At 39.9% G+C, this 72,089-nt stretch overlaps 3 protein-coding genes across 3 annotated transcripts; 1 reads left to right on the forward strand and 2 right to left on the reverse strand.

Annotated features, from left to right (window-relative positions):
* Window positions 1–1,028: 1,028 nt before the first annotated feature.
* On the reverse strand, window positions 1,029–31,130 carry PLRG1 (pleiotropic regulator 1). Its single transcript, XM_077815407.1, has 15 exons — window positions 31,046–31,130; window positions 28,520–28,626; window positions 27,277–27,419; window positions 26,105–26,158; window positions 24,196–24,289; window positions 20,578–20,668; window positions 20,226–20,327; window positions 14,813–14,905; window positions 13,813–13,962; window positions 13,622–13,723; window positions 12,707–12,809; window positions 11,588–11,696; window positions 9,639–9,778; window positions 5,159–5,352; window positions 1,029–3,969 (listed from the first exon to the last, which is right to left on the reverse strand). The coding sequence occupies exons 1-15, from the start codon at window positions 31,052–31,054 to the stop codon at window positions 3,910–3,912; spliced, it is 1,551 nt and encodes a 516-aa protein (XP_077671533.1). The 5' UTR covers window positions 31,055–31,130; the 3' UTR covers window positions 1,029–3,909.
* Window positions 31,131–41,167: 10,037 nt separating this feature from the next.
* FGB (fibrinogen beta chain) lies at window positions 41,168–54,646 on the forward strand. Its single transcript, XM_077816156.1, has 9 exons — window positions 41,168–41,290; window positions 43,157–43,177; window positions 44,424–44,627; window positions 46,588–46,771; window positions 47,542–47,769; window positions 48,327–48,440; window positions 50,986–51,108; window positions 51,296–51,581; window positions 54,411–54,646. The coding sequence occupies exons 1-9, from the start codon at window positions 41,168–41,170 to the stop codon at window positions 54,637–54,639; spliced, it is 1,512 nt and encodes a 503-aa protein (XP_077672282.1). The 3' UTR covers window positions 54,640–54,646.
* Window positions 54,647–60,391: 5,745 nt separating this feature from the next.
* On the reverse strand, window positions 60,392–69,015 carry FGA (fibrinogen alpha chain). The gene is made up of 6 exons (XM_077814466.1): window positions 68,965–69,015; window positions 67,520–67,648; window positions 65,830–66,013; window positions 64,550–64,695; window positions 61,483–62,602; window positions 60,392–61,101 (listed from the first exon to the last, which is right to left on the reverse strand). Exons 1-6 carry the CDS (start codon window positions 69,013–69,015, stop codon window positions 60,392–60,394), a joined length of 2,340 nt encoding a protein of 779 aa, XP_077670592.1.
* Window positions 69,016–72,089: the final 3,074 nt, after the last annotated feature.

The raw sequence follows: 72,089 nt of genomic DNA on the forward strand, positions 1-72,089 counted from the left end.
ATCAGCAAAAAATATCCATGTTGTACTAAAGGAAACCAGCACATACTAAGTGATGCTACCCATTGTTTTATCTTGCCTTACCTTCACTCACTGACTACATTTGTTTTGTTGTGTTATCATACCAGAAGAACAAACTGAATATGAGAAAATGACTGGAATCATTATTCTGTATTTAAAATTTTATTGGTGATTAAATTCCTGTCACTTAAAAGTTAGGCATAGCAATTTTATTTCTAGAGGAACTGAACCAAAAGAGATTATTAAAGACTCATTTATGTATGCTGTAAACAGGCAAAATACATAATCTTCTGCCCCAGCCTTCATACTGCCATCTAATGACAACTTTCTAGTGCTCTTTAATTGACACTGTATGCTTTACCGTACAGCATAACATTATAAAATCACATCACCCTTACCAATTACAGATTTTTGAAATTATGTTACAATCAGAAACAGTTTCTCTCACTTTTCTGTAATTATGTACAGTAAAAAGCAAAACAAATTTTTGTGGGTAGAAATGGGTATGATTTTACTATATATACACACACAGAGGCAATAATGGATTTTATAAGATACTTGGCAATAATTATCCATGTATCAGATAGAGTCCAGTCCAAAATTACTATAAAAAATTGTAGCATGATACTTTCCAGCAACATGGAAGTTAAGCTATGAGCCTTATCCTCTTGTATTGCCCCATTATCTTATGATTTATTTAGATGTACAAGAAAAGTCTAAGATGCTCACTGTACATCTATAGGGAAGATCACCACAATTGTCTATAGCTACTTATTAAACTAACCTTTCAATAGCGGAACATTTAAAAATGAATTAATCTGCATTCTTGGTGTATTATAGATAATTAATTAGAACTAAATCAGGTTTAATGATATTTACATTATTGAAAAAATTAATAGAAAAAATGAAACTGCTGGTAAGAAATTTAACACTCAGGTCAAATGTTAAGAAAGCAAGGAGAGCTGCGTTATACAGTTTCCAGAAAGGAAAACTATGAGGCCAAACAGAAGTGATTACACACCTTTTAATTTGCAAACCAATTCACGTGTGTTAATAGGAATTATGTACATGCACTTCTGAAAAGAGAGTATGACCCTAAATCTTTGGTGCTGCCTCATCATGCTACCGGTGTCCTGCCAACCTGCACATGAGAAGCACAGGTCCTGCAGTGCACTATTCATCCATCTTCACAAAGCAGTATAGCAGTGCAATGACAGAAGCTGCTAAGGGAAGCAAGAAGGAGCTAACCCAGAAGGACAGGCAAGAATCATGAGCTCAAATCTCTAATTTTTTCACCTTTTTACTTCAAATGTATGTATCCTGATAAAGGAGACTAAGGTGTTTCAACAGTAATCTAAGATTTTCTTGGGAAAAATTATTTCTCCCTACTCCTTTTCCCTAAAGAGGGCTTTGTTCCCAATCTGAACATTTTGCAACACATGATGCCAAACTTGCAAAAGAGTTTGAGGTCATAATAAATTTACAGAAATAAAATACACAAGAATACAACACATTTTCCATATAACTGAGGTTACAATGGCTGACAGCTGTTCTTGAGAGCACCACAACTTCAGTACTCATGAAATAATATCGACTTAAATCGTATGGCACCTACTACCCTGATTGTCAGTAATTTTGACCAGCAGCAACATGCATCTGAATCTTTACTGATTACTTAACTTTTTAAGTCAGGATGCCACTTGAAGTATATTTAAATAATGAAAATAATTTATGTAAAAGTTACCAGTATGTAATGTTTTTACATATTAATACACTGACATTAATATATTTTACAAGGACCCAAATTATCTGTATAATCAAATGTATGATTTGTTGATGGTATAATGCATTTACCCACCTTACATACCAGCATGAAACGACTGCTCAGGGATTGCTCTTAGGGGAGTTCACATGCACGCTCTTCCCCAAGCTCTGCAAGGAATGTTTACCAGTACCAGCAACAAAACTGACTGCAGTCAAGGTGTGTGCAGAAAGGGGAATGAGGGAAAAAGAGGGCGGGACCTTTTTTTTTTTTTTAAGATTCAGGATGTTGTTAAAAATTGCATTTAAAAAAGAAAGACAAATTTCAAAAGATTAGAGTTAGAAGCATCCCTTTAAAAGTGGGATGTTCATTTATTTTCAAAGCAGCTTTAACCCAAAATTTAATATTGACAGTGGTTCAGATTTTTTTGCTTTTAAACATGTCTTCTTTTGAAGAAGAAATGTGAAAATGGTACTTATCTTTCCCAATTTTTTTCTTTCATACCTTGAAGTACCTTGACATGACACACAATAAAACTTGATGTATAGCAACTGAACAAAATTACTGCAATTATATGTATAAAACTTCCTACATTGTGGACATAACACTTTAGGTAATAGTCTTAAACCAAAGTGCAACTGTTTTAAGCTGCATGGAGTGTTTTAAAAGGACACTATCCAGTCTATTATTTTTAGATATAGTATTCAGCAAAGGATGTATACAAGACTGTGTTCCTTCTAAAATCTTTTAGAAAGCATTAAATAATGTTCAACTACTCTTACAACGTTAACATACTTACTTGCGTTACAAATGACCCAAATTTAAAAATTCTCTGAAACAGAGGGCTCCGGGAACGGGCAGTTCTCCCACCACTAGTTCACAGCTCTGAATATCAAAGCCAAGTTTGCAGTAACTAGAAGTTGCTAATATACAACTAGTGGCCATAGCAAAGTTCTTAATGGACAGGTACATATTCACAATATGTACCATCACCATCACAACTGTCTTTGTTAACAGTATCACCTGGAAAACCAAGGATTGAGGCCAAGGTCAGGGTCAATTGCAAATACTTTTTCCCCTTTGTGAAATTACTTCAGAACAGGACTGAGCTCACTGACAAAATGATATAAATTTACTTGCACTTCCGCTGCCCATCACTTGAATGTTCTGTAAACAGATTAAAGATTTGCCTTTCTAGGGTCATCACCTTTCATGAATATTAAGTTATTTTTCAAATATTACAAATGTCTCAATACTGCAGTGGTAAGTATTAAGATTAAGATATGATTCACAGCCTCCAAATCTAATTCAGAAGAGTTTTAGCACCAAAATAACGGTTTAAAAAAGTTTTATAAGAGGAATCATGTATGATTCTGATAATTGCTAAAGACAAACTATAATTAAACAAGACAAGTCATTTGGTCCTGAACATCTTGACAATGACACTTTAAAATATAACTATAAAATATTCACTGTAAGGGTCCAAACAGATTTTACTTTCATACCTTACTACCCAAATTTTAGGTACAAGGTAAAAGTTTTTCTAATGGAAAAAAAACTGACTTTAAACTCAGTTTCACCAAATAGTAGAATCTCTGGCAATGCTCAGTGGCTCACATTCATGAAGTAAAGCACATAACTGTCATACAGCTCTGCCTCCTTGATGGTTTTATTACTCAGTGACAGAGTAATTTAACAGTAATAAGGGGTAAACAATACTGCTCTAAAAATCTCATTCTCTAAGAAAAATCCTGCAGAATGACCTCTATGTATAAGCTTGTCATTAGTTCTTGGAGCCAAATAAGGGTATTCCAGAAAAACTGGCTCAACGAACTATCTTCAGAGCTCTTGCACACAGTGAATATATAATAAAATAACCACCTGTACGACTATCCTATTCATGAACTATACATGCTCGACAAAGTCAAATACTTAACAGCTGCAGCTGGTTTCCAGGATTTAAAAAAAAAAAAAAAAAAAAAGACAAAACCCTAATAGAAACAAAATTTATTGTAAAACAAGGTGAAACAGCAATGACTTTAGCTGAGTTCCTGCTCTGTAGTTCTATACAGAGCATAATGCTCTCAGGAAAAACAAAATGATAGCATAACTATGCAGATGTTGCCTCATTAAAATCGCTTTCTCTTGATAATTTCTGGTTTCCAGCTGACAGGATGAGTTTCTTCAGTCTGGAAAAAAAAAGTAACAAAAATAAAGACTGAAATTGTAGTAAAATTATTTTAACTGTAAACTAAGCTATAATTAGTTTATGGTTTAAAGATTGGTTACACATTACATACTATAAATTTCATAGATACACTATATTCATATATTTATAATATTGACCAGTTTATGTATTTGCTTTAGCTAGAATTTTACTAAAGAATGCTCAGTGGCTTCATATACTCATTAACTCTGTTCCTCCTCCCTTTCCCACCACTGGAAGTCCTGGACGAAGCTCGTTTTTGTGAATATTTTGGGTGGGAGAAACAAGATCATGAGAGGTCAATAACAGGTTAAGAAGAATGTTCTGGTGATCAGGGCCCAGGACTGGGAGTCACCAGAGTTGGGCTCTACTCAGTTCTGCCACTGATATGCTATGTGACCGTGGGCAAGTTCTTTAACCCCTGTGCCTCATTTCCTCCCAAGTGGCGAAAACAGCTACCTCCAAGAGATATTGAGCTGCAAATTCATTATTTGTGATGCACTCTTAAATCCTCAGATGGAGGGCACCATGTAAGTGCAAAGTAACATTATCTAACCCTATTCATATCTATTATTTGTACTATAGTAGTGCCTAGCAGACCAGAAAGTCCAAAAACTATGATTAGATTCCATGTATTACACACACTTATTATATAGAGCGACTATACAGTCACTGATCCCATTCCTTGATGTACACTTTTAAAAAAGTGTAGTACTTTGAAAATAAGTTGTCTACACTAGATTCCAGTCTGCTTGCCTTATAAACTATTCTATAGGGTATCATATAAAGAAGAGTAATATACTCCTTTTAAACTGCATCTTTGTCTTGAAGATTACTATCAGGCACACCACTACACTGGCCTCAATTTGCAATGTACACTCTTTTTGGAATAAGATAGCCCCACACTGCATCACAAGGGGAGTTCTGTATTTGAATAGATGGACCTCCTTTAGACAGGCTTGCTATACTACAGTTAACAGTAGTATAACAGTAGTTAACTAGTGCAGAAGCTAGCCACAGTCCACATATTATTAGACACGCTACTATTTTCCTCTTGGATAGAAATATTGCAACCTTAACCTGAATAAAATAGCTCTGCAGAAAACCTGACTGTTAATTTTGTCTTGAAACTGTGGACTTCAGGAAAATGCAATTAAGACACTTCAGCATACCGCAGTATCATCTTCTCTGTACACTTTTATGGTTTTATCTGCTTCAGCAGTGAGCAATCTGCTTTCTGACTGGTCAAATGCACAAGCAAATATTCCTGATTCACTGTCCAAAGAACCAGGCTGTACAGCTGCATGTACTCTCTGGAAATTATACCCAGTTCTCCAGTCCCAAAGATGCATAGTGCCATTATCAGCTGAAAGAGAGAAAAATCAGTATGTCATTAAATCCATTTCTGTCACCCTTTCTATAAGAGTAGTACTCTGAACTTCTGACTAAGGCATGAGGAAATCCACAGGTTTGAACTGGTTAGCCAAAACACTCAATTAGAATAGTTTATTGCATCTCAGTAGATTCCCCATTTCCTTTTGGTTTCCTTGTTCCCTTCCCAACAAAGAGGGAGGGCTGCAGCTCCCTCTGGAGTTCATCTAAGTTTTCCTTAGTCTGTCTGGGAACAGATAAATGATGCCGGAATCTTGAACTCCAATTCCCCACTTGGTAGCATATGGCATTACAAATGGGATGGTATTTCTATACTCAATTATGAATTAATTACAAACATTACAGGATTTATGACCTTGCATAAGTTTAAATTAGGTCTAAATTAGCTGTTACCACTCAAGAAAGATCTTGGAGTCACTGTGGATAGTTCTCTGAAATCATCCACTCAATGTGCAGTGGCAGTCAAAAAAGCAAACAGAATGCGGGGAATAATTAAGAAAGGGATGGATAATAGGACAGAAAATATCACATTGCCTCTATATAAATCCATGATACGCCCGCAACTTGAATACTGTGTACAGATTTGGTCGCCCCATCTCAAAAAAGACATATTGGAATTGGAAAAGGTTCAGAAAAGGGCAACAAAAATTATTAGGGGCATGGAATGGCTTCAGTATGAGGAGAGATTAATAAGACTGGGACTTTTCAGCTTGGAAAAGAGACGGCTAAGGGGAGATATGATTGAGGTCTATAAAATCATGACTGGTGTAGAGAAAGTAGATAAGGAAGTGCTGTTTACTACGTCTCATAACACAACAACTAGGGGTCACCAAATGAAATTAATAGGCCGCAGATTTAAAACAAATAAAAGGAAGTATTTTTTCACACAACGCAGTCAGCCTGTGGAACTCCTTGCCAGAGGATGTTGTGAAGGCCACGACCATAACAGGGTTCAAAAAAGAACTAGATAAATTCATGGAGGATAGGTCCATCAATGGCTATTAGACGGGATGAGCAGGAATGGTGTCCTTAGCCTCTGTTTGACAGAAGCTGGGAATGAGCGACAGGGGATGGATCACTTGATGATTACCTGTTCTGCTCGTTCCCTCTGGGACACCTGGCACTGATCACTGTCGAAAGACAGGATACTGGGCTAGATGGACCTTTGGTCTGACCCAGTAAAGCCATTCTTATGTTCTTATGTAAAGTTTATAGAAGCGCCTTCAGATTAAACTAGAGCCAATATCACTGCCAGTAGCGTCAGTTTAAGGGTAGTTCCATGGATCTGAGATCCATGTTTGGAAAGACCCATTATCAAAGCAATGTTTCAGTTATGATACATGTGCCACCTAGTCAAACCAGAGTTTAATTTGTGCACTAATACCAGCCAGATATGGAATCCAGATATTTCAGGAAGTGTCTTTTCTAAGGTAAGACTTTAAACATTAATGTATCTTATTTCAGCGTTAGTTTCTTTGAAGTTGTGGCAGACTGTGCACTGATTTTCAAGAACACCGGTTTTTGTAGGGTCCCAGTTTTTTAAAGAAGTCTTTAAAATATAGTTCTGACTAGAACAGCAGTTTTGATCTGTGGAAAGAAACTAGTTTCTCCATAAGCTTCAGCTATTTCAAAGGAGCTGCCTACAGAATAAGAGCAGGCCAGTTTCATACTAAAACCAGTACAAATGCTCCTACAAGGCCCTTGCAGAATTTATCCTTCAAAATCATCTAGAATTAAATAAAAAAGAACCCATTTTTAAAAGCTTTTACCGACACAATTTGCATAAATCCTTAAGGCTATGAACTATTATTTATGATGACAAATACAGATTTAATTTATACTTTAAAAAAAAAGCCCACTTACCTGTATTTAAAATCAGAATAAACTGACCCCCTATGCTTAACACTACACTAAATGTGTCAATAACTAACATTTAGGTGTTTAAATAAAGTATGATTCTCCTCTGAAAAGTGATTTCTCTCAATGACTTCCAGAGCAAACATGCTCCGTTTACAAATAAAAAAATGTTTATCACTAACAGTCTTTCTGCAAACTCATCATTAAAGGAAGGAAAAGCTGCATTTTCTGGCTCAGGTATGATTCTGTGAACCAAATTCTACCCTTGGTTACACGTGTACAATAGATTTGCCCAAGTGAAACCAAAGGCAGAATTTGCCCCGGCAATTGTAACTTAGATAATAATTCTGTGAGTAGTGCATAAACTAGAATAGAATCTCAGTTCACTCTCCCATAGCTGTACTAGTTCTTCAATGCTACCAGAAGTAAAAAGAAGAAAGTAAAAATAGTTGGTCTTGTAGTTAAGGCACTGGACTGGGACTCTGCAAATCTGAATTTAATTCCTACTTTGCCTCTGGCTCCCTATGTGATCCTGGGCAAAATGACAATCAGTTCTCGGTCTGCAAACAGAAGATAATATTTCCCTTCGCCCACCCTTCTTCTGTCTCATCTATAGACTGCTAGCTGTCTAAAGTCATACACTACCCTCTCAATATGTTTGTACTGTACCCTAGCAGAATGGGGCCCTGATTTCAGTTGGGACCTCTAGGAGCTTCCCTGATTACTTTACTTATTTTACTCATTACTTAGACATGACTGAGTACATATATATATACTGTGACAGGGTCAGGCCAAATGGCTACAGGAGAGTGATAGAAGGCGGATATATTAGCCCCAGGTTAAGGTAACAGGGAAGATTCCAGAACAATCAGGAACTTTCTGGAAACAATTAAGGCAGACAGGCTGATTAGAACACCTGCAGCCGATCAAGAAGCTGCTAGAATCAATTAAGACAGGCAGGCTAATCAGGGCACCTGGGTTTAAAAAGGAGCTCATTTCAGTTTGTGGTGTGTATGCAAGGAGCTGGGAGCAAGAGGCGCACTACTGGAAGACTGAGAAGTACAAGCATCATCAGACAACAGGAGGAAGGTCCTGTGGTGAGAATAAAGAAGGTGTTGGGAGGAGGCCATGGGGAAGTAGCCCAGGGAGTTGTAGCTGTCAAGCAGCTGTTACAGGAGCCACTGTAGACAGCTGCAATCCACAGGGCCCTGGGCTGGAACCCGGAGTAGAGGGCGGGCCCGGGTTCCCCCCATCCCTCCAACTCCCTACTTGATACTGGGGGAATTGACCTGGACTGTGGGTTCCACCAGAGGGGAAGGTCTCTGGCCTGTTCCCCGATCCACTAGGTGGATCAGCAGAGACTGCGGGGATTGTTCATCTTCCTTTTCCCCACGCTGGCCAGTGATGAGGCTAACTGAGTGGATGGCAGATTTGAGCCATGAAAGTGGCCAAACTGAGGGCTGCTGTGAACCTCTGAGGCGAGCAAATCTGCCAATAAACGCAGGACCTACCAAGGCAGAGGAGGAACTTTGTCACAATACATAAACATATAGTTTTGACAGTACATCTTTACATCAAAATTATTTATACTGCAGCACTTGATTAACCTTGCTATTGAAAAAAAGTCACCATCAACTTGGGCTAATCAATGTTCCAATAAATTAACTAGTAACAGATATAGTTAGGAATTACTCAGCATTCAATTAAATAATATACACCATTTGTAAAATTTGATGGGAGGTAGTTTCAAAAAAGGTAGATGGGTTCAATGTATGGAGAAACAAATAGTGAAATGTTAACACAGCAATGTGGTTACTTTCTTCAGTTTAAAATATATACATACATATAGAGTAAGACAGACTTTGATACACTAGGCTGAGCCAAGTAGATTCTAGTGTATTCATTAAGGGGCAAATACTGCCTATCCAACTTTCAGTATCACCATGATATCAAAGATATGCAAAGCGCTTTCAGGAAACAGAACAAACGCTCTTCTGCTGCATATGAAGTGAGGGGTTAGGATCTGGTGGGCTTCGCAGGGACACATGCACCTTGTGTTTGCGGAGCTCCACTTCATGCGCACTACCATGCAGTGAGTGGGTAGGAGTGAGGCAGAAGTAGGCCAGGGAGATCTACTGCTATATGGATTTGACCAATCCAACCCACACCTATAGACAACATATTAAGAAGGCAATGGATGCGTCAGGCTCAAGAGTGCAGCGGGGTCCACAGGGTGACTCTGCAGCCACTCCATAGCAGCAAGTGGTGAGTAAGAGAGAGGACAGGGACTCATCTTCTTGCTCTCCAGGGGTTACTTAGCCCACCTACTTAAGATGCATCTTTGGCTAAGGATTTAGGCTTAAACGCATACACATAGAAAAAAATCAGGATGTTTAAATTTACCTCCTGATACCAACACTCCATCAGAATTCACAGCCAACGTGTTGATAATAGCATTATGACCAGAAAGATTTTGAATGAAGTTTCCATCTGGGAATTTCCACTGTTTAATGTTATCTGGAGAACCAGATGCAAATGTATAACTGGAACAAGATTAGCACAGTAAAGGAGAGTTAAAAAATAGTTAAATCATATCATTTTATTAATAATTCATTTCAGAGTAGCACATCACTCCTAAAGCTACAGTTGTATATGGCAGATGCTGATTGTTACTTCCAAAACTACTTTATCACTAAATTACCATTTTTCCAAAAGAGACAGTTTATAAAAACAAACTTTTATATTTACATACATTTATATACATTACTTTCTTATAATGCAAATGTTCGTTGTGTAACTCTGCTATGTTTCACTACGTTTGTTTTTCATTTTATTAATTGGATTACATAACCACACAACCACTGAAAGGTATTTTTGTTTGTTTTGTTTTCAGGTATGCATTAATGGTGTAATGAAGATAAAAGTTTCAGAGAAATAGTAATTCTCAATAAGAACACATGAACATTAGCTTTTACAGTATCCCAAATTTAAACTGTCTTGCATTTTTATTCTGGCAATACTCATGCATAGAAGTACTATCAGAAAAGTTAAGAGACGCAGCATTCTCAAAAGATCTCTCACATTACTGGACAAGTGCACTTTTGCAGATTTCCTTGTTGAGAATATTGAAGACCAAGAAAAACTGCCAAGATGGTCATTCTTCTAAATCTATGCAACAGTGTGTAAGGCACCTCTACAGAGAAACAGTTAACTTCCAAAAGCTAATTTGTATGAATAGCTGAATCACCCTTAAATAACTTAGTTCCTTCATTCTCAAATGAGTCTTCACATATTTGATCTGGGCAGCAAAGTTTAAAAGCATCTTAGAATATTTTTAATCAGGCATCCTCAAAGCAGTTCACTGACTTTTTAAAAGAAATAGTCATACCGAACTGGGGTTACCGGTCAATTAATCCAGATAAAGGATAGGACAGATCAAGTAAATTTAGAGTTTGTGAAAGGTGCACAGCTGACAAGGCCTTGGGCTGAAAGTTTTCTAACAAACAAATATAAGCTCTCTAGGTGTGAGAGGGTAGTTCAGTTTGTGTTCAACACATCTTCAGATTCTCTGCTCAGATTCCTAATAATAAGAGAGGTGGCTCTTTAAAATGTTCAGTACCGGAGCTGGACTGGAACCAATTCACTTCACACAGATTCTGAAGTTTTGTAAGGAGGAGACTGAAATTAAAAGGAATCAGATGCAGCCATATCATAATCATGTGTCATCCTTTTCTAAATCATTAATAGGGTAGGTATCCTAGGAATCTTTATTGGAATTATGCTTCAATGCATAAAACACTTCTAACTGAGGGAGATTAGGAATGGGCAGATTATCTATTATTATCTACTAGACAGATTATTCCATAACTACCTACTACAGGGCTTTTTTTTACACCTGCCTTAGAAGCATCTGATACTGGCAAATGCAGAGACAGGATACTAAACCTGACAGCCCATCACCATGGTATTAACTACTCTCAACTCAGGGCTTGTGTACAAAAGAAAATTTGCAAAACCTTCCCCTTTTCTTGCAATAAAGATTCAGCTCCTTCAACATGGGGAGTCCTAGTGCCACTGCTGGAAGTACAGTGTCAACTAACGCTGGTGCTTAAGAATCGACAACAGATCTCCACAGCAATGCTAACCCCAGTGGAGCTGAATCGGTGTTAATAACTGCTTCTCAGATACCTTCAATGCAATGGTTTCCTGTTGAGTATATATTTTTGAACTCTTTATTTGCTAGACTGGGTAGTACATATAAAACTCATGTTCTACAACATATCTAATGTTAGCTTGCTTCTCCTGTCACATATTACAAACTGTGAAGGGCTAAAGGAACGAGGAAAACTTACTGTCTTGGATGCAATACAACTGCTCTTACAGATTTCTTGTGATTTGTCAAAGTGACACGAGTTTTTCCTGCCACTAAGTCCCACAGTCGTATTGTGGTATCATGGCTTCCTGTGATTTAAAAAAAAGAAGACAAAAACAGTATATACTATAAACACTACCAACTTTTGTTTGGACAACCAATTCTGATATACAGGAGTTGCTAATAAATTAAAACAAGACGTTTCATCCTAAAAGTGCTTGACAAACATACCAACTAGATACAGTGATCTTTAGTAAGTACTGATGTACAACCACCTCTGAAGTAAAACATATTGGCTTTTAACAGTCTACAGCAACATTATAAATATTTAAGAGAAGGAATGAAGATTATCTGATCTAGTTTGAAACTAGAAAGAAATGCAAGTTGTCATCATGCAACTAAGTTGGATTTTGACCATATATGGCTTTTGGTATACTGGGGTTGACACCTCATTTTTACACTTAACTGTACAATCTGAAATTCTTCCCTTTAGTTTTTTTGTATTTCCTCTTATTTACACTGTATTAATACACTGTATTATTTAAACTTACATTGACTCTTCCCCTTGCGTGATTTCATGGACATGAAAAGAACCACCCAAACATCATTTTACATATTAAATGAAAAAAAAAAGTAAGAATATTTAAAGCACAAGAAGAGTCCAGAAATGCAGAAAGTGAAGTTTTCATTGAATAATACATACTACCTATAATTAGGCACATTACTAACAGGCGAACTAGTAATTGGAAATACTATATATGTGCAGTGTTACTATCAGAACCTTTACTTCTGCATCACCTGACTTGTACTTAAACACAAAACCATATTTTTGCATTAATGTTGCAGGGTTTTTTTGTATTACATTAGCTCCTAAAAGACCAGAGCCCGGCACAAACATCACAATATATGGTCCTTGTTTGCCTCCAACAGCTTACCAACTAATTTAATACAAGACACAGCAAATTGGAAAACCAAATGTGATTAATTGGGATTAATCAATGAAGGTAACAGTGATATGAATGTGTGCTTATATAGAGGAGTTATATGCACAGTTAGCTGGTTTTGAGTAATTCAATTTGGGAAACAACATATACCATACCTGTAATAATCTGTGGTTCCGCAGCTTGGCACTTCACTGTTGCCACTGCATTTGTGTGTCCCGCTAATGTATGCACACTGGCTTTTGTCCTCACATCCCAAATCTATCAGAGCACAGTAAATTCAATTAGTCAAGAAAACATATGTTCATCATTTTTTAGGTCCTATCATTTATTGCATGGCTTACATGCCACAATCCTGAAAAATGGAACTACCATACTTTTGACTTATAAATTCATCACAGAACTATGCAAGCTGTTGAAAAAAACATGGAAAAGCTGCCATTCAATGTATTCTAAGGAATCAGGACAACTTTATTTAAAGCCAGTCACCATAAAGCTGTACTACTCTCTCAGGCCAAAAAACTTTAAAGACTAAAGGTTCTTAACTGTCTAAATAATATATATTAGTGGACTCAGCTGTAAGTAATATATAAGAATCCACTAGCCCTCTATACACTGTTGAGCACAACTCAAGGCTTCAATTTTAATCTATAAAGACCAACATGATTTGGATCCTGATTACCAAAACAATCCCTCTTTCCATGAGCCATTGTAGGACTTGAAATTAGCAGAGGAGCTCAAGAGTTAGAAGTTCCTAGATTTAAATGCCTGGAAATTGGAGGCAGAGTGCTCTTGGTGGAGAGCTCTCAATACTGGAATTTTTGCTCATTCATTGGTCTGTCAGAGCCCAAGTGTGTTGACCTTCAACTTGTGGTTTTCACTCAGGTTTCTGTCTGACCAGGGCAGGGACTTAATGCAATAAGTGAAGGTACAAAAGGTATGGCATTTTTAGTAAAGGATTTCATGTAGATAATTCAACTTTCCTACTTATGTATTAATTTTTGTATGCTTACAGGTTTTTTAAATTATAAAAGTGGACATGTAACAAAGTTAAATCTCACTGTTTTACGTACTCGTGCAGTTGAATCTCTGCTACATGTTACCAGCACGTCTATTGTCGGGTGCAAGTCCAAACCATAAACTGCACTTAGATGACCATGGTAATGCCTAATAACCTAGATGGATAAATAGACTTTAGTTAACTGGATATTTAAAAGGACAATCTTTCATTCATTGTGCCTTGACCAAAGAAGTCTAAACTTACCTTATTATATTCGAGATCCCAGCACTTCACCTGTTTATCTTCTCCACAAGAGAAGAGGTACGGACTTCTTCCACTTACTATCACCCCTCGTACAGTACTAATGTGCCCCGTCAAAGATAATTTTAATTTGCCACTAGCAAGGTCCCAGATCTGTATTGATAGATACAAATATTTGTAAGTTAACCAGATATCAAAGCATTATATAATTATACCCTAGGCAAATCTATCATGCATAATTAAGGTTTAAGAACTAAATTAGCATATAGCCTTATCTCATTAGCATCATCGGGTCTAGAACAGTGATACTCAGACTAAGGCTCATGAGCCACAAGTGGCTCTTGAATGAGTCTCCTATGGCTCTTTGCAGCACAAGTTATTAAAACACTGTGATTTAATTATTCTTCTTAGTATATGTGCAACATGCCTCAGCTGGAACATGACCAAGATTCATCATTGAATTTGGTTCACTGGTTGGATTGTTAGCTTCCTGACCTGGTCGGATACTGACAGGGAACGTGACATGAACACTTAACCAACCAATAAGGATACTTTTACTGTTATTAACGAATTGTAGTTGATAAAATATTTGGTCAGTATTTTGCGGAGAATAATTATAAATAATTTATATACACCTTTTTCCTATCTCTATATCTATCTGGTAAATGAAACAATGAATTCACATACAGTGGCTCTTTTGGTTAATGTTGATCGCGAATTTGGCTCCTGAAACACTGAGCTCTGAGTATCAGTCATCTAGAGATTTCAGTATTAATGCTAATCCTGATTTTGGAATGTTCGATGAATCAGATCTCACACAGAAAGTAATCCTCCAGAAGAAGATGAGTGGCGGGATAGTGAAAGAAAATGTGTTTTAGAGCTGACTGTTCTGTGCATGACAATCAAGAAACCATTTCCAACAGCTGAAAACATTTAAGAAGCGAGTGAGAAAGTAAAGTTAAACTGGGACCATAATTCGCCAATCCTTCCTTCCATTCCTTACCTTTATAGTTCTGTCAGCAGAGCCAGTAACAAACCACTGATTTCCTGGTTCAACTGCAATACATCTCACCCAGCCCAGGTGACCACTGATAACCTTTAGAAATAATAATAAAAGCCTCCTGAATCAAAATGAAGGTACATCTGTTGACATAGTTGTTGTTAACTCTACTTCTGAATTTCCATCAATATTAGCCCAAGAATTATAAGGCTTCACAATAAAATCAGAGATCTAAAATTAGATTTGGAAAATAAAGTTAAATATTGACTGAAATAGAAGCAACATTTTCAGAAGAAGAAGAATGGACACTTAAGTGTCAAAATATGAGAAACTGGGGATTTGTAGTGGGAGAGAAACCTTCACCATTGATTCAAATCCATATCAGGTCAGAAATTATTGTAGATCACCATTTAGATTCCTCAGGCAAGGACCATGTCTTGGCCGCCTCTCTTCTATATTCCCATACAGTTTACATGAACTACCAGTACTCATTCAACAACATTTACAGAAAGATGTCATCAGCTGACTGACCATCATAGCAGGGAAGTAAATCTGGCAATGTCAGTCCAGTTCTCCCCAGATAGGTGTGATAGGCAATTTCAGTCCAGTTCTCCCCACATAAAAAAAATACAATCCATCACCACTGGAATTAACCAGCAACCTTGTTGGGTTGATGCACCAATTAATGAGTTGATACCGAGAATGAACTACCATCCCATTTGTGATGGGGTGTGTCCACCCCACACAGGTGTAGAAGGGATTAACTGTGCCCTGCGCTACAGTGGAAGTGAGTCCTCTAAGGGGCCTAGAGAGGCTACAAGGGAAACAGCCAATGGGAGAGAGGCTGCAAGGAGTAGCTAATCGGGGTTCAACGGGCTCACATAAAAGGATCTGCAGGGACAGAGTCAGTCAGTGGGTAGGTGGGAGCTCAAGAAGAGGTGACTGTGTCCCTAGAAGGCAGAGAGAGCTGGACTACACAGTGGCACAGCAGGCTATTGTGGGGACACCGACCCTGAATGAAGGGGGCATTGAAGGACCCTGCAGGGTAAATAAAGGAGCTTCAGGACAAACTGGCAGCTGATCAGCAGGCCTTGCAAACAGCAGAAGGAGACTTAGTGTTCCAAAGTGAATGGCTCAAGTATGTTATGGAGGAACAGGAAAATGTGCGCCTCCAGTTGAGGGAAATAGAAAAAGCGAGGGATGATCTGCAGTCACAAGTTAGGTAGCTACAGGGCTGGGTGTATCCATACCTCACCCTGAGGGCTTCAGGCTTGAGAGGGAGGGTGTGTGATGGGGTGTCTACCCCACGCAGATGTGGAAGGGATTAATCATACCCTGTCCTAGAGAGGAGAAGTGGAGGTGAGTCCTCCAAGCAGCCTGGGGAGGCTGCAAGGGAAAAAGCCAATGGGAGAGAGGCTGCAAGGAGCAGTCAATCAGGGCCCAGTGGGCTTACATAAAAGGAGCTGCAGGGACAGAGTCAGGAGTGAGGACTGTGTCTCTAGCAGGCTGAGAGAGCTAGAGTACTGCTGGCAGGAACCAGGGGAGCAAGGAGCTCCTGGCTGGCTGCTGAGACTGGACAGCTGAAGGCCACAAGGTGAGTACTAAGAAGGTGTCAAGGCTGTGGGGAAGTGACGCAGGGAATTGTAGCAGGACAGAAAGAAGGTAAAGAAGTGCCACACGAGACTGCTATCTACAGTGTCCCTGGGTTGGGACCTGCAGTAGTGAGAGGGCCTGGGTCCACCCCATTAGCCACTGGGGAAGTGGTGGACTACGGACAGTGATACCCATCCCCAATCACCAATACTACCCAAGGCTGGAGGGCCGACTCACAAAGATGATGCTGCGGTTCGTGGAGTGACGTCGGTCTGAAAGTGGAGCCGATCGCAGGAGACGTACCACCGGAAGAGGGCGCACCCACTGGTGGAGCTAATCCCTAGGACAGCTAGCAGGAGGGCATAGCGAATAGACTGTGATATGCCCTCCCTAAAGTTGGCTCTTTCAGTTGTGGGATGAGAGAAAATGACATTATAGAACAGGTAGCACCTGGGCAAGGGTAAATAGCAAGAACTTCAGTTTCCAGGGTAATCCATCAAGGACCTTACAGAAGCATTAAAAATCAGTTTTTTAAAAAAAATCCAGTAAAATTATAGGCTACGTGAACATGAAGGAAAAAAATAACTGAAAGGCTATCTTTATTTGTATTTCCATAACCATAGCTTTAGGCCACGTCTTCTAAAGAAAACATTCTTCATTGAATTATGTGATAGTAACATCTGCAAGAAATACATACATAGCTATAGAGCACATATTATATAATAGATAGTGGACCAGAGACCAGTGATCAAGTCCTAAGGCCTGCTGGTTCAAAGTGGCCTTAAAACAGCTGGAGACCACCAGTGGCCAATTCCTCTTGCATAGGAAAAACTTTCCACCAGTGGAGCGCTGGTGGAGGTAGTGCTGCTGCCTCCTAAACTAACCACTCCCCACATCCCCCACCCAGCATAAGGGGAGACTGTGGGCATGTCAGAGGCATTCTGTGAATAGGCATGAGAGGAAGTACGGTAAAGCAGAGCTTCACTAAACCTCATCGTCCTGTTGCTCTATTTTCTGGGCAGCGCTGGATCTGGAAGCCACATTCTATTTTCTGTGGCTATCACTCTCCACTATATCAGGGAGCAGCTCCAGCGTAGTGGAGAATCAGGGCCAGAGTGCTAAAACCCAATTGAATGCATTGAACCCAATCAAGGCTCCCCTGTACACATGGGTTCAATGCATCTGGTGAACCAGCCTTGCTCCCTTTTGGGGTTTTAACAGCTAGTGCTGGGCCATGACTGATCAGGAGCTGCAGGCAGACTACGGTACTCAGCCTTCCACCATGTCACCTTCAGTTATATACAATTATTCTCTCTAAAGTCCTGGTTTCCTTATTAAACTGTCCCAGCCACTATTCACTTGTTTCCTTTTTTGACTCTGTTGCACCAAAAATAAAAATGTGCCTCTTAATTTTTATAATTGAATTGCTGCAGAGCTATAATCTTACATCATACTCTTACACATTCCTTTGTGCTCAACTGTTTTTCAAAAAGACTTCTCTTTACATTAACCATAGGTTCATGGATAATAAATCTTCAGTAAATATTTACAAAACGTCAAGTGTACATAAAAAGGCACTATACACTAGCTGAACTGTGCTAACAAGATAAGATACTCCTCTGGTAACTTAGCATTTGTGAGATTTTCCAGTCTCTCACAATTAAGTCTGATCTTCCTTCAGTAACCAGACCATTTCTCTGAGCACGGAAGCTACTTGAGTTTCATATTATGTAAACTTTTCCTTTAAGTAATGTGTTTATCTAAAGGGAGTGTTTCATTGTTTTCAGTTTGTTTTTTCTACCATATACCTTTAGAATTTTTCCCCTTCATGCTTATTTTTCCATATACTCATTTCACAAGGTATTCAGATACCTTGGTGATAACTGAGAAATACTAATTGGTATCATCTGAGAGAATAAAATTAAGGCAACAATTAACATTAATGCAACATTTAGACTGAGCTCAAGCACATACAGGTCAAGCAGTTCTAAATGAAGTGATAATTCAACAGTGTTTAGACAGTATTCACGTTAGGTAAAACTGGTCAGATTTACTGAAAAATTCTCCAAAAGTGTTTGTATTTAAAAATTATATTAATGTTTTTATTTCATTATGATCTGTTAAGACTGTTAGAGCAGCAATTGCAGGGTTGCCTACTGGAAATATAGTCAATTTTAAAAAATTAGTTAAAAGTAGTTTCAGGTTGTGACATGACCAGAAAGCATTAAACATCCTACAGGATAACTTACTCAAATTCAAGCCTTAAAAATATATGGGGAGATAATGTTTGTGTTTTTGTGTATTTACATATATGTGGGTAAAGGTCAACAATGTAATCAACAGTCCCGGTCTATGCTGTATTCTGATAATTCAGATATCAAAAGAACATCCTAGCTTCTAAATGAATTGTAAACAAGGGATATCACTGTATTCATCTCTCTTTGAAATGTATAGCAAATCACCTGTGAATGGTGGAGGAACAGGCAATTGCCTTATGTTAATTTGTATATCTAAGTATCCGTGACAGGTTTCAGAGTGGTAGCCGTGTTAGTCTGTACCAGCAAAAACAAGAAGGAGACCTCGTGGCACCTTAGAGATCAAGAAATTTATCTGGGCAAAAGCTTTTGTGGGCTAGAACCCACTTCATCAGATGCATGGAGTGGAAAATACAGGAGCAGGTATAAATACATGAAAAGATGCGAGTTGCCTTACCAAGTGTGAAGTCAGTCTAATGAGATGAACTACTTCAAAGTTGCCCTAATTACCTATTGTTCCCAAAGGTGTCAAAGAAGACTTGAAATTGTATAAAAGATCCTTGGGTCCCAATCCCTTTTAACTAAGATCTGCTTAAACTTCATCAGGGGAAGTTTGAGTCGCAATATTGAGGTCCCAGTTCAGCTGGAAACACCTTGAATATGATACTGGACACTGGACTATAACCTATGGACTAAATTCTAAAAGAACTCTTTGCAACTACAAAGCTCACCATCTCTGCTATGTATCTGAACCTCAAGAATTGAACTCATGTCTGTATGTACATTGATCTTTTAACCTATACTCTCTCTCTTTTCTAATAAATTTTAGTTTAGTTAAGAAGAACTGGCTATAAGTATGTATTTGGGTAAGATCTGGAATATTCATTAATCTGGGAAGTAATGTGTCCAATCCTTTGGAATTGGTAGAACCTTTTCTTTTATATGGTGAATAAGATTTTCATTAATCTTAATCGTATTTGACTTAGGTAACCAGGTGGAGGCCTGAGGCTGTGTTACTTTAAGGGAACTGTGGTTTGGACTTCTAAGTGACCAGTAAGGTATAACAGAAGCTGTTTAGTGCTGACTTGGTAAACCTAAGTATTAAAATAGCCACCAGCTATGGGGTTGTCTGCCCCATTCTTTGCAGTTCACCCTAATAGAGTGACCTCGGCTGGCTTTCCTGGGAATCCGGTCACACAGGTATTACATCTGTCCAGGAGTCACTCTAAGTTTCTCTCTCTCTCTTTTCTTTTCACTCACTGTTAAAGTGAAAGACCCACACAAACAAGAGGGGAAAATGAATGTTTATAAACAATATGCTGCCAAACGTATGAAGTAGACAAAATGGGAAAAAACTCTAAAATAGTTTATTCTAATTTCTCTTTTCAGGTGATACCTCTAATAGGCTGGAGGTACACTCACATTTCAGACAGAGGCTTGATTTTTAAATTGACTGTCTGTTTAATTCCTTTTTGGGGTAAGATAAGTAAAATTTTAAAATATGGGCTTGAGTATATCTATAGAAAATGTAATACTCCTTTTTATTTTGTTGCATGTTTCCAACTTACTCTGTACAGTTTCCATGGTGGATGCCATTGAGGTTTGGGCATTGTTGGAGCTTTCTTTGCAATCAACGCAGAATTTTTGTTCCCACCTGCTTCCATCAGAGCCTATAAATTGAACAGAAGGTTATGATTATGTTTTATGACAAACACTCTCCACTCAACTCTGGAGTTTCTTGCACCTCTTTCAAAGCCTTGGGATGCGCCTTCCTCTCAAGGCCTCACATTTTGGTCAGCCTCTTTCCATCAAGATGACTGCATAGGACTGCTACATGGAGCTAATTACAGAATCTGAACCCCATTTAGTAAAAGATTACATCATCAATATTAGAAGAGTTATGTATTATAAGAATCTCACCATGGACAAACCAGGAGGCTGTGCACGCTCCGGAATCCCGGCATGTCTGTAAATATCACCCACACCAGCAGCAGTGCGATTTCCCTCTAACCTGGATAGAGAAAGAAGTTCTGAACAATGAATAGGAAGCACTTTAAAATAGTGAGGGAAAACTTAAAAAATTGGGTTTGTTAAATCTGGAGAAGAGAAGACTGAGAGGGGACATGATAACAGTTTCAAGTACATAAAAGGTTGTTACAAAGAGGAGGGAGAAAAATGTTAACTGCTGTGGATAGGACAAGAAGCAATGGGCTTAAATTGCAGCAAGGGCGGTTTAGGTTGGACATTAGGAAAAACTTTTTAACTGTCAGGGTCATTAAGCACTGGAATAAATTGCCTAGGGAGGTTGTGTAGGGGATTTTTAAGAGCAGGTTGGATTAACACCTGTCAGGGATGGTCTAGATAATACTTAGTCCTGCCTTGAGTGCAGGGGACTGGACTAGATAACCTCTCGAGGTCCCTTCCAGTCCTAGAATTCTATTCTATTCTATTCTAATATGCCTTACTCAAAAGTTAAATTAAAATCTGTAAAGCATTCAAAATATTTTTATTGAAGAATTTTCTTTTCTTTGCAGATCTCTGCTCAGCTTGGGCTCTCCATAAATCTAACATCTGGTCTGAAGCCAGCTGAGAGAATTACAATGTGGATTCTTACAAACTGGTGATGAAAGAGGAACGACCACAGCATAAGGGGTTTTTAAAGCACAGGGGCAGGAGTGGAAGTTGTATAAAGAGGCCCCAAACATTATTGTGCACAAGGCAAGCACTGTTCCCCCCCCAATACCAATGCTGACAGAGTAATCTGACACCAGGAGGCACTACTGTAATAAACATTAGCCATTTCCTCCTAAGTTCCAGCTTCAGAGATTTCATTCCATTCCAGAGAACAAGAGATCCAAATAATTTCCCCAGCTCTAGATATCTGGTGCTAAAGTTCATAGTGCAGCCACCAGCTTTTCTTATTCAGAGTCAGTAATGAAATTAAGGTAAATGATCACTTGGAATCTACTACATTTTTTTTAAAAAGTTTTTTTTAAAGGGAAATGTGATGGAAAAGCAAAAAAATGGTCAGGAAGACTCATAAGGCCAGTGTAGAATCTAAAACTACCCCCCACCACCACCTTTTTTTTTTAAAACGTGTTTCTTTCTCTGGTACTGTGTGGGGAAAAAACTACAAACTAACAGCAGAACCTGGTGATATACATAGTGCTGTGAAACATAAGAAAGTAAACAGACTGAATTAACAGGGAAATTCCACACACCCCTCCAGTTGTATTAATCTCAGGTATTACTTTTGTAAGCCTTGCTGGAGCTCTAGGCATAACTAACAGTGTGAACCAAATGCTGTGAACTACAATAGGTCTGGCCTTGGCAAAATAACACACTAGATATTGGCTCACCAAGTAAGCGCATTCCTGACCGGAGAGAATGGTACAAGAACACCCAGAGTTTTCAAATAACTACATAAACACATTCTTAAGAGATGGTACAGGAACACACCGATTGCTCGTAAGATAAGGATGGGTTGACAGGCTAATGGAAAAGGATGTTTTACTCAAACTAGCACGTACAAGGATAAGGGTGGTAACTAACCATGTTGGGAGTGTAATATATAACTTGTTTGTATCAATGAACAAAAGGAGAAGCCATAGGAGGGGCACCTTTGTCCAGCTTAGGGGACAGTGGAGACTCCAACTGCTGTCTGAGCCGGTCCATTTCACAGACATACATTTGTTAGTGTACCTGTAGCTTCTATGGGGTGCTAGGACAGTGCTTCATCAACAATAAACTGACCAAGCACCTTCATTACTGAACTGAGCTTGTTGTCTGTATTATGAGTAACATCAAGGTTTGCTGAATTAGCAGGCTGCATTCTCTGCTGGTGCTAATAACATCAGAACTCCTCAAATGGAAGCATTGAGCCAGCGGCGCACAAACTTTTCCAGTCGTGGCCCCCCTTTACCATTAACAGAATCGGTCCATGCTCCCCCTCCATTACTGGACAGCCAGGCCTCCTCAGCAGCTGAGCTTGGGCTGAAGGCAGAGCTGGGGGAAGAACTGGGGATAGGGGAGTCGGGGACAGAGGTGGAGCTGGTCTGGGAGTGAAGAAGGAAGGAGGGCAGAGCTGGACTGCAGACAGAGCAGGGGACAGAGTGGGACTGGAAGCATGGTGCTCCCTCCCTGTCCCCTACTGGGGCTGGAGCCAGCCCCACTGTGCTCTCCCCTGGAATGTTCCTCTGCACTCCCCTGGGTGCGCACCCCAGGTTGGGGAGCACTGCACTAAGCACTTGTAACAGCCAAGCAACCCCTGGATAGCATTACCATGGCAACAACATTCCAGCCTTCAGCATTTAACTTTTACCAAGAATAGGTAAAAAAAAAAAAAAAAAAAAAATTAAAAAAACTTCAGGAAGGTGTGATTTTAAGTGGAAAGTATCCCTTTAAAGATATACTAAATGTGAAGCCCATGTCTGACTATCACATGTTTTGATTGCCGGAAGGTAGATCGAAAGTTATCAAGGATTTCTATATAGCATATGAAGAAAGAAGTTGTTCTTATGAACAATTAAGTTCCATGAAAAGTTAATAGATACCAGCAATGAAAAATAAAACTATTTTGCTTGAAGTAGGGTATCCTATGTTGTTATTATGAGTTACTGTGTGAACAACAAACAATAAAACTGGAAAGAAGATTATTATTCACACTCAACAAATATTATGATTAGAGATGTACAGAACAGAGAATATATAAATGACTGTGAATCTGCATTGGAACTGGGGCCAAAAGAGAGAGAAATTACAAATCAGACATAGAACCATGTGAGTAGGAACTGTGATGATTGCAAAACAGCACAGTAGAATTTTTTTGTATATTAAAAGAACAACACTGCTTATGGGGCTGGATTAAAACTGATAGGTTGCAGAAAAAGATATGTAATCAGTTACTGCAAGCAAAAAAAAAATTAGCTCAGAGTTAAGACCAAAAGACTGCCTTCCACTTTAGTGTCTTCCCAACCACCATAATCATCATCATCATCTTGAGAACACAATACTTTTCTCAAAAAACCCACAAGCATTGAAAAGCCTGGCCATTCCAAGTAAAGGTTCTGCTTAAGAAAAAACAAAATATATGCAAATGCAGTTATAGTCACCCACATTCTTCCTAATAGTTCTACTTCCGGATTCTGTGATAACATTACTCTTCCATCCAAACAAATTAATCTAACCACCACAAAAAAATCTTAATCTTAATCTTAAAAACCTGTTTAGTGGAAGGCTAAGCATACTATAATCTGATTGCTATGTGTGACACTACTGGAGCAAAATTAAGATTGGGTGACATTAATTTTTGCATGAGAATATTCTCTAGTGATTTAGTATTTAACTGCAAAATGCAATCTTAATTTGTAATTTCCAAGCTAATGTTAGTATTTTTATTTATTGATTTAAAAAGAAAAGTAGATCATTTGGGGGTGTTCTTGTCTGAAGAAAGATTCTTTCTTCATTAAATCCAGGTTATGTTTTTTACCTTGGTTACAGGTTATTAAAAAAATGTTTAAGAAAATAATTTAGCAGTACCTGGACTGAGAAGGAGGAAGTGCCACAGCTAAGGACTGAGCAGCTGATTCACTGGGCATTCTCTGGATCTTAGTGTCTGCTGTCAGAGCCACACCTCATAAAAGAAAGTTACAAAAAGCACAAATAAATCTGGTCAGAGATCCATTAGCATTTTTAAGGAGTACTTGTGGCACCTTAGAGACTAACCAATTTATTTGAGCATAAGCTTTCGTGAGCTAGTGAGCTGTAGCTCACGAAAGCTCATGCTCAAATAAATTGGTTAGTCTCTAGGGTGCCACAAGTACTCCTTTTCTTTTTGCGAATACAGACTAAGACGGCTGTTACTCTGAAACCTGTCATTAGCATTTTTGTATCTCCACTGTTACATATAACTGAATATTTTGGTAACAAAGAAATCTTTGTCATTCATTGACATAGCTGACAGATAAGAATATTGCAAAGCTAAATAAAATAAGGTTATTGTTCATTTTGGTCCAAATCCTTTGCATGGTGACTCAACACTGTACAGGGGCACATTCAGGGCTTGACTGGCAGTGGTACGGCTCTATTACAAGAGACAAGAAATGCCTACATAGAGACAGTGTGCAAACCCCTTCCCCTAGACATTGTGGAACAGAGAACCCAGCATGGGTGGAGTCTGTTTTGGGGTAAATTACAGAAGAGACAGCAAGAAAACCCATGACTTTCTAAACTCACTGGCTGAGACTGTAGGGGTAGTGTAGGAACTATAAAACCTTCAGCCCTCCATAAATTGCAATATTAGGGGTTGGGAGTGAGATTCTGTCCCCTTCCCTTAAGGCATACCTGTTCAAAATGCTTTTACTGTGCTTTTGCACAAGGTTAGAGAATTTGTTCCACCTCTCTTAACCAATGTTTTAAGTATTGGACACTAGCATTCAGATTAAATTAATTTTTTTTACATCAAAATGACAGTTTCAATGTCTCCTACAGCATATACTTTGATAATGAAACTATACTTTTTCAATTCTATGAACAGTAAAGATGGCCCACTTTCTGAAACATTCCATTTAAACTGTAAAAATATATGGGGTATGATACCACAGACCTGATTCAAACAAAACTCCCACTAAAGTCAATGTAGTTGAGGCATCCTGTAGATACGCAAAGTAGAAAATATTTTATAGCTTCTGCCTATCTATTTTTCATAGAATATCAGGGTTGGAAGGGACCTCAGGAGGTCATCTAGTCCAACCCCCTGCTCAAAAGCAGGACCAATCCCCAATTAAATCATCCCAGCCAGGGCTTTGTCAAGCCTGACCTTAAAAACTTCTAAGGAAGAAGATTCCACCACCTCCCTAGGCAACGCATTCCAGTGTTTCACCACCCTCCTAGTGAAAAAGTTTTTCCTAATATCCAACCTAAACCTCCCCCACTGCAACTTGAGACCATTACTCCTTGTCCTGTCCTCTTCCACCACTGAGAATAGTCTAGAACCATCCTCTCTGGAACCACCTCTCAGGTAGTTGAAAGCAGCTATCAAATCCCCCCTCATTCTTCTCTTCTGCAGACTAAACAATCCCAGTTCCCTCAGCCTCTCCTCATAAGTCATGTGTTCCAGACCCATAATCACTTTTGTTGCCCTTCGCTGGACTCTTTCCAATTTATCCACATCCTTCTTGTAGTGTGGGGCCCAAAACTGGACACAGTACTCCAGATGAGGCCTCACCAATGTTCTCCATAACTTTCTTCTAATATAGCCAGTCAGAAGAGTTTCATTAACACCCAAATGAGAACATCCTTATTAAAATTTATCAATAAAATTCACAGTTGAAGCTAAACCTATCCAGTCTAGATCATCAGCACAAACTCTGAATTTCCTGAATTTTTAAATAGTTTTTATATCATTTGTGTGTGAAAAGTAGATATTTTTATATAAAATTTTACTCACCAGGACCAGGTGGATATGGATGTGTACCTGTTATCAAATATTCAAGTTCTTGTCCTAAATAACAGAATATTTTCTTAATTATTGCTTTTTGTTGTAAACACTAAAATAAATTATCAATTACAAAAATCGTAGCATGTCAGCAACCAGCAAAAATGGCAGTTGCATCTAAGTTATAACACTGCAGTACCTGAGTGCTCCCTATTTCCCTTTGTTTCTTTTACTCTCCACTGTGTAAGTAAGATATCTGATATTGATCAGAAAAACACCATTCTTTGAAATGCTGATGTTACCGCTTATTACCAACAATGACTTTGCTTTAGGAACATTAGTCCCTCACAAAAAACCTAAAAAGTATATTTCATACAGATAAGGATGCATTAGAGAAGCTCAACCAGCAAAAAAAAATGAATATTACCCAACAAATGAATATTCCACCTGGAATGTATGAGAATTTTAGAGAAGAGCTAATCAGGTTATTAAGCTAAGACAATGAAATTTATATGAGATTGGAGAACGAAAAAAAGGAAGGCAAATACAATGTTTTTTTTCCTTCTCTTCTTAAGAGAGTCCTCACCATGCCAGCCTCTCTCATTACCTGTCACTCTCTCAGAAGGTTTTCAAGCAAGATCTTTTGAAAAGAAAATCTCAACTACAGTATGAAGATGTGAGGTACTCTTGAGAAAAGAGCAACATATCACAGTAGAAGGGATCAACCAGAAGTTAAAAAATCTTAAGGAACATTTCATGTGCCACTAGAAGAGTTTTTAACAGAAAGGGAAAAGGGATTCCTCCTTCAATGAGTAATTCATACTTAAATATAGGATATTTTCGATACCTACATATCTAAAGGCAGTTGAAAAAGTTCTATATCACTCTTATCACACATTCTTTACCACCACCATTGGTGGCAAACTAGAAGAACACAAAGTCTTGTTTTCTCTTTGCCACCTACACGAAATACCCATTATGTTTTTGAATCTTATTATTTGCATAACATTGTATCACAAACAGATAAACACCTTCCCTGTTCCAAACAGTTTATGTTGTATGGACATACGCCAGTAGAATACAAGACAATGAAAAATAGAGGTTTTCCTTACAAATATTTCCCTCAGGTTATATCATAGCGATCTTGAAATTTAATTTTGGTTAACTAGTAATGGCACACTAACCTTGATTTGCAGGATACTGTTTATGTCCATAGAGATCCCCTGTATTCGGAGAATCCTTCTCTCTAAAATTTTCCTTCAGAATAGGCATATGCAGCACAGAAGCATAATCTGTGCGAAGCTTGATTGACATCTTTAATTTGTGGCTGTTTAAGAAAACAACAAAATATATTAAATCTTGATCTTCTAATATATTATTAATTTAAAAATGTTTATTTTTAAAATATTTTTAAATATTAGCTATGCTAATATTTTCCTTTCATTATCACCAGATAGCAGTTTTGCCCAAGAGACTGAATGTACACTATCAGACTTGGATGACAATTAGAGCTAGTCAGAAATTTTTCAATGAAACTATTTTGCCAAGCCTGAAATGTCTTACAGAAGTGAACCAGATTCAACTACCTTTTGCAGAAAAGGGTTCTTACAGAAATCTGCCTGGTTCCCCACCAGCTCATCTGGCAGTTGCTGGGGTCCCTGAGCTTCCACAGTCTGAAGCTCCATGGCAGTTATGCCACGCAGGCTGCCCCAGAGCTGGCGATCCCAGGCTTCCAGGGTCCACAACTCCATGGCAGCCCCACCATGGCAAGGCTGTCTAAGTCCTTGTCACAGAGCTGAGAGCCAGACAGCCCTGTAAGCTCCAGACCTAGCCAGGATGGCTCTCAGAACATAGGCTCCTGGCTTCACAGCAGGGAACCTGTAAGCTCTGGGAGCCTCAGCTTGCTATGGAGCTGGGAGCCTGGAGGTCCTGGTACTGGCTTCCACACTTCGTGGATCTGGGGAGCCCCACCATGAAGACTTCCCTGGGACCAGGAATCCCAGGGCTTCCAGACTCTCAGGCTAGCTGGCTAGGAGTCTGGAAGCCCTGAGGTCACTGGTCCAAGGGCACTCTTCATGGTGAGCAGCCCCAGAACTACAGACCCAGCAGCTGCTGACTGAAAATGATATTTTTGTCAGTTTCAGCACTACTAAATGTCAATTTCAGACAGCAGCTGCCTCTCCCCAGATTCATATTTTGTTTTAGAAACACCATGTGTAGGTGTTTCCAAAACTAATATTTTAGGGGAATTTTCAGTTTATAATTAAATCAGAATTGGACCAAATTCAAAAATTTTTAAATGAAACCAAATTTGAAGTGAACTGGAAATCCTGAGTTTCAGCCAGCGCTAGAAACAGTTGCAAAGGAGTGCCTGCCTCACATTAACGTTTTTAGACATACCAATTATTTTATGATGGCTGTTCTTACCTTACATCATCTAATGGTATAGGCTTTGCATTATCAGCCACAAACATATCATGGGTTCTCTTCAAGGATCTGAACACTAATGTGTGCACAGAGTGTTTCTGCACTTCCTGCAGAGAAGATACATTTAATTATACATGTGGCAAGAATTTAATTAAAAACCTGAAAATGGCAATGAAAATTGCAGTAGTGATTCTTGCCTTCTGTATGTAAGAAATGGACTCTGTTTAGTTTGCTAAAGTACACAGTTGTGCTTGAGTGCTAAAAAATATAATTTGGTGAGAGAGTTTCATCTCCAAATTTAAATCAATAATTAACTACTTCTCCCTTTCATGGGATACTGTGATGATCAAAAATAGCTAGCCAAAACTCTGATCAACATTCTGCGTTTCCAACTATAGGCACATAGGTGAATTTAATGAAGACAAACAAAAAAGCTTTTCACTCATGCTTGCCAGCTCCATTTTTATAAGCAGCCAAAAAGCAAGCGAGTCACAGAGCAGAACTCCCTATAAATTTTATTTTATTGCCTAGATAAACAAGCAAAAGAAAAAAAAAGATTTATAAAGTGCCATGTACATTATGTCACCTTTGTGTATGCCTCTGATCAGAAAACTGTACAGAGGTGTTATTCTGGGCTCAAAATCAGTAGCACTTGTTTTCATTTAATTAATCAAAGTGTTTTGTTTTTAAAAGAAAAGGTCTAGAACATTATTGAGCTGTGAACAAGAACTCATAAGCAGATTAACAAAACTTTAATGGTAATTCTAATATCAAATGTTAGTTTTTCTACCACAACTGTATTAGCATTTTCTCTTCCCCGAAGACCCAGGAAGAGGGCCATGATTCGCAGACAGAGATCAAGATTCAAAAACATTAGGAATGTCTGAGTGACGTGCTTAGTACCATCTACACTATATCTCTCTTTCATAAACACTTAAGAAATGTGTCCTTTATAAGTGCTATGAAAATAACGGCAACTAAAGCATATATTAGTTTCTTTTGCTATGGGAATTGAAACCAAACTAAAAACAGAAACAAGAATTATAATAGATACTGGAGTAACTATAGTCCAATGAGAGGAACATGGACCGAGAGTCAGGAAACTATAGTTCTATTCCTAGTTCACTCGCTGATCCGATGTTTAGCTTGGGACAAATTACAATCTTTCTCATGTGCCCCACTTGTAAAATGGGGACTGACAGTACTCTTCACCTTGAATAAAGGGCTCAGTTCTTGTCACCTAACCTCAAAAAATATAGAAGTAGGAGCCCAGAGATGGATGGACAGAACAGATTAAAAGCATGTATAGACTGCAAAGTCTAGGACTGTTTAGTTTAGAGGCACAATATACTGACAAAAAAAAAGTCATAGATAGGCAAAATAAAAATGCTGCTTGTGAATTTATTAGAGTGTGATTTCAGGATATTACTTCCTATATTTTGACATGTGATGTTGACAATGTGTGTTTTAACTATTATCAAGCTTTAACTTGTTGAATCAACATCTACGGTCATTAAATAATTATTGTCCGTCTCTCCACCCACAATTTCCTGGAACTGTGAAAATGTATATGGATAAAAATAGGAATGAAATACAAATAAAAAATGGATATTATCTGTCAAAATGATGGAACAAAAATCTAATTCTGCCAAGCCTAAATATAACTCTACAACATGGATTAACCAGATAATCTGCTGGTCTGATCCGGTACTGCAATTCCTATGTTTGATGATGATACTTGCTTTTGTAAAGTACTTTGAGATCTATGGCAGCTAATACTTATTATCTGATGATGTGACCTATGTGAAGTGAGTGGCTTTCTGTCCAGTTTCACCTGCAAGACCTCTATATAAACGCCACAGCATAATCTTAACCACTTGTCAAACCCATTGATAATGTCAACAGAGACCAATGACCAGAGAGACCGGCAGACTCGTTGTCGGTTTTAAAGCTGACAGGGCAGCACAGGGGTGCTCGCATTGCTGCCAAGGAGCAGGGCGGCGACACCTTCCCCGAAGGGTTCAAAACGGGAACGTTTTCTGCTGTAACTTGCCAGCGACCAGCGGCCTCCGAGGCGCCTTCGCTTCGTGCAGACGGTACCCTGGGGCGAGGGGCAACCCCCCCGACCGGGACCCAACACACTGGTCCCCTCCCTCGTTACTGTACGCACCACTAGGGCGACCGGCAGCTGCCCCAGAGCCCGGTTCACCGCCACTGCTGCTCGAGGCTGGCGGCGGGCGGGTTCGGTCCCACGGGGGATGCGGGGTCCCAGCCTCGCCCCCACGCCTCCGCCTGCGGCTCAGCTCATCCCCCCGCCGGGCGGAACAAACCCCACCACGGGGCATACCGGAAACGGGGGAGGGGGCTAATCGCAGCTTCAGGGGCAGTGGGAGGCCGAAATCCCCCGCCCGCTTCTCCGGGCCGGGCGCTCCTCGCGTCGGCAGCGGCAAGCCCCTCACCCTGGGCGCTGGGGTTTCGAGGGCCGACAGCCCCACCCACAGGGGCGGGCCGAGACCGCTCTCTCACCTCCACCATGGTGCCCGCTGCCCGCAGCAAGAGAGTGGCCGCGCACCGCCTGCCCGGTCCGCTATGGAGACACTTCCGGCGCCTGCCCGACTGCCCCGGAACTGACGTGCTGACAAAGACGCATGCGCCATCGATCGAGAACCGGCAGCGCTGAGGGGACGGGGCGCGCGGCCGCAGAAGGGACGGGGGGGATCGCGCTGCTTGGGGAGCTACGGGTTCGAGTCCTTCCACTCCCCGCGTGGTGCCCAGAGCGGGGGGTGGAAGGTGTCAGGGTCCGTTTCTGACGCTGCTACGCCTAGAGCGCTGGACACGGCAAGGGGCATTGGGCGCTGCGAATGGATGAATGTCTCTAGCCCACAGCAAACTACACACGCAGCGAGGGGGCGTGGTGTAGGGCCCCTGAGTTCAGGTGAGCCTGGCCTGCCGAGCGCTGTCTGCGCCCCTTGCGGCGGCACTGCGCTCGCCGCGCGTGCTGGGGGGCGAGCCCGCTGCGGACTGCGGAGCGAGCCGCTGGCGGCGAGGCCTGTAGATAGGGCGGTAGAGCTTCCAGGAGCGCCCTCTGCCGCCCCACACCCCGGAGCTCCTGCCCCGCGGGCCAGCGAACTTCCCCTGCCCGCCGGGCTGGACGGGACTCGTTGGGACGGAGCAACGCCTGCCCCCGCGAAGCTCCAGCCGGTTGAAAGGCGCACCCCGAGCCTGTGTTAGAAGATCTTGAGGGGAGCGATGCTTTGCAAACGTGTTGGCAGTTTTTACAGATCACTCCAAAACAGGTTGAGAAGCAGCTTCAATATAATATAGGATCAAAGTCTGACTCTTACGACTCCCGCTCCACTTGCCATGGAGTAAGACCACACACACTTTCTTCTGTCCCAGGGTGTGAAACTTTAAAGCGCACACACTTAGAGACTAGCCTGAACATTTCAGCCAGATGGTTTAAAACAAAAAAGTGTAATAAACAACTGAAAAAGGCTGTTTAGAAGATACACACTTAGGCAGCTTTAACTTAACGGGTGGCGCAACGTGTTTTAGCCAGGCTACATTGTGTCATTTCCACTCCTCAGTCTTCGGGGATCACTTGATGAATATACCTAGCCATGTGATGGCACAGATGCTTTGTATAAACAATTGTTGCATGGAGCTATTAACCGTCAGAACATAAAAAGAACAGGAGAACTTGTGGCACCTTAGAGACTAACAAATTTATTTGAGCATAAGCTTTCCTGAGCTACAGCTCACTTCATCGGAACATAGCAACTGCAATTACAGATACTGAACAGAAGAGTGCAATAGTGAGCTTTCTACAAGATACATGTATTTCACTGAGCAGCTGTAATAAGGATCAGAATGCTGAAAAGCATGTTGACAATTCCAAAATGAGAAATGTCTCTGGAGTATTGGTTTCTGAGTTTAGGTTTGATTTTATAAAACTTCATCCAACTTTCTAATCTTCTTGTAGAATGCAGAGAAATATTTTAGTAGAGTTTTTCTAATTAACAGGAGTTGTAATATATTAAACTTTATGTATGAAACAAGCCAGAGTAATGTGGACAGGGAGAAGTGTTTTTAATCTCAGGATCACAATAAGCAATTTTGAAAGGAAAACTGCATTGTTATGTGATACTATATTCATTACACCTAGTAACACTAAATATTTTTTTTAAAGGAAGCCTTTATTTGAAACTCATAGAGTATTTGTTTTTCTCCAAAGAATCCAAAAAAGTCAGCTATGGTCATAGGTGGGGGGGAAGATTATCTTGTTAATGGTCATGTATTACTATTGTTATTTATTCATATAGCACCATAGTCATACAAGTAAATAAAAAGACAAGCCCGCTACCCTGAGGAATTTACAATCTCAACTGTTTTGCCAAAATCCTCAGGAATTGAAATTCCTGCTATAAGACAGTTCCTCTGCATGGTGGCACTCCAGGGAAAATATGTATCTGGTGACCATATACGGGCTTTGGAGACCAGAGTGGCTCAACTGGAGGAGCTGAGGGAGACAGAGAGGTACATAGATGAGACTTTCCGGGAGACAGTAGAACGGTCCCACCCCCAGTCTGACAGCCTTTGTGCTGTTGAGAAGGATGAAAGTCCCAGGAAAGGAGAGCATCTAACTGGAGCAGAGGGAAACCATCCCATAGTTGGGACCCTCTTTCCAGATGATGTTGTGGTATCCTCTTGCACTGAGGATACCTCTCCGGGAGAGGGAACTCCAGCTATTAGAAAGAGACAGGTATTAGTAATGGGCGATTCAATCATTAGAAACATAGATAGTTGGGTTTGCAATGACTGGGAGAACCGCATGGTGACTTGCCTGCCTAGTGCGAAGGTTGCAGTTCTCTTGAGACATCTAGATAGACTTATGTATAGTGCTGGGGAGGAGCTGGTGGTCATGGTACATGTAGGTACCAATGACATAGGAGAGAGGTCCTGGAGGCCAAATTTAGGCTGCTAGGTAAGGGATTGAAGTCCAGGACCTCCATGGTAGCATTCTCTGAGATGCTCCCAGTTCCACGCGCAGGGCCAGTTAGACAGGCAGAACAGCAGAGTCTCAATGCGTGGATGAGATGATGGGGTAGGGAGGAGGGGTTTAGATTTATTAGGAACTCGGGGAAACTCTGGGGAAAGGGGGAGCCTATACAGGAAGGATGGGCTCCACCTAAACCAAAATGGAACCAGATTGTTAATGTTAATGGCACTTAACATTAAAAAGATTGTAGAGCAGTTTTTAAACTAAGGGCTGGGGGAAAGCCGGCAGATGCAGAGGAACACGTTTCGGACATCCCTTAGGGGAGGATCTATTAACAGAGAATCTCTATGTCTTAGTGAGGATGAGAGAATGGAAAATGATAAAATACAGGCTGGGTTTGATCAGAAACAGTCAAATAAAATAGAGTCCCATTCAATTACATTGTGTAATGGTAGGCAGCTGAAAGGAGACAAGTTTTTAAAGTGCTTATATACCAATGCTAGAAGTGTAAATAATAAAATGGGCGAACTAGAGTGCCTCATATTAAATGAGGATATTGATATAATAGGTATCACAGAAACTTGATGGAAAGAGGATAATCAATACCAGGGTACAAAATATATCGGAAGGACAGAACAGGTCGTGCCAGTGGGGGAATGGCACTGTATGTGAAAGAAAGCGTAGAATCAAATGAATTAAAAATTGTAAATGAATCAAATTGTACCGTAGAATCTCTATGGATAGAAATTCCATGTTCTAATAATAAGAATATAGCGGTAGGGATATATTACCGACCACCTGACCAGGATGGTGATAGTGACTGAGAAATGCTCAGGGAGATTAGAGAGGCTATTAAAATAAAAAACTCAATAATAATAATGGGGGATTTCAGTTAACCCCCTATTAACTGGGTACATGTCACCTCAGGATGAGATGCAGAAATAAAGTCTCTTGACACCTTAAATGACTGCTTCTTGGAGCAGCTGGTCCTGGGAACCCACCAGAGGAGAAGCAATTCTTGATTTAGTCCTAAGTGGAGCACAGGATCTGGTCCAAGAGGTGAATATAGCTGGACTGTTTGGTAATAGTGACCATAATATAATTAAATGTAATATCCCCGTGGCAGGAAAAACACCACAATGGCCCAACACTGTAGCATTTAATTTCAGAAGGGGGAACTACACAAAAATGAGGAGGTTAGTTAAACAGAAATTAAAGGGTACAGTGCCAAAAGTGAAATCTCTGCAAGCTGCATGGAAACTTTTTAAAGACACCATAATAGAGGCTCAACTTAAATGTATACCCTAAATTAAAAAACATAGTAAGAGAACCAAAAAAGAGCCACCGTGGTTAAACAACAAAGTAAAAGAAGCAGTGAGAGGCAAAAAGACATCCTTTAGAAAGGGGAAGTTAAATCCTAGTGAAGAAAATAGAAAGAAGCATAACCACTGGCAAATTAAATGTAAAAATACAATTAGGAAGACCAAAAAAGAATTTGAGGAACAGCTAGCCAAAGACTCAAAAAGTAATAGCAAATTTTTTCTTAAGTACATCGGAAGCAGGAACACCCAGTTGGGGCCACTGGACGATCAAGGTAATAAAGGAGCATTCAAGAACGATGAGGCCATTGTGGAGAAACTAAATGAATTCTTTGCATCGGTCTTCATGGCTGAGGATGTGAGGGAGATTCCCAACCTGAGCCATTCTTTTTAGGTGACAGATCTGAGGAACTGTCCCAGATTGAGGTATCATTAGAGGAGGTTTTGGAACAAATTGATAAATTAAGCAGCAATAAGTCACCAAGACCAGACAGTATTCACCCAAGAGTTCTGAAGGAACTCAAATGTGAAATTGCAGGACTACTAACTGTAGTCTGTAACCTATCATTTAAATCAGCTTCTGTACCAGATGACTGGAGGATAGCTAATGTGACTCCAATTTTTAAAAAGGGTTCCATAGGTGATCCCGGCAATTACAGGCCTGTAAGCCTGACTTCAGTACCGCGCAAACTGGTTGAAACTATAATAAAGAACAATATTGTCAGACATAGATGACCATAATTTGTTGAGTAAGAGTCAGCATGGTTTTAGTAAAGGAAAATCATGCCTCACCAATCTACAAGCATGTGGACCAATGGGATCCAATGGGTATAGTGTACTTAGATTTTCAGAAAGCCTTTGACAATGTCCCTCACCAAAGGCTCTTAGGCAAAGTAAGCTGCTATGGGATAAGAGGGAAGGTGCTCTCACGGATTGGATTGGTAACGGGCTAAAAGTTAGGAAACAAAGGGTAGGTATAAATGGTCAGTTTTCAGAATGGAGAAAGGTAAATAGTAGTGTTTCCCAAGGGTCTGTTCTGCTACCAGTCCTATTCAACATATTCATAAATGATCTGGAAAAAGGAATAAACAGTGAGGTGGCAAAATTTGCAGATGATACAAAATTACTAAATATAGTTAAGACCCAGGCAGACTGTGAAGAGCTACAAAGGGATCTCTCAAAATTGGGTGACTTGGCAACAAAATGGCAGATGAAATTTAATGTTGACAAGTGCAAAGTAATGCATGTTGGAAAGCATAATCCCAACTATACATATAAAATGATGGGGTCTAAATTAGCTGTTACCACTCAAGAAAGACATCTTGGAGTCATTGTGGATAGTTCTCTGAAACGTCCACTCAATGTGCAGCAGCAGTCAAAAAAGCAAACAGAATGCTGGGAATAATTAAGAAAGGGATAGATAATACGACAGAAAATATCATGTTGCCTCTATATAAACCCATGGTACTCCTACATCTTGAATACTGTGTGCAGATGTGGTTGCCCCATCTCAAAAAAGATATATTGGAATTGGAAAAGGTTCAGTAAAGGGCAACAGAAATTATCAGGGGTATGGAATGGCTTCCGTATGGGGAGAGATTAATAAGACTGGGACTTTTCAGCTTGGAAAAGAGACGGCTAAGGGGAGATATGATTGAGGTCTATAAAATCATGACTGGTGTGGAGAAAGTAGATAAATAAGTGTTGTTTACTACTTCTCATAATACAAGAACTAGGGATCACCAAATGAAATTAGTAGGCAGCAGGTTTAAAACAAATAAAAGGAAGTATTTCTTTACACAATGCACAGTGAACCTGTGGAACTCCTTGTCAGAGGATGTTGTGAAGGCTAAGACCATAACAGGTTTCAAAAAAGAACTAGATAAATTCATGGAGGATAGGTCCATCAATGGCTATTAGCCAGGATGGGCAGGAATGGTGTCCCTAGCCTCCGTTTGCCAGAAGCTGGGAATGAGCGACATGGGATGGATCACATGATGATTACCTGTTCTGTTCATTCCCTCTGGGGCACCTGGCACTAGCCACTGTTGGAAGACAGGATACTGGGCTAGATGGACCTTTGGTCTGACCCAGTAGGGCCATTCTTATGTTCTTTTGACCCACGAAGAAGTACTATGCAAACATTGTGACAAAGGTGCAAATTTTCAAAAGGCCAAAGTTTGTTCCTGTAGCTTTAAAAGACCAAAGGCCAAGTTCACATCTCTGGTCATTTCATTTGTTCCAGCAAATTTACATTAAGGATGAATTACGTCCCAGGTCTTTAAAAAAAAATCAGTTCAGCGGTAATTATTACAGGCCAGTGTCTTGACAATAATATGCAGGAATCTGTTTTATTTTCTGCAAACCAATTACAGCTGGAATTTTGGAAATTCTAACCACAGGAGAAATATTTATTAATCATTATTTAGAACAAGTTATCATTTGCACACATTTTGCAGTGCTGTTTACAAGACTGATGTAAACAGTTAAGAGTGTCTCACACATTTATCTTTATTAAGAACGTGCTTGATCCCAAGGTAAGGTGACAACATTATATTTAGTTTATCATTTACAAGAAACCTTTGAAACAAATATTTGCTACCAGTAAGAACAACAATTTGAGGGGCTCAGAGATTAGTATCTGCCTACACTATTGTTTTCATAGTCAATATAGTCTTACAACACTATTTGTTTAAAAAAGACATTTCTAAATCAGTTGCTAAGCAACAGTGGTCTTTTTTTCAAAATTAATTCTGTAAACACTATGGCTTATCTGTGGCCTAAGAAAGTCCTGTTGCCTCCCACATCTAGTCTTATGTCAAGAACAGATTTATCTTTGATATGCGAGTCACTAATTCAATGCCCTTGACTTGTCTGACTTCATGGGCTGGTTTAAAGGGCATTGTACCATTGATCAGGCAAGCCAACAGAACAACTACTGCAGCTACTGAAGGAAGTATCCATTCATTTTTTAAACTCTAATGGTAAATATCCTTTTTGTGTCATATATGACATAGTGGAAGTAGAGATCCTGATATACCATGGAGTTTACTATTTTGTCATCACAAATACTTGGCATGGCAAACTTACAACAGTACCATCACACCTGTAATTCAGGAGAAGTTTCTATCCTTTGAAGTCATGGAGAATAAGGAGTGGGAGACATGAAAAATAAAGTGTTAACAAACTTTTCCTTGATGGTTTCAGAGTAACAGCCGTGTTAGTCTGTATTCGCAAAAAGAAAAGGAGTACTTGTGGCACCTTAGAGACTAACCAATTTATTTGAGCATGAGCTTTCGTGAGCTACAGCTCATCTGATGAAGTGAGCTGTAGCTCACGAAAGCTCATGCTCAAATAAATTGGTTAGTCTCTAAGGTGCCACAAGTACTCCTTTTCTTTTTCCTTGATGGAGGCTCTGAAAAAGTTTGTTTTCAGTATTACTAGTAACTACAGTGTGGTCTCCATTGTACTGTGGCATATGCAATTTGAAACTACAAAATATCATATACGTTGTCAAAAATTGTTAATTTGTTGTGCTTTCCTGGTAAATCCCGAGAAAAACACAACAAATACATCATGATATGCTATATTTTGACAACAGTACAAGAGAAGCCAGACAGGCCAATCGAACATACTAGGGTGGGATAAGTCAAAGACTGAATTTCAACCAGGAAGAGCAATGAAGCCACATGGGGAAATTTTCTGTGGTTCTCACACCAATGCCCCATCCAGGAGAGGGTCAGTAGGGACTGGATCCTGTCCTCACAACTGCATGTTTCTTGATCAATGGGAATGAATGAAAGTTTATTTAATCTTTATAAAAAGTACATTACAAGTACCAAGTATTTAAGACTATTATTAGTTTCAAAAGAAGAACCAAAGTGGAAGACAATTAAAAACTTGTAAATTTATTAGCAACTTTAATTATGAGGAAGGATTGCCTAGTGGTTAGGACCTTAGGCTGGAACTCACAAAACCCAGTTTCTATTCCCTGCCTCACCGCAGGTTTGTATGTGACTGAGCAAGTTGCTTAGGCCCAGATCCTCAAAAGTATTTATGCCCCTAACTCCCATTAATTTAAATTGGAGATATGAGCCTAAATACCTTTGAGAATCTGAGCCTTAGCCTCTCTAATGCCACAGTTCCCCATCTGTAAAATGGAGATAATAGTACTTCCTTTTCACAGAGGGGTGTTGTGAGAATAAATGAATTAAAGATTGTAAAGTGCTCAAATACTATGGTAATGGGTGCCATATAAATACCTAGGATAGATTCTAGGTGATGCCTTTTAGTAATATCCAATCAAGTAAAATCAGTACAAATGTAACAGTGATATGGGTGTCAATGCACAAGGGACCAAATCCAATGGAGCAGCACCTGCTTTGGCCAGGCCTGCCTTTAGTCCAAGATGTTTAATAATTAAGCCCACAGTCAGGTTAAACTGTGCTCCCATATTTCCTGTGTCTACAGGAATTTTGATAATGGTACATATACAGAAAAAGAGTCTAAGTTATGCAGCTTTATCTGTTCCCAACTTTGTTTTTCACTAAAACTCCCACCTAATGAAAATGTGTCTTTACAGGGGAACTTATTTTCATCCCCAAAACTATTTTGGAGTGAATAAAAATATCTGTCACCATAGAATGAAAATGTCCTTTTTATAATGTTCCTTAGTTTTGGTTCTGTTTGTTTTATAAATGTCCATTTTCTGGACAGTTACCTTATTACTACAGGAAAATATACTTCATTTCATTCATAATTTACAAGAAAATGACAGAGGGAAATAGTCAGTGGTATGATAAAACCTTGGCTATATGAGAGTCTTGAATAACTGGGAAGTGTATTCTAATACCCATTTGACAAATGTGGGACAGTATTTATTAGGATCTAGTTTAATAAAATGCATGCTCACAAATTCCATATATGTGTCTTTTTAGGAAAAAAAATGAGAGTAAACAGTAAATCAATGGAGTAATGAATCTATGGCTGTATTTATATACAGAAATCACAGTTGTCAGTTCAACTCCACACAAACAATAAAGGGGGATAAAACCCATGATCTTCTCCTAAAAAAGGGCCCTACTATTTGAACTCAAGAAGAACTAGCTGTAGGAAATGGAGAACCTTGTTATAGGGCATCCACTAGCAGGGTATATAATTACACATTTGGGGAGTTCTGACCTTCAGTCAAGTAGAAGGTGACAGGATATACCACGGGCTTTTATATTATATAGTATACACACTGAAGTGAGGATTTTTTCTGCTTCAGTATGTGTATGAAACTTCCATTAGCCTTTGCAGGAATTATGCACACATATCTAGGCACAAAAAGATAAATACCCACTGTATTTGTTACAAGTCCATATTCAGAATCTAGTAGATAAGGAACTTCTTTTGAATAGTATTCTTTGGGTGAGATTGTCAAAGGCAAGGAGAATTAGGCACTTGTCTTCCATTTGTGCCTTTGAAAATCTAACCCTTATCATCAACTGAATCTTTATTACCTCAAAATGTGGATCCCCACTGTGATTATACAATTCAGCTTCAAGATAAGGATTCCCACAGTTTTCTCTAAAAATATAATAAATTACACATCCAATAAGTTAAACACATTCTCTTATGTTAATGGCATTTAATGCCTCTTTTGACACGTTGTGATTGTTGCCATTTAATAAGACACTTTAACTATACAATACGTTATTTTAAAATGTCTCTATGCACATTTAATTATTTTATTAATTATCATTAACAAATATAAGATGTTTCTTTTGATTACGTAATTTGCTTTTGCAGTTAAGAAGGGGAAAGAGTAACTTAAATATGTGAAATTTAATTATTATAAATTGTTTTTATTTTATGTTATTTTTTTAAATCTAAGTATGACTGACGTAATATGAAGTGGTGAATGTTGTTTTGTGCCTGAATTATTAATCTGCCTGTTGAATAGACCTGAGCAATTATTTCACAGTGAATTATTAATTAAATGAATGTAGACTCTTTTCTGTTTGTGAATTTCCTCAACAAGCTTAACTGCTATTCAAATTTCTTCACCATATTCATTATAATTTCTACAAATTATTTCTGATCTGTAGATTGATTGTGAGCAAGTCACTAGGAGTATTCAAAATTCTTGTTTTGTTGGCTAATTTTGACTGTTTACTGATTGTGCAAGTACAGCTCTTAAAATCCAGTGTGGATATTAACAATTGTAAATTCATAATTATCCTTCTATGATTGTTCTCTTATATTTGCTTAAAATGTGCTGCTGCTGTGAAAATTCCTGCTTGTCAAATTGTTTACTGGAATGTTAATGACAGGAGAACAGACAGGATGCAAACAGCAGAAATGAAGTCAGGTTTTATGGTTAAAATGAATATATTCAGAACATTTCTTGAGATACACAAACAACATCTTGGAGAAAAAAGATCTACTAAGGATTCTGTTTTAGCGAGGGTAAATGAGGCCAAAGTTTGTATTTCTGATATAACAGATCCCATTGGGGTAGTGCTAACATCTGTGATGGATTTTCAAATATTTTGCTTACTATTAAACCCCCCCCCCCGCCATCTCTTCCAATAACACCAATATTAACCAGGACACTTATGGGTCAGCATCTAGTTGGCACTCCACTCTTCCTGTTTATCCCAGGAGTTGTGTTGTATGTGCTGGGTCTGATTCTGCCAACAATTTTGTGAGCACTAGTCAACTCAAGTGAGTAGCCCCTATGATGCCAATGACTACTTTCTTAAATAAGGGTTTACAGGTTTGTTCTCTCTATTTTTATTCAGCACTTTTGGTTTGTTTTCCAATTTTGTTTTGTGTTTTTAAAATATGTATAGATTGTAAACTCTGGGCTAGATTATGAGAGAGCTATAGATTATGAGCTTCCTTTTAGGCATCTTAATGGCTTTTCAGAAGGGCTCAACATTCAGTGAATCCTGCTGACAACAGTTGGGTACTGAGCAGTTTTCAAAATCTGGCCACATTACTTAGGTGAGTAAAAGGAAGCTGAGCTCTTCTGAAAATCTGGCTCCAGTTGTGGGTGCTGAGCATTTCTGGAAATCAGACTTTTTTAAAAAATTTTTAAGATATTAGATAAGAATCAACTTATATCAATTAAATTATATCAATTATATATCTATAGGCTCCAAACTAACAACGCACTTAAGAATGTGCTGAATGTTTAAGTTCATGAGTAGTCCCATTGAAATTGAAATGCTATAGTGCTTTGCTGGATAAGGGCTATATTTTGTAAGCTGTTTGGGGCAGAGCTACCTTTATTATATATGTGTGTGGTTCCTAGCCCACTGGAACTCTAACCCCTGATCAGGACCTTTAAGTGCTGCAGTAAGAATGATAGGTATCCTGTAAGCATCATGTACTTGCCTCAATAGCCTTCCTGAGGTTTGATACTCATAGAACTGTATGTTGAAGTATACACTTTTCAAATACCCCATGACTGTACAACATAGCTTAGCATTGTGTATTATATGATTTTGATACATATTTAATGAAATATTTCAAGAAGTCTAAGGCTTCCAAGAGAGCAGATAAGGAACTTGCTCTTTTGTGACATTTGACATTATTTTCCTCACCTCAGTTGGCTGGATGTGCACCTTTTCAGGTGTTTCGAAAGGTTAATGATTTTTAGGAAAATATTAAATTCACGTAATTTGAAGAAGAGTGATTTTCAGGATTTATATATTTAAGCTATGCCATCAGACATGTGGGGTATGTGTAACATGTAGATAAGGTCTCCATGTAGATGTTGCTCAACTGGGGGATTTGTTCAGGCACATAGTGAACAAAGAGATTAAATATTAACAGAGGAACGATAACTCTTCTTTCTGGTTAGACCTATCATTAGGAAGCCAGGAGACTTCAGACTCTCTGGTATATATATGAACACAAAGTGCCTTTCACTGTCAGTACTTTCAGCAGGGGAAGGTTACCAAGCTGTTTAAGCAAGCCAGCATCATGAAACTGTTATTGCTGTGTCTGTTCTGTGTTTCCATAAGTAAATCCACGGCGTCTACAGATTATGATGATGAGGTTGTAGTCGTGATGACAATAATTAATAGTAACAATAGTAACGCTTAATCTTACTTAGTTGTATGTATGACTTTATGCGCTTTTTAATTTAGTTAAATTACAAAAATAAAATGTTAAATTATCTCAAGAACATATTCATCCTCAACTTAAGGTGTTCAAGGAAAATTGTAATAATTTTTTTCTCATATGAGTAACAGCAAACTGTAGGGTTTTTTCCCCCTGTTTTCTGATGTATTTTCCTTCTCTTCCCTCTCGCTCTCTTTGTAGGAAAGTGACCACCGTTTCAAGGTAAGATTGGATTTAATTACATGTTCAGACATATTCAAGTAAGGATGTTTATTTAGCAATTTTAACATTTATTTAAGAGCATGAGAAACAAACTCTGCATAAGTAAAAGAGTAGCAAAATGTGTGTTAAATAATGCCTTGAAGTCAATATGAGTATTTTCATTGGTTCAGTGGGTTTTGAATCAGGCTCTAAATGAGCAACAAAAGGAAGGAACTGATTCCCAGTTCATATTGCACTGGAGTTTGAAAGAGAGAGGTAACATTCTGCAACAGAATTAAAAAACAACAAACAAACAAAAAAATCCACCAAGGCCAGTCTAAAATTAAGGCATAAAAATGTTTATAGCTGGTATATTAATTTTGCTTAAGGAAAGAAATTTAAGAAAAGTCAATATTTGATTTAAATTTGGATTTTTAAAAAAATCTTGTACAAATCCCTAAACAAATGAATACCAGGTTCAAAAATGATAAATTATTTCATATGTGGCATAATTGGGTCTATAAATTGAATATGTTTCTGATATACTATTTTACCAAATAACTTTGCAGCCATTTTCTAACGTACACACTGCTTATTTCTGATGTTTCTAAGAGTTTGATCTTGCAGCCATTGCACACATGGGTCTTACTTGTGAGAGTAGTCTCATTGACCTCACTGGGCTACTCACAGTGAGAGTGTGAAGGATCAGATCCAAAATCCTGAATTTTTTGGTCTAGCCTATTTCCCTTATTCCTTGTAGATTGTTAGTCATATAAATGCCTAATTCTTTTTTGAATCCTACTAATAACTTGAAGCTCTATGTCCAGTGGCTATGAGTTGTGCAAAACAATCTATTTCTTTTTATCAGATTTAAGTTTCTTGCTATTTATTTTTTCTGAACCTTTTCTATTTTTGCTATTTCTGTTTTGAGATGGGGGGCTAGTACTACAAGGGGGTTACAATATTTTCAGTATTAGTTTCAATTTCCTCTTTTAACTTTCCTAACAATTTGTTCGGTTTTTTAATGCCAGAGTACATTGAACAGATGTTTTCATTCAGCTACTCACAATGATATTCAGGTCTTTTTCCTGGATGGAATTAGTGTATTTCTTGTGATTAAAATGTGAGAGAGAGAGGGCAAAATGACACCTAAAATATGCCAATAAATTGATTTATGTTATTTTTATATTTTATACAGTTGATGTACCTGCTTTTAAAATAATGCTCCTAATTATAAAGGGTTTTTTCTCCTTCTGGCTTTGTGTAGGCTAATGGCGTAAGAGTGGATGCTCGAGGTCACAGACCAGTAGATAGAAGACGGGAGTCAGCTCCAACTCTCAGACCAGCTCCTCCTCCCATTAGTAAAGGTGGATATCAGGCTCGTCCAACAAAACCACCCACTCGGGCCCAGAAGAAAGAAAAAACCGTTTATCCTGATGCTGGAGGCTGCAGGCATGCATCAGATGAGCTAGTAGGTGTAATTGCAGTGGAGACAGATGCACTTAATAGTAATAGTATCCCTGCTTTCAGAAATGTACTAAACCTCACAAAGGTACATTCTGCAGCTCAGCCCGAATCTTGTGCTTGGAATGTTCAGTAGCATTCAGGTGATTACAGTGAATTCGATGCACTTCGCTTTCTAGTGTTTTGATGATACCCCTCCAGAAACATTACAGTCATCACTCTTTTTTAGAACTCATCTTTTTAAACTGTTGTGCCCTTTAATATTTTTCTCTTTCTTTAACAGCTGTGAAGAACAGACAGTTTTCTTAATCAATCAAACACCAAGAAGTGACCATTGTAGTTCACTGACAGCTCAACTCTGCTCTCTCTTGCTTATGTTGAGTAGTACCTCATTGAGCAAGTAGTCTTCTTGATTTCATGGGATTACTTGTTGAGTCAGATCCTACTTATGATGAGCAGGGAGGCGGAACTGAGCCCTGAATGATGAATGTAAATAATTATGAGCTAGATTGTGCCCCCCCCCATCACTTACAGGGCTGTGCATTGGGAGGGAAGAAATAAGGAGCCTCTCTTCTCACTCTTCATGGCCTGCAAAAGGGCTGGCTAGAAGTGCAAGACCTGTGGTTGAGGAGGCATAGGGACTGCAACTGAGATGCTGCCCTCCACTTGGGGAGCCACTCACTGGAGAGGTGTAGTGGAGTAGGCGGAGCCAGCGGTTCGCTCCCCCCTCCCCCACTGATTCATTACCCTAGAAATGAAAGGAACGAAGACAGAAATATGTATCTTTATCTTTAGGCATTCCTAATTGAAAGAAAGATATAGCACAGCTCTGCTTTAACATATTAATACATTATCCAGGGTATCTTCACTATCAAACATTTTTGCATCTATCCTGTGCTGCATGGCTCTGTCCAGCTGTCCAGTATTAAAAGGAATCCCCCACATTTTAAATTCTTCAAACATTCATTACATTCGCCTGTCAGTCTTTATCCCAAGCTCCTTCAGGTGGGTAATGTCTGCAAAAACAAGTAGTATGTCTAGTAGTATGCTAACTTCCCTATACTGAACCAGTAGTGCATCACATTACCTCAGTTTTGGTCTCCAGTAAAAAGCATACGTTGTGACCATACTGCTAGGCATCTTAGTATCTGAGAACTTACTACTTCTAACTAGAGATGACGCAAACAAGTTTGTTAAAGTTCAGTTAATCAGAAACACAGGATTATTTTGGAGGCCTTTAGTGGGTTGGGTACTTTCGGTCTCATACTGCTTCGAAATTTGGTGCTTTTGTATTTTCTTCATCCATTTTGGTACATTTTCATCCTTAAGAGGAATAGTGACTGATGCTATAATAACATTTTCATCCTTAAGGGGGATAGTAACTGATGTTAGCGCCAGCTTCCTGCGGAGATAATTTTTTAAATCTTTTTGTGTATGGCTGTCTCACATGAAAGATACTCATAGCTTATGTACCAGAATAAAGTTAATACTTAATTCTGTGATTATGGGGGGAATATCTCTCAATATTTTTGGGTACCTGATAGGGCTGTAGTGCTTGATGAGTCATAATTTTGTAGCTGCAGATGGTTCAACTATGAACGGTTGATAGTCCAGAAAAATTAGCCAAAAGCATGTGGTGGATCACAGATATTAGGGGGTTCCCTCCTCCCAGAACGTTAATGAGTTATCAGAAGGGATCCCCAACTGGAGCTTGAGCCTGTTTTCTCCATTTAAGATGGCAGTTTTTTCTCCAATAAATTGAATGTCTGAAGTATTTTGAGACCATATTGAGGCAACTAAATACATGGCTTAGAGGTGCTAGATGCTCAGCATGTTTGAAAATCTGGTTACTTGTTTAGGTGCTGAAATATGAGATTGGGAACCTAACTTTAGGCACCCAGTTTTATAAATCTTGGCCCCAATCTACAGCACTTGTAATTGACTCTTTCCCCTTTCCGCTTTTTTAGGGAGTGTTGTGTCCAACCGGGTGTGAGCTGCAAACTGCAATGGTAAAACAGGAAAAAAGTGTGAAATCCGACATTTGGGACCTAAAGAACAAAGTAGATAAACAGTCTGAAACCTCTTCAACATTCTATGAGTATATGAATACACTAGAAGATAAATTGGCAAGAAGACAGAAACAAATAAAAGGTACATTATTGTTATTCATCATTGCAGTAAATCAGTATTACAGACAAATTTGCATTGCTACAAGTACTAAATATATAGGGCTTATTAAAAAAGGTTACAGATAGGAGCATCAGTCTAAGTAGCTAGGTGTCACAAGTCCATAAAACTATATCTAAAAAATCCTACCTGAGGGGCCAAGGACCTGATCCTGCTTTTGTTGCATTGGTCCCCTAGGCCTGTGTCTACCCAGCAATGAAATATCTGCAGTTGGCCCAGGTCAGCTGACTCGGGATTGCAGAGCTCGGGCTGCGGCACTGTAAAATTGCTGGGCTCCAGCCTGAGCCTGAACGTCTACCCAGCTATTTTTAGTCCCGCAGCCTAAGCCCTGTGAACCCAAGTCAGCTGATCAAGGCCAGCCACAGTCGTGCTGCAGGTCTTTTATTCCAGTGTAGACATGCCCTAGATGTCCCCAGCTCCTGGACAGCCATAATAAACTTCTGCGAGGGTGTTTACTACAGGTCCTTTGCAGGATATAATCACAGCAAGAAATTTGTCCATTTATATTGAGCCATAATACAAAGTATGTCCTTGTTACAGGAGCTAAAGCTCTTTGCACACTGTGAAATCAGGGAAGAGAGGGAAAGGACGCACAGAGCACTCTTTTCATTTCTACAACAGAAGTAAAATCTCAAATAATACTGACTGGATCATGGTTTATAATTTGGATTAGAATATGCTAGTTGGAAAACATGTTGAAAATTGTGACAGTTGTTATACATTCTCTTTTCTAGACAATGAAAATGTAGTTTCTGAGTACAACACAGAGATAGAGCAGCACTATACGTACATCAGAGAGAACATAGACAACAACATCCCATCTAGCCTCCGAGTCCTCCGTTCCATTGTGGATACCTTACAGAAAAAGATACAAAAACTGGAAAATGCTATAGCATCCCAAATGGACAACTGCCGCTCTTCGTGCATTGTTTCCTGTACTATCCCAGTGGTGTCAGGCAAAGGTAACTCATTTAGGGGTATAGAAATCTCTCCCTTATATCATTGTACAACTGGACAGATGCATTATGGGCACAAGTTCACATTCCTCCGAAGCATATGACACCAGTCACTACTTCTGCCCAGAGTTGATGGACCACTGACCTGATCCAGTATGGAAAATCATATATATATTACCTGTCTTATTTATTTATTGTGCGTGGGATTTTCAAAGGCACCTAAGTGATTTAGGAGCAGAAGTCCCACTGACTTTCAAAAAGGCATTGTGCGTCAGTGGGACCTGTGCTCCTAAGTCACTAAGGAGTTTTTGAAAATCTCATCTTATAAGGGATAGTGGGACAATACAGGTATATTATTCTTTCTTTTGTGATTCCCTTCTATGTCATTTTAATTTATAATTTAAATCAAAGTGAAATCGAGCAGAATTAGATGTTTGTAAGATATTCCTGTATAATTAGCATACAGAAAGCTATTCTGTTAATTATTGTCTTTATGCAGAGGATTGTTCTACTAGAATTTCATAGATCCCTCAGAAACATAAACTGTTGATTTATGATTGCAGAATGTGAAGACATTATCAGAAAAGGAGGTGATTCATCTGAAATGTACCTCATTCAGCCTGATGCTTTCTTCAGACCATACAAGGTTTACTGTGATATGACCACAGCAAAAGGAGGTAAGTGTGAGACAAAATATAGCGCTTTGATAGGGATAACTATAAATATTCACAAAACTGAATTTGCACTGGTCCTGTATTTCTTTGCATTTGTGCTCATCTGAGATTATAACTTTTGGCACTAATTATTAGTTAATCTAAAGCAATTGTTCTCATGCTATGGCTTGTGAACCATTGCAAAATGTCATCTACAGAAAGTTTTGAGAACTATGTGCTGAGGGATCTGAGTGCTGGAGTGGAAGGTGGCCCATACATAGTAGGATCTTTCTCTAATAAAGTTGAGAAAGAATTGTTGTATAGTCACTGACTGGGCTTGGTAGATGAAATTTTGAATCATTGTATATCTTACTGTGGCTAGATTGAAGTGCCATATCACAGCTGTGTTTGGGAGCAAGAAGGGAGTGTGACTGCCCCCACCTCCACATCCTCCAGGTTGGCTTTGTTAGGCCTTCCTGGAGCTTGGGTCCAGGCCCTGTGCAGAATGCAAGGACTGAGCCCCAGATGCTCCCAATTTGAACCAAGTGGAAGGGAATGAGCAGATAGGGGAGGTTTGGCTCCTTCCCTACCCTGCCCTATTCACTGGCCAGAGGAGCTGGCTGGGTGCATGGAGGAGAGTAACTTGCATGCTTTCAAGGCCTGCAATGTATTAAAACCTCCAGTGATGGAGATTCCACAACCTCACTGGGTAATTTGTTCCTAACTGTAAGGATAGTTGAGCACTGGAACAAATTACCTAAAGAGATTGTGCAATCTCTGGCACTGGAGGTTAAGAATAGGTTAGACAAATACCTGTCGGGGATGGTCGAGACCAGTGATACTCAGAGTGAGGCTCATAAGCCGCAAATGGCTCTTTAATGGGTCTCCTACGCTTTTTGCAGCACATGATATGAAAACACTGTGTGATTTAATTATTAACCAATCTAAGTTATTAACCAATCAGGATGCTTTTACTATGTTATTAACCAATTGTGGTTGATAAAATAATAATATGTGATCAGTCATTTTGCTGTGAGAATAACATAGATATAAACTGAATATTTCCCCTGTCATACTGTTTAAATATGAACATACAGTACTATAGTGAATGAAACAATGAATTCACATACCGTGGTTCTTTTAGGTAATGTTGATCACTAATTTGGCTCCTGAACCACTGAGGTCTGAGTATTACTGGTCTAGAGAATACTTAGTCCTACCTCAGTGCAGGGGACTGGACTAGATGATCTACTGAGATCCATTCTAGTTCCACATTCCTATGATTCTGTGATTCTACTTCTTCCCTCTGTGCCCCAAGCAAGAGGGGAAAATGGGAATAACTGTGCCTCTAAGACTTTCTCTGCCTCCCAGTGCTCCTCCTGGGGCAGCACAGCTCCCTGTCACCCGTAACTCACAACTAAGTAAATATCTAGCCAAGTATGAAAACATTACAAGCATTCTTTGCTTCTGACATGGAGATAGGCATTCAGGGCAGCACAGTAGTTTAACTGTTTATAGATTATTTCAGAGAGTGCACACTCCAAAGATTGCACTCTTGCTTCATTAGTGCTGTGATCACATCTGTAATAAGGGACCAAACATGTCCCTTTGGTCTGTCTCTTCCAGCCTTACTCACAGTATATGGTACTACTCAATGTGAGTAGGGGTGGTAGAACTAGGCCCTTACATGCTGGGATCCTCCCACCTTGCAGGGTCCTAGAGCCCGAGCCCAGAAGTCTACACAGCAATGAAACAGTCCCATGAGCCCGAGCTCTGCAATCCTGAGTCTGCTGTCACGTGCCAGCTATAGGTTTTTCTTTGCTGTATAGACATATCCAAAGGGTCCAGTCCTGCTCCAGTTTAAGTTAATGGCACAGCTCCCTCTAGTAGGGTTGACTGTCTCCTGAGAGCTCCCTTGTGGTCAGAGGTCACTCTGCAGTGCCCTGCCTCTGTTTTCCCCTATTTAGGACTCCTTACACAGACTCCATACGCTTTTTCTGTGATCAGAATACCCATTCTTTGTGTCTGGGTTTACTCACAGAATATAAACTAAAAATAAAACATACAGTCCCATATCAAAGTTCAACAGACAAACAGTTCTCTTCCTACTCCGAGGCCTTTCTGCCTAGGGAGGCCTTTCTGTTTCCTGCTTGCTCGGGTCTCTCCCAGGCCTCCCTTCCTGGAGAGCTTTGCAGCCCGTTTCTTTTTGTCCCCCTGCTTGCCCAGGATCTCTTTTGCCTTAGCTGCCTATTCCCAGCCCTTCCTAGCTGGAGTCTTAGTCCCAAATCCCAGGACTCTGCTGGAACCTGCTGCACTCCTAGCAGTCTCTACTCTCCCGGAGTGAGCACCCATCCATCCACCCCCGTCACTGCAGCTTTCAGCTGCTCTTTCTAGGGTAATCACCTGATATCTCTTGAGTTGTGCCTCTTTCAGTAATCGGGGTTGGCTAGTCCCAGGCCCTCCAGCTCCTCTTACACACCCCCTGACACAAACAGAAGCCAGATTACACGCTAACACTATTTGTTCTCTTGTTAATTGCATTTTAATTCACATATTGTTGCCCCTGCAGGTTGGACTGTGATTCAGAACCGCCAGGATGGCAGCGTTGGCTTTGGGAGAACATGGGATGCATATAAAAAAGGATTTGGAAATATTGCAAAAAGTGGAGGGAAAAAATACTGTGATACTCCAGGTAAAATTCTGAATACAAACCTTAAAGCGCTTCTTTTATTAACACTTTTTCTCAGGTTTCTTAAAACTGTCCACACTTGATTCAAAGGATGTTCATTAACTGTAGCAGATTTATGGGAAAATGGTAAAGTTGCCTTAAAACATATTCTGAAAGTGGGTTCACTGAGTTTCCTTTTATTGGTTGTCAGGTGAATATTGGCTTGGAAATGACAAAATCAGCCAGCTTACCAAAATGGGACCAACTGAAGTTTTAATTGAAATGGAGGACTGGAATGGTGAAAAGGTTTCAGCTCTTTATGGAGGATTCACCATACAAAATGAGGCAAACAAGTATCAGATATCAGTTAGTAACTATAGAGGCACGGCTGGCAATGCTCTTATGGATGGAGCTTCACAACTGTATGGCGAGAACAGAACAATGACAGTTCACAATGGCATGTTCTTCAGCACTTTTGACAGAGACAATGATGGATGGTATGTACTTGCATTAGCAATTTTTTTAAATATCAAGATAAAGCTATCAAATTGGAGATCTTACTGCTTTGTATGCATCTGGATATGGATTGTTCCACAGTCTTTTAGAATAGGCTAATATGTGCTAATTCTGCAAAATTTCACAATCTCTTAGGATAAATTTACTATCTGCTGGTCACCAGCCAAATGCATGCACTGCACCACTGAAGTATCCAAGAGCAGAATCTGACCAAATGAAATGATAATTTAGACTAGAGCTGTACCAGAATCAAATACAAAGCACCTGCAGGCACACTGGAGTAGTGGGTTGAAGTTGTTCTAAGACTCACATCAGTGTCCACAGGCTGGCACCTTTGGACGGTGTATTATCATTCACAGTAACTCATGAGGTTATGGCCCCAATCTTACTGTCACTGAAGCCAAGGAAAATTTTGACACTGGAGTCAGTGGGAGCAGGATCATTGGGCTTCAGTCAGCGTGAGCCAAAAAGGAAGGAGATCCACTGCTGAAATTAGCAAAATATCCTGTTCTAAAGGATAAATTCTACCTAATCAAGAAAATAAAGAATTTCAATTGTTAGTGATAAAGTGCATAATTTAGAATCTCTTTGGCACTATATCGCTAAAATGCCTTCTAACCCTTTTACATAGTCATTTACTCTATTATAATATTTACTAATAGAGGAATTGCTTGTGTTGGCAAATCCATATGGTACGTCTTGTTCGGTACCATTAAATTACAATGATATTTGCATTAGAAACAACATATACAATATAACATACTATAGGATCTTTGTGTGCCAGTTTTCTTAGTTTTTAATTAAATTCAATAGGTGAATCCTTATTATTGTGCATGGCCTTATGCAGTGAGTACCAGTGGCAGCTGTACAATATTTGATGTGGTAGTTCTCTTTTCTACCACTATCTTTTTCAGCCGTAGACATGCAGAAAAATTGTGCATTGGAGTGATCTATCATAAGCACTTTTTCACTTTGTCATTTTTAAAATGTGTGCCATTTTTTATGCTTATCAGAATGAGGAATCAAATATAGTGCAAATTTTCCTGTGCAATTCTACCAATGCACCTCTAGCATCCCTGTTATATAAATCTTTGACTTCTCTGAAGCAGATTTTTCTAATTCTCTGGTAGCCTTATGGGGTGAACAAACATACAGTAGAGACTAGAATAAGGTTGCCAGAATAATTCCTTCCAAAGTTGCATTTGAACCCAGGTATCCAGAAATGAAAGTCTAGTGCATAAACCCACTCTGACACCTTGTTTCTGTCCAGTCTCTTATTGAAACCAGGCCCCATATAAGTTTTAGTTAGGAATGTAATTAAGTCTATCCTGTGACCATTTACAGAACTGATAGGTATTAGCTGATAAACTAAAGTGATCTTTCAAAAAAGATGCAGTATAATTGTATACAATTTGTTTCCAAATTCTTTGGGATAATTTCTTAAAACAGGAGATTGCCTAATGGGGTGGTCTCTTATTCAAGATTCATTGTAGATGGATGTTTCTTCTGAGCCTAGTCTTTTCATTATCAATTCTTTGGCTGTTGGGGCTCAGACCATATGCTATTATGCATAACACATTCCTATATGAAGTGTCTAGAACACACTCTAGATGATCAATCATCTGTGGAAAGTTCAGAGATAACTTTTACTACATCTTGAGGATCAGAAAACACAGATTCATACACACACTCATGTAAACAGAAATAAGAATATAAGATATAAGAATGGCCCTACTGGGTCAGACCAAAGGTCCATCTAGCCCAGTATCTTGTCTTCTGACAGTGGCCAATGCCAGATGCCCCAGAGGGAATGAACAGAACAGGTAATCATCAAGTGATCCATCCCCTGTTTCTCATTCCCAGCTTCTGGCAAACAGAGGCTAGGGACACCATCCCTGCTCATCCTGGCTAATAGCCACTGATGGACCTATCCTCCATGAATTTATCTAGTTCTTTTTTGAACCCTGTTATGGTCTTGGCCTTCACAACATCCTCTGACAAGGAGTTCCACAGGTTGACTGTGCATTGTGTGAAGAAGTACTTCCTTTTATTTGTTTTAAACCAGCTGCCTATTAATTTCATTTAGTGACCCCTAGTTGTTGTGTTATGAGAAGTAGTAAACAACACTTCCTTATCTACTTTCTCCACACCAGTCATGATTTTATAGACCTCAATCATATCTCCCATTGCTGACTCTTTTCCAAGCTGAAAAGTCCCAGTCTTATTAATCTCTCCTCATATGGAAGCCATTCCATGCCCCTAATCATTTTTGTTGTCCTTTTCTGAAACTTTTCCAATTCCAATATATCTTTCTTGAGATGGGGCAACCACATCTGCACACATTATTCAAGATGTAGGAGTACCATGGGTTTATATAGAGGCAACATGATATTTTCTGTCCTATTATCTATCCTTTTCTTAATTATTCCCAGCATTCTGTTTGCTTTTTTGACTGCTGCTGCACAGTGAGTGGATGTTTCAGAAAACTATCCACAATGACTCCAAGATTTCTTTCTTGTGTGATAACAGCTAATTTAGACCCCCATCATTTTATATGTATAGTTGGGATTATGTTTTCCAATGTGCTTTGCATTTATCAACATTAAATTTCATCTGCCATTTTGTTGCCCAGTGACCCAGTTTTGAGAGATCCATTTGTAGCTCTTCACAGCCTGCCTGGGTCTTAACTATCTTTAGTAATTTTGTATTTTGTAAAATTTTGTATTCTGTAAAAATGTATTGTATTGATTAGCTGCAGTGCCACTATTAACTATGTGTTTCTCTCCTCTCACCCCCCCCACACCTTGTAGGGTTCATGCAGATCCAAGAAAACAGTGTTCTAAAGAAGATGGTGGTGGTTGGTGGTACAATCGATGCCATTCAGCCAATCCCAATGGCAGATACTATTGGGGAGGGCAGTACACATGGGATATGGCAAAACACGGCACAGATGATGGAGTTGTATGGATGAACTGGAAAGGGTCATGGTATTCATTGAAGAAGATGAGTATGAAGATTAGACCATTCTTTCCACAATAATCATCATTAAAATGAACGTCATATGTTTTCATGTCCATATCGAAGTTAACTTCTTTTAGTGCATGATATTTGATTTTGCCTTTACATAAGAGAATCAAAAATACCAAAGTTTATATGTCTGACTATATTATGACTTGAATTGGAGAAGTCATGCTGAATACAACCCTATGTCTGACCCATTAAAAAAAACTTGCAAGTGTCTTTTGTACCATTTGTACTTGATCCCAAGATGGAAGTAACTGAAAATATCAATTCCTTTTGCTTATAAAACAATTCAAAATCAGATATGAGGAGAGAGAGAATTATTTAGCTTCACTGAAAATGTTTAAAGTAACTAAAATCTTAAACCAAAAGTGTCTTATAAATTATACTTATTTATATGTTACCAGTGAATAAGCAAATGTGTTCAAATAGGTGGCAGAAGATATATTAATGTTCATTAAATATTTTCTACTACTGCAGAAGAATGTATTCTTATTCAGAAAAATGCACAAAGTAGCACAAAACAAAGTTATTTCCTTGACCAACACAGGCTATAGGGATCTAGTGACATTTCACTCTGCACCCCTCTCTTCCCTTCAGGACCAGTCCCAGAAGCAAACCTCCCTCCTGCAGGCCTCTCTCAGCCCTCTATAAGTATCACCTGACCCCTTCCCAGTGCGTCTGATAATTGGACAGAGCTGCGTGGCCTCAGGCCCCTAGCCCATAGAGGGGCAGACTGCTCTGTTACAGCCTCCATAGGGAGGCAGAAACTCCCTTTCTATGGCCACAGGTTCCTGTCCATACCTGATCATGGAGGGGACCTCAGTCCTTCAGCAAAACCTCCACTGATGTTAAGCAAAGAAGGTTAGTCTGACAAGAACTGAGTGAGGACTACAAGAGTGTGTCCATGATTACCTCTTTGTCAGTACCTAAAGATATTGTTACAATACATGCTAAACCATGTGATTAGAAGCAGGGAGAGTCCAGTCACACTCTCAGTTATCAGTCACACAAAGAAAACTTATGCACAGTAAATATTTGTCGGTTAGCTTTAAATTTAAAGGTACACATCTCCACGATAAGCACAATGCATCCTTGTTACTCACAGGATGTAATTGTTCTTCCATTCAGATAAGCTTTTGATTAAATAAAATTCTTATCGGTATGTTGTTGTATAAAAAATAGCACATTTGTATATGAACCCTAGCTACACACTACAGGAAAGAAACATATGAAGAAAAAAATGTATCGTTAAACCTAGCATGCTATTATGGACCATTCACACTGAGTATTCTATTACTAGTCCTATTAAAGTCAATGGGATTCCTCTCACAGCAATGTACTCCTGAATATGAGTAGAAGTGGCAGAATCAGGCTCTAACAGACCGTAGAGGCTTTCAATCAAATGCTTTCCACACTCTGAATAAGGTTGTTTTGGGAACCTTGCTTTGGTGAGTTACAGCAATGTATCTTATTTTAAAACTGTAGTATTTATGGTGAGCTAGCCACCAGATGTGCCCGTTACTTTGGGGTATGCTCATTTATTAGGGTTACTCTTCGGGGGGGGAGTTCTGTAATTCTATTAATGTACTGCGTATGTCACTTGTGTGTTCATATGGAGCTCTACTCCTTCCTTCTGCAAGTCCGCTCCCATTGGAGCTATCCTGCAGGACCTAGGTTCCCCAGGACTGGGTTCCTCTAGTCCTAGAACTAGATGAACACGTACACACAGACACACACACACACACACACACACTAACAGCGCAAGTCTGAGCGGACTGGGTCAATCAGCAGTCTCAAGCTGATCCCCTCATATGTCCCTGCACTCAATGGGCTGGGTTAAGCAGCACCTTCAAGCTGTCACTCTTATGTGCCCCTGGTCTCAATAGGCTGGGCTGAGCAGCACTTTCAGCTGCCCCGCCCCCATGTGCCACAGGTTTTAACACGTCCCTATCCCACTTTCATGTTACAATTGTACTGGCAGTAACCCACTTGGTGAGCAAACCCCACAGTATTTTTGGGCACTACAGAGATCTTTAGCTTAGGTAAAAGAAGCGTTGCTGCAGAGTAAATGGGGGAAGCTAAAAACACAAAAGAGTAAAGTTCAGAGAGAGAGAGAGAAGCAACCAGCTTAATCATAAAAGTTATTTATTGAATAATAGTGATAACTACACAAGGAAGGCTAAACCAACATAACATACATTATTAAAGGTTAATACCTAAGGTAGAAAGGAAAACAGAGAGAGAGAAAGAGGGGGATCTCACCCACTCCATGAGGCTTGAACTGGGCTGGGTTCCCAGATGATGGTAGCTCAGGGTCCTGAGTGCTGGAGACAGGCAGAGCCCCCAGCAAAATCAGTCAGGAGATGGAGTGCCAGTGGGACTGATGCATAGTTTGGATCTAAGCATCAGAACACATACTTGGGCATAGGTAGGGGTTTTTGTAGAGAAAATGCAATGGTTCAAGGGAGAACACTAGATTTGTTTGTGGAAAAACTGATAACTTAAAGGTTTTCTTCAGGCTAGACAATAGGAACTGATCATTCTTGGCTCAGGGTGGTGTTTTCTTCCAGGGAGCTCACAATGCAGCTAGGCTGTTTCAGTATTTTGGATATCAATCAAGTATTTAGTACTAGAATTGGTCTGTTAATTGCTGAGCTGGGTGTGTTCAGGAATAGGTTCATTAATATCTGGAGCAGAGATTCCCATGATGCAGTGTGTCCCTGCTTTTCTGATCCCAAGGTTCAGTGTGGTTCTCTGTTCTTCATTCTGTATGTAAATTGAGATGTCTCCCTGTCCCATCTTTCACGCAGATGAGGCTAGGGGAGTTGTCTCTGTTTTCCATTCTGTATGGTAATGGAGATGTCTTAATCTTGTCACCCTTGTCAGGAGGGTTCTAGGTGTGTCTCCTATCTGCCCTTCATTGCTCTCTGCAAGCCCTTTCTCTGATCAGTTTTGGTTCAAGAAGAGACTGGTGGTGGTGATGGGTATCTTTCATGTGTCAGACAGGCTAGATACTGTACCATGGTTCCCCAAAAACACAGAGCTGACTGGTATCAAGGGGCACAGAATGAGACTGTTCAATTGTTATCTACACAAATCTACTGGCCAAAACACACACAGAGAGGAAATAATACAGTACTATCCACGCTTTGCAGATGGGAAACTGAGGGACAGAACTCTTCAGATTTCATGTTTGACCTGAGCCAAGTCATTTAGATTTGCCACAGGTCAGACAGGAAATCTGAAGCAAACCAGGGGATTGAACCCACATTCCTGGAGTCCCAGTCCAGGGACTTCACCACAAAAGCAACTCTCTAATTGAATTTCTCTTATGTTGGGGGTTTCTGACAGGCAAACACTGGATCCAACAGTGCTATTAGTACAGTGACTTTCAAGAGCAATAATTGCATTTTAATTCAGTGGGTGTTTGTAAAGGATTGTAACGGTTTTATAAATTGCTCATGTGACTTATGTGATGTCCTGCTTGTGAGTAAAGGATGTTTATGTGTTGGAAATGAGAAGATACTCTAGATTTTGTGGGTTTACCATTGAAAAGGCCCAGTGTTGATCTAACAATTCATTCTGAAAGGAAGCCTATTACAAAAATAAAAACTTCGTATTGTAAGTGATGTATTGTATAATTTTGGGCATGGGTACCCACTCATTTGCTAACTTGTTAAAGGAGAGCTCCCATTCCTAAGTGTCCCTTTTCAAGGAACATTTTAGAATATTTCAGTAAGAGTTTTGTGTGACTTTTAAAAAATTCTTCAATGTAGTTGAGGTAAATGATTAAGTTAATCAAATAATACGTCTTAAAAAGAATGTGGAATGGAATGTGACTATTATGGGAACCAGCTGGCTTATTGCAAAGCACTGTTCAAATTACATCTTTTGATTTTATTTGAGTTTTTCTGTGGATTGAATGTAATTCTTGATTTAAAATGTGATCTATTGACCCCAGAAATTATGTTTATATATATGTATTAATTATATTTATATCTATATATATATTAGATATATCTATCTGTCTATCTATCTATTAGCGTGCCCCATCCAAATTATCAGCAAGTTGAACTCCAACTATGTCCTGAAAAAAATCACTGCATAGTAGTGTATTTTTTATGAATTAATTTCTGCTACAAAATCGGTAATTATGACGAGATAACTGGCTCTGTGGATGAGGGGAAAGCAGTGGACATGTTGTTCCTTGACTTCAGCAAAGCTTTTGACACGGTCTCCCACAGTATTCTTGCCAGTAAGTTAAAGAAGTATGGGCTGGATGAATGGATGATAAGGTGGATAGAAAGCTGGCTAGATTGTCGGGTTCAACTGGTAGTGATCAATGGCTTCATGTCTAGTTGGCAGCCAGTATCAAGTGGAGTGCCCCAAGGGTCGGTCCTCGGGCCGGTTTTGTTCAATATCTTCATTAATGATCTGGAGGATGGTGTGGATTGCACCTTCAGCAAGTTTGCAGATGACACTAAACTAGGAGGAGAGGTAGATATGCTGGAGGGTAGGGATAGCATACAGAGGGCCCTAGACAAATTAGAGGATTGGGCCAAAAGAAATCTGATGAGGTTCAACAAGGACAAGTACAGAGTCCTGCACTTAGGATGGAAGAATCCCATGCACCGCTACAGACTAGGGACCGAATGGCTTGGCAGCAGTTCTTCAGAAAAGGACCTAGGGGTTACAGTGGACCAGAAGCTGGATATGAGTCAACAATGTGCCGTTGTTGCCAAGAAGGCCAATGGCATTTTGGGATGTATAAGTAGGGGCATAGCGAGCAGATCGAGGGACGTGATCGTTACCCTCTATTCGACATTGGTGAGGCCTCGTCTGGAGTATTGTGTCCAGTTTTGGGCCCCACACTACAAGAAGGATGTGGAAAAATTGGAAAACGTCCAGTGGAGGGTAACAAAAATGATTAGGGGACTGGAACACATGACTTATGAGGAGAGGCTGAGGGAACTGGGATTGTTTAGTCTGCAGAAGAGAAGAATGAGGGGGGATTTGATAGCTGCTTTCAACTACCTGAAAGGGGGTTCCAAAGAGGATGGATCTAGACTGTTCTCAGTGGTAGCAGATGACAGAACCAGGAGTAATGGTCTCAAGTTGCAGTGGGGGAGATTTAGGTTGGATATTAGGAAAAACTTTTTCACTAGGAGGGTGGTGAAACACTGGAATGCATTTCCTAGAGAGGTGGTGGAATCTCCTTCCTTAGAAGTTTTTAAGGTCAAGCTTGACAAAGCCCTGGCTGGGATGATTTAGTTGGGGATTGGTCCTGCTTTGAGCAGGGGGTTGGACTAGATGACCTCCTGAGGTCCCTTCCAACCCTGATATTCTATGATTCTATGACTCTATGATCGGTAATTGAGTAGAAGAGACCAGCAAGCTATAATCATTATTTGACTTTATCATCTTAAGTGTCTGTATTTGCTTAATTTGTGAAAATACTTAACAAAATTCAGCGGAGAAACACTTTCCCCATCAGAAATATATGGTTCGTGAAATCCTGTAATAGCTATCCTTACTATAATATCATAGTTTTATTATCCTTTATAAAGATTTATAAAACTTGACTTTTTTTGCAAGCTGTATTGGTTGTGAATAAGAAGACAGAAGAAATACTTTTGCAATTAAACAATGTTTATTTTTTTAAAAGCATAAATGTATCTAGTTGCCTTCAGTTTGATTGGGTAAAGACACACCATGTATTTTGAGGTATATTAAACAAAAATAAAATAACCTGTCTTACTGTGGTTTGCTACTGGGTTTCTATGGGCCTGATTTTCATTCTAACAACTTTGAGAGAATAGTCCGAGGCTTTAAATGGTATCCAGACCACTCCATTTTCAATCTCATAAGGAACATTGTTCCTTGGGTCATACTGGCCTCCTCGGTAGTAAATGCCATTGAGATTAGCAGCTTGACAGTTGTTGTACCACCATCCCCCTCCATACACTTCAGCACAGTTCTCCTCCCATTGGTCACTGTCCCTGTCAAAGGTGCTGAATTTCATGTTATCATGTGCTGTGTATTCACTACCTTCCTCCACTGAGCCTATGATCAGTGCATCCCCAGCTGTCCCCTCATAAGCAGAGACACTGAGGACATAGCCTTCTGACTCAGAACCTACATGTATATTATATTCCGCATAAGCTTCATTGCCAGCCCAGTCCTCTAATTCGACTCGAAGGACAGTGTCCTTCTGGGTCAGTAAGTGGATATTTTCATTGCCCAGCCAGAACTCTCCTTTCCCTTTGTCATCCATGCTGCCGAAACCTTTCTTGTAGTCTTGCCAGGTCCGGTTAAAATTCACTGATCCATCCAATCTCTGTTGGATCAAAAGCCATCCTCCCAAAGTGGTCTCTTGGTCGCAATAAACTGAAAAAACTTTATCGGATCCTGCTGGCTTGATTCTGAAAATGCCATTTTTGGCACCAGAAGTGTGTTTCTGGCGGATATCATCACAGTCTAAAAAAAAAAGTTGATCTGGTTGACAGAAGTTATCAGTAAAAGTTTACCTAGGCTTATGGAAATCCAAACAGTAATAATGTTGAGGGGAACTTGCTAACCATATTTTGGTCTACTGGGAAATGTGCCATGCAACATTAAAAAATAGAGTTTACATGCAATTTAAATTGCAGATAACATTCTCTGTGCAATTCATTTAGCTTCCAATTATTGATATAAAATTTTGTCTCTACCTATCCTAAATGGCAACAAACAGACACATTGCTTGTATTGTATAATCAAATTAAATGGATTGCAGTGTAACCAGTGTGTCAGTTTGATTGTGGACTGAAATCTGGCTCTGCTACCGCAGGATCTATTTTCAGTCATGTGGATGGATACCTGTCCCAGTGTAGCTTGTCCCAAGCTTCTCTCCTCCTGTTCTCAAGCTGCGTGCCCGAAAGTCTGGGGTATCCTCTCCACTGTCATCATGTTGCAACCCACCTAACTCCTCAGTCACTGCTCGGCTCTTTAGCGATTTGGTTTCAAAAGTGGAGCCACCCTTGTTGAAACTAGTGGAGCTGCTACTGCTGCTGGACACTATTGTCTTGGAATGAGTCGAACTGCCACTCTGAACGTTGCTGGAAGGGAATCTAGATGGGTCAAAGTGATGATCAAAGACATCCTCTTCCCCCTCCCGTAGATCTGTGAAACTCTCCGACCCTCCAAAACTTGTAGTGTGAGTAGCAGTTCCACCACTGCTAAAATGTCCAGTTCCATGGTCAGTGCCACTAGAGCTTGTGTAGGTGGTATGTAATTTGCTACCAGTGGACCCAAACCCTGGGGAAAAATTTTTTTCAAAGCTGTGGAGTAAGCTATCAAAGTCAGGCAAGTCCCCACTCTCACCCTGAGAGGTCACTCTGACATTCAAGGTGCTCCCATGCCCTGCTACGTCTTCCCTCCCTAAATCTTGAAAATGGGAGCAGTCAGAACCATCAGGTGAAGTCATTGTTTCAACAATCTCTTCTCTAGGGCCACCAGGACCAGTGATAATTTTTTTGGTAATAGTTCTGGTACATGTAAGGTGGATTACAGAGGAACTAGGTCTTTCTCCCAAACCAACAGATTCCTTTTCATGAGCAGAAGTCACTATTTTGCCATCTTGTGGTCCTCCACCTACACCTGATCCTACTGAAACATGTGAGATCTCTACTGAGGAGCCTTGTGCCTCTCCTTCTGGCCGTTCTAGAGTCATCACAACCTGTTTAATATTCTCAAGAATGTTGAGCTCTTGGGTTTCTGGCAGGCGCAGAGTTTTATAATGCCCAGGAACAGCAGAGTCCTTCAGTGGCCTCATTTTCAGCACCTTCAAGGAACTAGTTTCAAGTTCAGACTGCAGATAGATTGAACTGGCCTGAGTGAGCTGCTTCTGGATGTTTTCATAGCTCTCTGTGTCCACCTGGTAATTGAAACTTTTAGCACAGGATCCTTTGCAGGCACGTATCTTAATATCAATGTCCACCTTTACAAGAGATAGAGAGAAATACATTTGTTTAGATGGTGATCCCTGACTCTTCTAAACAACTCTCTCTTTTTACCAGAGTGAGAACTCTGGTGGTTACACTAGAGCCCACTGCCTCTCATTCAACTGTCTGTGCTCCAGCCTACAATTGAACTTGGGCTACTCCAAATTACAGTCTAAATCTGAAGCACCAAAGCTCCACTGAAGGTTACAGCATTTATAATTGGCAGTACTGGAGCCCTAGAATCATCCCTGCAAGGGCCCAATTTTTGCCATTCTTATTCACACTGAATAGTATGGTCCCACTGATTTCTGTAGGAGTCTCCTGGAGTAAGGTTCTACTTAGAGCAAGGCAGAGTGGCAGAACTGGGCCCTTAGTAGAGAAGGGGAACTTACAGTACCTGTCAAAATATCACATGCCTATACTTAGAGCCCTACCAAATTCACAGCCATGAAAAACACGTCACAGACCATGAAATCTGGTCTTCCACCATGAAATCTGGTCTTTTGTGTGCTTTTAACCAATAATATACAGTTTTCATGGGGAGACCAGCATTTCTCAGATTGGGGGTTCTGACCCAAAAGAGTTTTGCAGAGGAGGTCGTGGTATTGCCACCCTTACTTCTGCGCTGCCTTCAGAGCTGGGTGGCTGGAGAGCAGCGGCTGTTGGCTGGGCTGTGCCAGTAAAAGTGCAGAAGTAAGGGTGGCAATACCAAACCATTCCACCCCCTTACTTCTGTGCTGCTGCCTGCAGAGATGGGCGGCTGGAGAGCAGCAGTTGGTAACTGAGGGCCCAGCTCTGCAGGCAGCAGTGCAGAAGGAAGGATGGCAATACCAGACCACGCCATCCTTCCTTCTGGGCTGCTGCTGGCAGCGGCTCTGCCTTCAGAGCTGGGATCCCGGCCAGCAGCTGCTGCTTTCCAGCTGCCCAGCTCTGAAGGCAGAGCCGCCACCAGCAGCAGCCCAGAAGTAACGGTAGCAATACCGCAATCCCCTCTACAATAACCTTGCGACTTCCCCACAAATCCTTTTTGGGTCAGGACCCCTACAATTACAACACCGTGACATTTCAGATTTAAATAGCTGAAATCATGAAATTTCCAATTTTAAAAATCCTATGACTGTGAAATTGACCAAAATGGACCGTGAATTTGGTAAGGCCCTAACTCTACTGGTATGTACAATGGTGAGTGAGAATAACTGGTTCAAAGGAGGGACTGATGAAAAGAAGAATTAGCCTCTGGATCAGGGTTCAAAATGATGTTGCTCGCACAGCTTCGTGATCCAGGACATTTTTTGGCAGGCCATCATTTTGGTTTTGCTCCTTAGCCTATCCTACTGCTCCCTTACAGCCACCTTGTGTTGTCATCAGTGCAACTAGCTCACCGAAAGGCCAAAGCTCTTAGTACAAATATAGATGGGCTATACTCCAGTTGTGAGAGCCCAGAAGAGTAATTAGATACCTTTATAGGTGCTCCCTCCTACCCTAGCTGCTCACAAGTCTTTCATCAGTCACTGAGTGCAGCTCCTTGAGAAGGAGAAGTATCACTCACTGAGGCAAATCAGTGCCAGTTGTAGGGAAACACAGCACTAACTATTCTTGTTTTCTGCCCGAGAGAGGGCAGTAGGCAGAAGCTCTCCCAGTAACACAAGAGGAACAACTACACAGACAATAACTCAGAGGGAGCCAACAAGCCTGCTGAGGCCACAGGGGCATCTGAATCTCACATGGGAGGATCTGAGCCTCACTCAGCAGAAACCAAGCCTGTCAGAGTCTGAGGGGACATCTGTCTCATATAGGCAAAGCTTGGTTTGAAGACAGAACTTGTGAGATTATTGGTCCATTTTCTTTTCAGCTGCAGAATTTCTCTGGATGTCAGGACTGATAGTTCCTGTTTTTTGTAGTTGTGCTTTGGAAATAACAGAAGTTATGTGACAGTCACCTACCTCCAAGCGCTTCATCTCTACAACCTGATCTCGGATACTGTTTTGCAGTGATTTAATCCTGTTTACTTGGACAAGAACTTTCTGCTTTAATGTCACAAGTCTCCTTCTCAGATCTTCTGAAACTTGCCCATATTTACTGTCACTCTCTGGAACAGAAAAATGTCCTTGTCAGCTGCATGGGAGATTTCTTTCTCCCACAAGAATAGCAGATACAAAAAAAAAAAAAAATCAGCAATACATTTACAAGGATCCAAATTAACATGGAAAAAGATCCATTTAGGATTTTAAATATATATATATATATCATAATATTGGATAGGTAGAAATTAGCACAAGATTTTATTTTAGCTAAGTGTGTCATTATTATGTTTGATCTGCCTTTTTGATAATAAGCAGTATTGTAGTATATTTATTTTAATTAAATATTAATTGGTTGTGCAAAATAGTGCAGGAAAGGAACCTAGTGTGTTTTGGAAACATTAGTCCAGCTATGCTGGAAAGAAAACAAGCACATTTTGATTCCTTTTTAAGGACAGAATTACCGTTTTTTAAAAAGAAAATATTGCAATAAACATGGAATTTATGTGGTTGAAACAAACGGACTATAATCATGAAGATTTTAGATATGTGAAATTAGATACAAGATGCAAATATATCTTGTTTTTGCACAAATATTTTTCTTGCAAAAGTATAATTCTGAAAAGGAAACATCCATGTTTTCAAAAAGTATAATTCTGAAAAGGAAACATCCATGTTTTCAAAAATAATTAAGCATTCTCTTCTACAGGGATGCAGCAATAGTCTCAAAACTATGGTAAAGGAACATTAAAAAATCAAAGAGAGTTTCTCTTTCAAAGGGATTACAGGATTCAGCCCCATGTAAATTGCTGTGTTTGAAGATCATTACTGTAGAATACTACTGTAGTTCTAATTCTGCACCTGCCATAGCCAACAGCTGCTATCTCTCCCCTCAGGCCTGCTTTTGAAATATTTCTTTCTGATATAGATTTAGGGCCTGATCCTGCATTTCTCGCACACCCAAAAATCTCATTAACTGCAGGAAAGGCATAAAGTATAGGTCCTTAAGATGTATTATTCCATTTCTATGTAGTTACACTAACATAAAACTGGTGCAATCCAGGGAAGAGTCAGGCCCAATATTGTTAAGTCATGGTGATCTTATAAGAAGGACAAAGTAAACCTGCTTTCAACTGGCTGCTGTTAGCAGAAGTTAAAATAACACTGGTGTATATTTTAAAACAGTGCATGTTGCTACTTACCCTGGGCACTGGCCAGATTTCCTTTCAGAAAGTTAATTGTTTCCACAGTTAACACGTTAGATTGTTTGTACTTGTTTTCGTTATCTAACAACAGGTTCCTAATTCTTTGTATTCTGTGATGAAAATCTTTATCAGTTTCATCAATCAACCCTTGCATCCTGCAGCCTGAAGGACATTTGCTACCCTAAAATGAGCAAAAATGAAAGATAAATATCTTAATGATACACATTTCTTTAATATTATGACTACCAAGTTTTGTACAAGCCTGGAAACCCACTAATGAGCTCAGGGCCAGATTCTGCCTCATTCCCTCATTTATCTTACATAGTCTACTCATTACACTATTAGTTCAATTATTTTCAGTAGATGAGGAATGGTCTTGTGGTTAAGACTCTGGACAGGGACTCAAAAGGCCTACTTTCAGGCCCTAGCTTTGCTACAGATTTCCTCTGTGACCTTGGAAAAATTAGTGTGGGGCTGATTCTTCATCCTGTTACATCAGGTTTACAATGGTATAATTCCATCAAAATCACTGGCGTTCAACCAGTGTAAAATTGCTGTGATGGAGTGGGTAATCAGGCCTTCAGTCTCAGTTCCCCATCTGTAAAATGGGGATAATGACCAAAAAAAAAAAAAACCCAGAGGTGCTGTGAGGTTAAATTCATTATTCAAGCTGGGGAAAAGTGGCAGAATTTGCCCCTCTATAAGAGAAGTTTGCCTAAGGAAAGCGAAATGTTCCTACAAATCCAAGGAGATTTGGAAACACGTCAAAGTACAAATGGCAAGTGTCCAGAGGAGGATTAAGATTGAGAGGACTCAGAGGAGTGCAAATTACTATTTTCAAAGAAACAATGACTATACATGATGCTCATGCTCTTATTGGTGTTAATGGCAAAACTCCCATTGACATCAGATGGTGTAGGACCTGACCCCTTATGACTGAGTGCTTATACAAACACACATCCAGTCAATCAAACAGTGTGTATATTTTACTGAACATTTTGCCATCAGATTTTCTATAAAGTAACTTGTTTTTGTTCTTCCTTTCCATGTTTCTTTCCTGCCAGTAAATATTCCTCCCCTTTAGTCTTTGGGTATCAATACTCCTGAAAATTTCCCACTCTTATCTGTTCTTTCTCTTTAAGGCACTTTTCTGATTCTGTCTTTCTCTAAACTTACTTCAATTTCTTTTTTCCTTTCCTTTCTCCCTCTCTTTCACTGGCTCATTTTTAATTTCTCTGTAATCTTCTCACCCTCCCTGCTCTATCTGTTTTTCTCCTTTTCCCTCTCTCCACGCAAAATTCTTGGAAGTGGGAGGCTCTGTGCCACTATTCCCTTGGCACATGGCAAAGGGTAGCCCTGAAGCACTCACTGAGCCTGGATCCTGGTGCTCTGAAGATACAATAATGAATGAACTATTGGTGATATAGTGGATTCTAGTGGCGTGGTGGTGGGACTGTAACTATGAACACAACTCTGACGCTCTTACAAGTACTTTGCAGACCCATGAAGCAGTTTTCCCTGAAAATCAGGTAAAATAGCTGTGACAACTGATGCATTACAGATATACCATGTCGGATCTAAGATATCTTTAGAAAAAGTTCATGGCACCAAGGAAGTGTAGTGCACCTAAGGTCCATTTGAGTAGCAGTGATTAGCTGAGCTTTCTGCTTCCCTCCTCTTTTCTTACCCAGTCATCATCTGCACAGAAAGGCCAGCTCTTTTCCTCTTTGCACTCAGATTGGCTTCCATGCTCCATCACCCTAGGGCCACGCACACCTCCTCCCTCCTTCAAAAATGTGCTTTCTTCATTTGTTGCCTGCCATACAGACCAGGGGAAAAAGCAAACATGAGATTAGTTTCACAGACGGCAGTACAATGAAGTAATAAAACTGAAGTCACTGAGTCTACACTTCAGACTACAACTGGGCATAGAAAAGCTATGTGGTGAGCTCTCTTTATTATTTCTGGTGGTTTTTAATTAGAAGGGGTCAAAATCGTATGTTAACTACAAGTTTATAACTCTTTAATGGAAGGCATAGCTTTAAAAGCACAGGAAAATAATAATAATACAGTGTTTGAGGGTGGAAATAAACATACCAAGATTTTGTTTAATCCTGAAAGAGGAAAAAGTCCTTGTTCACCAACTAATTCTAAATCAAAATGTCATAAGGATTTTTGAATATGCATACTAATCTTTGTTCAGGGAAGTGCTCACAGCAATATTTCTATTTCTCTAACGGACGGTACAGATGTCTTTGGGAGGTACTAGGTGTCACTGGGCTCCTTTGACCACATTAAAAATTATCAAAGTAGAATGAAAATTAACTCAGAGATGAGGAAGATCTTAGCTTCCAGAGCCAGCTCCTCAGCTAGTGTTAATTGGGGTAAAGTTGTTGGAATCAACAGACTACTGCTGATTTACACCAGCTGAGGATCTGGCTCATGCATATCTTTAATCTAATGAGAAAAAAAAAATAAGTTCCTAAATATGTTCCATGGGCTTTTAAAAATTGACTTTACACACAAATACATGATAGATTGTAATAGCTTCAAATTGACCCTTTCTGTTCGATCAGATCACCCCCGCACACTCTGACTTCTTCATTTCTTTCAAAAAGAATAATAAGGAAATGTGTATATAAGAATTTACCAGAGTATTATAGGCGGAATCTTAAAATAGCCAACAACAGGGTTAAATTAGCATAGCTGGGAGTTAAGGCTACCACTCTTCTTATTGAAAAAGATATTACTCCTTAGCTCCTCTTCAGCCTGATAATGCTGCCTCTGAAATCAATGGCAATGTTCTTATTCTGTGCCTATGTACTACAGCAAAGATGGGACCAAATTCTGTCTCATCTATACCCAGAGAATCCCACTAACGGCAACTCATCTCCAGGGTTTCTTGAGGAACCAGATCGGCAGTAAAATGCAGAAGAGACTCAAGAGGGAAAGGCCAGTAATGAAGTGGTTAGGGTAGGTTTGTGTGCATGTGTGTCTGTGTCTTTTTCAAGCTATGTCATAACCAAAGAGCATTTGTTTTAGTTTGTTACCTGAATATTCATTCAATAAAATGCCCTTTTTGCAAAAGAGAAAGCCAAAATATCAAAAGAGTCAAATAAAGTGAAAACATACCCAGACGACGCTGAGGCACAGCCATGTGCACAAGATCCTCAGCAGTATCATCTTCAGTGGCTGAGGAGGAGTCTGACAGAAAGGATACCTTCCACTTGCTTTTTGCTTCATTTTAAACCTTCCTGAACTGCTTAGATTAATCATTATGCTCTCTTCTGTTTGAAGAGTTGCATGCAGCACGCCCCCAGTTGGTTATACCTGAGGCCTCTTGCACAAGCTCCTGAGTTTGTTTGCTCTAGATAAATTTGTGCAATGCCAGCCTGGGGGCAGGGGGCAGGGAGGTGTAGAACCCATATTCCAGGAAAGAAATTGTCTACAGCTTAGTTTCTGGTAACTAAATTTTGGAATAAGGTGTATGTAAAATAGCCAACAATACTTAACCACTGGAAGATATTCATGCTGCAAATCTGGTATTTAAATAGCATAATTAAGCAATCATAAAATCATAAATTTGTCCCTAATTGCATAGAATCTTAGAATCATAGAATATCAGGGTTGGAAGGGACCTCAGGAGATCATCTAGTCCAACCCCCTGCTCAAAGCAGGACCAATCCCCAACTAAATCATCCCAGCCAGGGCTTTGTCAAGCCTGACCTTAAAAACTTCTAAGGAAGGAGATTCCACCACAACCCTAGGTAACGCATTCCAGTGTTTCACCACCCTCCTAGTGAAAAAGTTTTTCCTAATATCCAACCTAAATCTCCCCCACTGCAACTTGAGACCATTACTCCTCGTTCTGTCATCTGCTACCACTGAGAACAGTCTAGATCCATCCTCTTTGGAACCCCCTTTCAGGTAGTTGAAAGCAGCTATCAAATCCCCCCTCATTTTTCTCTTCTGCGACTAAATAATCCCAGTTCCCTCAGCCTCTCCTCATAAGTCATGTGTTCCAGTCCCCTGATCATTTTTGTTACCCTCCACTGGACGTTTTCCAATTTTTCCACATCCTTCTTGTAGTGTGGGGCCCAAAACTGGACACAGTACTTCAGATGAGGCCTTACCAATGTCGAATAGAGGGGAACGATCACGTCCCTCAATCTGCTGGCAATGCCCCTACTTATGTTATACCAATAAAATAAAACCCAGCAGGATCTTATTAAAGGGAAAAAGGCAAAATACCACATTTATTGTGAATACAGAAAGAAACATAGTAAGCAGTTAGCTATAGCTATAACATTCCATTCAATTTCATATTTATTCACACATTCATTCATACACACATACACACAGGTTCTGCAAGGTTGTTATCATAGTTACCAGCTTTAGAGTTGCTCATGCCAAGCCACTGACCAGGTGGCCTGGACATGAAGATGGAGCAGGGCCTTGTCAGATGCTCATCTGATGCTCCTGGAAGTTGGTTTGCAGAATCAGACCCCAAAGCTCTCACTTTCTAGAGTCCATTTTTATAGGAATTTCTTCCTATGCCAGTCTATGGGAATTGCTTCATCATGCTGTTGCTGAATCAATCAGCAGATGGCACATTCCTGACGGCTCCAAGATGTTATCTTGTTCTTTGGTTCTCCCATTCTTGAGGCTGTTGGGTGGATTCCAGTCTGCCCTCTGGGGGTGGGGGGGGGGTCCTCTGGTTATTTCCACTTGACGCCTTCTTCAGCCGATGGACACTGGATTCTTAGGCTGGCACCTCCCTGATCATTCAGTTATTATCCACATCCAGCATCCATCCACATACAGCCTCTATCTCTATTTTAATCACAATTGTTAATACAACAAAAGGGCGGGGAGTCTCTGGGTGCTGTTTCTGTTGTTAGAGTATTGCTTTGAGTCTCTCTCTCTCTGTGAATTGCTTTGAGAACAGACTCTGTCTTAGAATGTACTAACACAATTAGCAGCTTGCAAGTTTCACACATAGAGGGAGAGAAACAGTACCAAAACCCAAGAGACCTCTTAATTAGTAATACCCTGGAATTTAAACTATGGGGAATCAAACTCATTAGTGATTTTAATACAGAACTTCTTTAATATGATCCAACACTTATACATCCCAAAATGCCACTGGCCTTCATGGCAACAAAGGCACACTGTTGACTCATATCCAGCTTCTCGTCCACTGTAACCCCTAGGTCCTTTTCTGAAGAACTGCTGCCTAACCATTTGGTCCCTAGTCTGTAGCGGTGCATGGATTCTTCCATCCTAAGTGCAGGACTCTGCACTTGTCCTTGTTGAACCTCATCAGATTTCTTTTGGCCCAATCTTCTAATTTGTCTAGGGCTCTCTGTATCCTATCCCTACCCTCTAGAGTATCTACCTCTCCTCCCAGTTTAGTGTCATCCGCAAACTTGCTGAGGGTGCAATCCACACCATCCTCCAGATCATTAATGAAGATATTGAACAAAACTGGCCCGAGGACCGACCCTTGGGGCACTCCACTTGATACCGGCTGCCAACTAGACATGAAGCCATTGATCACAACCCGTTGAGCCCGACAATCTAGCCAGCTTTCTATCCACCTTATAGTCACATTCATCCAGCCCATACTTCTTTAACTTACTGGCAAGAATGCTGTTGGAGACCGTGTCAAAAGCTTTGCTGAAGTCAAGGAACAACATGTCCACTGCTTTCCCCTCATCCACAGAGCCAGTTATCTCATCATAGAAGGCAATTAGATTAGTCAGGCATGACTTGCCCTTGGTGAATCCATGCTGACTGTTCCTGATCACTTTCCTCTCCTCTAAATACTTCAGAATTGATTCCTTGAGGACCTGCTCCATGATTTTTCCAGGTACTGAGGTGAGGCTGACTGGCCTGTAGTTCCCAGGATCCTCCTTCTTCCCTTTTTTAAAGATAGGCACTACATTAGCCTTTTTCCAGTCATCCGGGACCTCCCCCATTCGCCATGAGTTTTCAAAGATAACGGCCAATGGCTCTGCAATCACATCCGCCAACTCCTTTAGCCCTCTCGGATGCAGCGCATCTGGCCCCATGACTTGTGCTCATCCAGCTTTTCTAAAGAGTCCCAAACCACTTCTTTCTCCACAGAGGGCTGGTCGCTTCCTCCCCATGCTGTGCTGCCCAGTGCAGTAGTCTGGGAGCTGACCTTGTTCGTGAAGACAGAGGCAAAAAAAGCATTGAGTACATTAGCTTTTTCCACATCCTCTGTCACTAGG

The sequence above is a fragment of the Eretmochelys imbricata genome, chromosome 4, assembly GCF_965152235.1.
Source record: "Eretmochelys imbricata isolate rEreImb1 chromosome 4, rEreImb1.hap1, whole genome shotgun sequence".
Taxonomy (NCBI): domain Eukaryota; kingdom Metazoa; phylum Chordata; order Testudines; family Cheloniidae; genus Eretmochelys; species Eretmochelys imbricata.

Coding starts and splice junctions, on each gene's coding strand:
- PLRG1 (XM_077815407.1), bottom strand. Junction 13,963..14,812: donor CTGCTGACAGAACTATAAAG/GTAAGGAATGGA, acceptor CTATCAATACAG/ATCTGGGACCTTGCTAGTGG. Junction 9,779..11,587: donor GTTGTATTGCATCCAAGACA/GTAAGTTTTCCT, acceptor ATCTTGTTCCAG/TTATACATTTGCATCTGGTT.
- FGB (XM_077816156.1), top strand. CDS start 41,168: ATGCAAACAGCAGAAATGAAGTCAGGTTTTATGGTTAAAATGAATATA. Junction 41,291..43,156: donor AGGATTCTGTTTTAGCGAGG/GTAAATGAGGCC, acceptor CTCTCTTTGTAG/GAAAGTGACCACCGTTTCAA. Junction 51,582..54,410: donor GACAGAGACAATGATGGATG/GTATGTACTTGC, acceptor CACACCTTGTAG/GGTTCATGCAGATCCAAGAA.
- FGA (XM_077814466.1), bottom strand. CDS start 69,015: ATGATACTGCTGAGGATCTTGTGCACATGGCTGTGCCTCAGCGTCGTC. Junction 66,014..67,519: donor TCTGTGCAGATGATGACTGG/GTAAGAAAAGAG, acceptor TGCTCATTTTAG/GGTAGCAAATGTCCTTCAGG. Junction 64,696..65,829: donor AAATCTGGCCAGTGCCCAGG/GTAAGTAGCAAC, acceptor TTTCTGTTCCAG/AGAGTGACAGTAAATATGGG.